This window comes from Miniopterus natalensis, chromosome 17 (assembly GCF_054644295.1).
Source record: "Miniopterus natalensis isolate mMinNat1 chromosome 17, mMinNat1.hap1, whole genome shotgun sequence".
Classification (NCBI taxonomy): Eukaryota; Metazoa; Chordata; class Mammalia; order Chiroptera; family Miniopteridae; genus Miniopterus; species Miniopterus natalensis.
The window spans coordinates 19,923,825-19,993,952 of record NC_142097.1 but is presented as its reverse complement, the minus strand read 5'-3'; the positions used below and the strand labels follow the sequence as shown (position 1 = coordinate 19,993,952).

Genomic DNA, 70,128 nt, shown 5'->3' with positions numbered 1-70,128 from the left:
CCAGTGTTTTAACCACTGAGCCAAACTACCTAAGGCTGGGCCTGGTTTTGATGTAATAACAGGAGGATCTGGATGACCCAGTCTGGTTAGATCTCATTCCCTGAGTATAAGGTCCTAAATTAACCTGATGCCTGTCTTCTAGGGCAGAACCTTGGATCGGGGGCTTTGGGGAATGGGGTGAGCTGAGGCGGGTGTGGAGGTGAGCATGGGTTTTCTACCCACATGACAGCTTTCCGGGCACACTGGCTGCTGGTGAGTCGATAGCTCTTCACCTTCTGCAAAGGGATCTTCTTGTTGATAAATGTGAAACAGCAGGTGGACAGGGTATTGAGCGCATCTGGAAATAAAGCCACAGAGAAAAAGCCCTTCAGCAGGTGCTAGGTTTTCCTCAGCTTGACTGCAGCAAGAAATGTGTGCAGGAGAGCAGAGAAGCAGAAGTGGTCTTACCCACCCCTGGCCCAGTGCTCCCGCCCTCGGCCCCAAGGCGGTGGGACCTGGAACAGGTGGCTTCAGGTGTGAAGTCAGTTTTCTCAGAGGTAAGGTGGGGACACCTCATTGCTGACCTCGGAGGCCAATGTGACAGATCCTAGATATGACCCCCAATCTGCAGGCTTTGGGGAGATCAGCTGGGACCAAAGAAAAGGCCCTGGATTTGGAGCGGCCAGCTTAGGTTTTATTCTGGCTTTGCCATGGCTGGGGGTGGGAGGAGGTAGGACTCCTCTGTCCCCAATGTGGGCTCTGCTTTCCGTCTTTAAAATTAGATGTTCAAGTGAGGGTCCTGGGACCCCTGCTGCTCTGATAGGCTGGGAAGTGGGGCACTTTGGCTTAGGACTTCCTAGAAGGAGAGAGGAACAGGGAGAAGGAGAGAGAGGGCAGGAGGGGGCCTCACCTGGCTGAGGGAGCACCTGGGTGCTGAGGGCGGCCACTGTGAGCAGCAGGCACAGGAGCGCCGCGGAGGCCTTCATGCCGCAGGCTGGGGGAGCTTCAGGCGAGGGCTGCTGGTGTCTGGGCCTGCCCCAGCCTCTCCGCGGCTCTGGCTGCTCTGCCCGCCTTTTATAGGGAGCAGAGAGGGGGGAGCTCCCCGAGAGATGTTTGCCTGAGCAGCATCCTGGTCAAGTCTAAATGAAGGAGACTCCTGAATCTGCTGAATTGATGGCTGGGCTGCCAAAAAGTTTTCTAGGAAACACAAGAGGGAAGCTGTGGCCTGCAGCAGGGCCCCCACTGCTTCCTTCCAGCCTCCCGCTGTAGGAAGTGATCCAAGTTTTTCCATGATCTTGCTTAAAACAAAATGAAATATGCTCCCGTAGAGAGGAGCACAGCACAGGGCTTCATTCGTCGTTGCGGGCCCAGCCTCGGTGAGCTGTGTGCCACTGTCATTGTGCCCGCTCGCGGGGAGATCGCTGAGGGGCAGAGAGGAAACTACTTGACTGGAGTCTCGTGGGAAGCGAGGGCTGAGCTGGCAGAGAAAACGCGTCTGTTTACACAGAACCGCCGAGGCGGTTTCCAACTGTCATTGAGCTGCAGAAGTCCTTTCCCAAGCCCAGTTTTATGTGGAAATCCCAGACTTGAGACAAATCAAAGCCAACGTCTGGTGACAGGCTCCTCACATATACTGGTATCTTCTCCTGCACCTCGGGCCCAGACGGTGATGGTTGGAAAATCACCCATGTGTCTGGGTCCCTTGCTGTCAGAAATGTCACGCTGTTGATGGGCAGGGGGGATGTATCTGAGCTTGGAGCTGTGGGGGATGGAGGAGTGCTGCAGGGGGGTGGTGGGAGGGGGACAGCGCTGGACACCCATGGGAACCTGGCCAGGACCTTTGCCTGAGGTTCCCGTTGACCATGCTCACTCCTGGCTCCCAGACTTTGTTTAATTTTTGTGCCTGCCTAGAATACTCTCCTCTCTGCTTTCCATCCTTGTGAGTCTCTCCACCCCACCAGAACAAGCCCAGTGAGAGTAAAAGAGAGAAAAATAACGAGCCACGCCCTGGCCGGTGGTGCTCAGTGGTTAGAGGGTTGGCCTGGGTACTGAGGCTCTCGGGTTTCATTCCCAGTCAAGGGCATGTACCTGGGTTGCATGTTCGATCCGGCCCCAGTCAGGGTGCATGTGGGAGGCAACCAATCGATGTGTCTCTCTCACATTGATGTTTCTCTCTCTCTCTCTCTCCCCCTACCCTCCCTCCTTCCTTCCTTCCTTCCTTCTTTCCTTCCTTCCTTCCTTCCTTCCTTCCTTCCTTCCTTCCTTCCTTCCTTCCTTCCTTCCTTCCTTCCTTCCTTCCTTCCTTCCTTCCTTCCTTCCTTCCTTCCCTCCCTCCCTCCCTCCCTCCCTCCCTTCCACTCTCTCTAAAAAATCAATGGAAAAAATATACTCCGGTGAGACTTAACAAAACAAAAACAAACAACAACAAAAAAAGACAAAGAAAGAGTCAAGATTAGTGAGCTAGGGAGCTCTGAAACAACCCAAACTTGGTTTTCCGACAAGCCTGGAATGAAGCTAAAGCTCTCCTGAAACCAACCACGAGAAAAAGAAAAAGGCACAGATAGGCAAGAGCAGGAGGAGAGAGGACATCACACGGAGCCTGCAGACACCAGGGAGAAAAATAAGAACCTATGTCAGTGAATCTAATTCAGAAGAAATGGATGAACTCCTCCCAAAACATAACTTACCAGATAGCAAGAAAAAAACTGAAAAGGAAAAGTAATTCTAAAACTATTAAAGAAATGCAATCAGTAAGTGAAAAATCTTCCCACAAAATACCCTCGGGGCTCCAAGGGCAATAACAACTTGTTCGTGCCAAACATTCCAAGAACTAATCATTTCAATTTTACCCAACTTCTTCCAGAGAAAATAAAAAAATGCATACACTCTTCAACTCATTTTATGAGTCTTATATAACTTTGACACAAAAACTCATCAAGAACCAACAAGAACAGAAGATTGCAAGCTTGTCCCTCCAGACACATATCTCATTTTTTGTAGCCGGGGAAGCTCACCTGAGTGGATCATGTGAATGGGACTGTAGGCCCTGGGCTTCAGGTTGGGTTCGGTCACTGGGGAGCCCCTTAGGGCATTGGAGAGAGGGAGAAGAGTTAAGGCGAAGTATTTGTTTCTCTGTCACCCCTGTGCCTCAGCCTGGGAGCAGCCGAACCCTCAACTGGTGTTTTTCACTTCTCTCTAGATGGCTCCCTCCATGATTCTGTCCAGCTTTGGGGAACCATGTCCTGCCCTTTTCTCTCCAGCTCTAGGGGTGGTCACCGCCCTGTTATTAGCCTCAAAGTACTGAAGCACCCCTGTGGTTTCTCCACATCCAGCCCACATCTCAGTAAATAGCATTTTTATTAAACCTTCCTCAAGTCATTTCAATTTAAGCACCATCAATTTCCTTCTGGGACTCTGACCAACATGAGTTTGAGTGCCAGAGTGGTTCCTAGAAGTCTATCTTCCAACTGGGATTCTAGACTTGGGTTGCTCATATATTTTAGGAGCACAAAACGGACACCTGTCAACATCATTATTACTTAAACTATCACCAGTATTAGTATGGCAGACTGTGTTAACAAGCCCTTCAGGTGATTTGTAGGTGCAGTAAAGTTTGGGAAGCATGGGATTACAGCTAGCCCATGTCCATCTCTCATTTATAGAGAATAGCCACCAGAGAGCTCTTCAGGGTGCTGCCCACCCCTCACAGCCCCTCATCAAAACATCTCACGGTGCCCCCATAAAGGAGTGTGCCCTGGCCTTCCCCCCAGCAGTTAAGGGATGGCCGAGTGCTTTGCACATAATAGATCCCTTTCAAAAGATCCACCTCCTTGAGCCTTTAGACTTCTTCCGAACCTCCCAGGGAAGTTCCAGAATTTCAGCCTCATCGATTACAGGCTTCTTTTTAAGTCTAGACTCCAATTAGCCAACCTAGCTGAATATTAACATCGCTCCCAGGTATTGGTGCCAGCAAGTGCAGTTCTGAATTCTGGGCAAGTAGACCCATATCAGTGAATTTGGCCCATGGAAATTTGTATGTTATTTATCACTTAGAATCAACTCCCACTCGAAGGTCCCAAACTCTCCTCCAGACTGAGTGGGGGAGGGGACAGTCAAACCCTCCCAGCTGCAAGGACTCGGTCTGCCCTTCCCTCTGCTTCAGGGCCTAATGTCTCAGAGGAGAGTGTGTTTAGGAGCCTGAAATCTGGAGTCAGCCGGATGTGGGTTCAAGTCCTGTATCTGCCATTTACTAGTTATTTGATTTGAAGCAAATTACTTAAATCACTGAGCCTATAAGAGGAACCGAGAGCGAATTATTGCCTCACAGTGAATTATTGCCTCTTTGCGATGTTGTGAGAATCACATAAGATGAGGCATGGAAAGTGCTGGGCACAGTGGCAGTGATTCCTATCCCACCAGTCCCCGGGTGCTGCTGATGCTGCTGGTCTGGGGACCACGCTGGGGGAACCGCTGCTAAAGGGAGCGGGGTTTGGATCTCAGTGGGCAGAATGGGATCTGGGCCGGGGGAGGACAGAGGCCAGGCAGTGATGCTTGTTAATTAAGCAGCAGAGGCAAGATGGGCACCGTTACCCCAAGAAGCCCCAGATCTGGAGTGCTAATCAGAGTGTTCTGACCTGCAGGAATCGGTGGCCATGATTAGGGGATCCCTAGACATTAAATAGATGCTATAGTTACTAAGGTAACTTGACTTTAGGCAGGAAATCCTAGCTTCTCTGGGCAGAGAGCTAATTCGAGTCTCTGTAGAAGAGATTCATGGTCTCTTACGCAATTATCATATATAAGCCAGTTCATAGACCTGAATTCCCTTGGTGGGTGGGGGGACCAGGTCCCTTTCAGGAAAGGCCCTGCCATGCCAAGTTGCTAGAGGAAATATAGGACACTTAGATAAATTTAAATTTCAGATAAACAATGAGTAATTTTATAATAAATATGCCCCTTGAAATATTTTTGCTAAATCTGGAAATCCATGGGCTTATACTATAAACATTCCCTCAAGCTTCCCCAGAGCAGCCTGCTGCCATATGACCAGGGTGACAGTGCACGGGGGAAAGAAATACTGAGACACTCTGGGAATCAGCTTACATAGATGATATTCTCTGGAGACCTAAAAATTCATCCCTGCCCAGCAGTCAGTGTGGGAGCTTGGGGAGGGAGGTCCTATCCCAATCGCCCAATTATGTCCAGAGCAGAAGGTCAGCAGGCTCTTTCCATCTGAGTGATCTTAACTTTATACATCAAAGTCCCCTAGGACTATAGAATTCCATGATTTCAGAATCATTATGTGGCTACAGGGTCTTCGCATCCAGGCATCCTGCCCTCTGACTCCAGCATCTGGGGCAATCTCAGTGATTTGCCATCTTATATTGTCACCCCGTGGAGCTGGCTCCACTATGCCAGTGTGGTGGTTTTCAGAGGTCTGTTTACATGCTGAAGTCTTCGATCAACGAGTAACTTATTGGGAAGCTCTGCTATATATCAGATTAAAACTGAAATTGCTCAGGGAAACAGAGCTGGGGCACCTTGTACTTATGTTTCTCCCTGTCCAACTCCTTTTATTGTTTGAGTCTCTATGGTATATTGACATAGGGCAACATTTCCACTTTACAGGACAGACATCGACTGCGGGGAGGCTGATGAAAATGGGAGGGAGCCCCCACTAACTGGCGTTCTCTGCCCCTCAGACCTGGTCTCTCCAGGGACAGGCGAGCCTGCAGGGGAAGAAGATCTTGTCATTGAGACTCTGAAGGCCATCCACCACCCCTGGAAACACTGCAAGGCTGCCTTACTTTTCCCTTCACGCCACCTTCCCCCCATATGTCTTTGCTTACCATATCCCATCCCCCTGCAACAGTGTTCTTCCCGTCTGGCCCAAACAGGATCACCTGAGCCCTGCCCTAAATGGTGTCTTCATAATGAAGGCGTCCCAGCCTGCACAAATTTCACAGGGGACCGAATCTGGCTTTGAAAAGGCTGACTAATGACTTTCCAGGGCAAGTCCTTCTATTTCTAGGCGATGGAGTCATCTTCCTGGACATTGTCTAGACCCGAAAACAGTCAAACATGAATTCTTACTGGTGATTGAGGGGCCTAAGAAGCCAGAGGGGCTCTCCTCCGTGGAACAATGACCATATGGTTTATCTTCTAAACCAGACAGGGTGAACCAGGATTGCCCCAGGCAAACTGAGGTGTGCAGTCCCCCTGGGATCTTGGCACCTTACCATTTGTTCTATTGCCCATTCAGGTGCTGGCCATTTCTAGCTTTGGCTGCTCTTTCTCTAGGATGAATGCCCCTTCTCATGACAAAATGGATAGGAAAAATCTTATATTTGGCATATGCTGTGAATATAAAAAAAAGGGGAAGTTTTTCTGTAGGGGCAGCAATTTTGTAGGAACATTTTTGTATGTTCTTTGAAAAAAATACATGCTGACTTAGAATACTCGGAAAGTCTCTCTTTAAAAGAATAAAAATATTATATAACCATTTGCTTACTCAGCATTAAGACAAGTTTGTTTATGTTATGTCAAAAACCTTGTCAGAGTCTTTGTACGTCCTTCAATAGCTTAAGTTCTTAATGGCTGAACAGTTATCTAGACCACACTTTGCAATTGGGCATTTAGTCTATTTCACTGGGATTCTAAGTAATATCATGTATGTAATAAACCTTTATTATCATCACAGTTGAGTCATAGACATGGAAGTTGGGTTGCTGGATCAATAGTATGAACAGATTCAAGCTATTAAAACATATTTTCAAATTTATTTTAATACACTTACATATTTCACATATAATAAAATTCATAAATCTTATAGGTATAACTTGATTACTTTTTAATCTATGTATACAACATATAACTGCCACTCACTTCAAGATTGACATTTCCAATGTCCCTGAAAGTTCTAGAAGCATTACTGTGATCAGAGTGCGCCCTCCCCACACCTCTGAGCCTCAGGCAGATGTGCAGGCTGAGCCAACTCCTGACCTGAGATGGCACGCATGGAGGAAACTGTGGGCAGGAAACAAGAAGTGAGGAGCTCCTACACTGAGAGCAGATAACAAGAGAGTGAGGTGAGTGACAGCCTGCAGCAAACTGTCAGCCTCAACAGAAGGGGAAATCAAGAAGTGAGCCCAAGAGGATGCGAGCCAACTGAAGTAAACTCCCAATTCTTTGCCCCCTGTTGACAAGAGAAGGAATTGGAGCTTCCAGATATGAATCAGTTAATGTAAGGATGTGGATTTTTGAAACACAAATATTCACGTTAGGCACATGAAACATCAATAACATAAATAAGATGACGTATCACTTGAAACATTATGTTTAACGTCACTGAGTTCATTGTGATTTGAAATATAATGGCATAATTCCAGAAGGCAGCTAGCTGGGCAAGGCTCAGGGCAAACATCTGGGGTGTGTCCACACTGTGGCCTGCTGTCAGTTCACGGCGAGTCTTCATGCCTTTGGACTTTGGGGTTTGTGGTCCAGGTACTTCATGAAACCCTGGGCCTAGATCTCTAGCCAGCTTGGCCTAGAGACTGCAGAAGAAAGATGTTAGAATTAGATGGAAACTTTGTGGCCGGGAAGCACGCCTCTTACCTGGTTGACACTTAGCTGCTTTATTGCTCCTGGAGTTTGGAGGTGCTACCTTGGACTTTTTAAAAAAATCCTCACCCAAGGATGCTTTTTAAAATTGATTTTAGATAGAGAGGAAAGGAGAGGGAGAGAGAGAAACACTCATGCAAGAGAGAAACATTGATCAGTTGTCTCCTGTACTTAACCCAACCAGGGTTCAAACCTGCAACCTGGGTGTGTGCCCTGACTGGGAATCAAACCTATGACCCTGTGGTGTATGGGACAACAGTCCAACCAAATGAGCCACACTGACCAGGGTGCTACCTTGGACTTTAATGGAAAGCTTATCTCCTGACTTACAGGTGTTTACCAATAGAATAGGCTCCTACTTGACTTGCCGGTTTTAATTCTAGGCCCTTTACTTCCCAACCCTACCCTGGCCAACAGACAAAGCCAAGTTTCCCAAAGATGTGGCTCCTGGAACTGGAGGGGGGTGATGAGGTCATCTGCCAGACTCCCTCATTTTCTGCCTGTGACACAGCACTAGTTCCACTTTTGTTTTGGGTATCTTAATGCCAGAGAGAGAAGCTGACTTGCCGTAAGTGACACGGAGAGTCAGGTTCAGCTCTGGGATTAGAAATCAGATCTTGGCCTTGCCATGCTTCCAGGTGGACTGGAACTGTGGCATCTCCACACGATCACCAATGACGGGCCCTGAGGAGCCGGGTCAGCAGGACGACAATCCTCTCTCCCTTCATGAAGGGTCTGGTCTTTGTGCCTCAGTGTGGTGGGCCTCTTGTCTGAAAAAGGAGCCAGCTATGCTCACGAAGTATAGGGAATGTTGATCTTAAGTGGCTGTTAAGGAAAGGCAGTCCCATGACTTCAAATGGAGGTTTGCAAGTTCTTGGGATTGGGGCTAGGGGTACAGATGCACATCTCCAAATGTGACACTTGTCTTCTCCCCCATTTCAAAACTCTTTGTGCTTTGCTATGACTCACTCACTTCCCACTTGAAAATCAAGAGACCCTATGATCTGGCTCCAACCTTTATTTGTAAAACACCAAACTCCTCTGTCTTTCCAGAGCTCAGTCAGATGAGACTCCTTCATTCACTCCCCTCCTCCCCTTCCTGTACCAGCTCTGAAAAGCCCCTCCCATTTTCCACCACATGCCACCCCACAAGACTAGTCCCTTCGAAGGCTCATCTTCAATGGACCTCCAGGTAATAAACACCTACTTCCCTCTTAGATTAGGTTCCACTCCTGGGGTATTGCCCTGGATTGGAGAGAATTAATCAGATGGTGAAAACTTGAGCTCATATAGAAAAGTCTGAAGACTCTTGCAAGAGATCAAGAGGGAAACTGGTGAAATTAGGTGTGGGGAGAAAAGATATGGGAATCAAGACCCTATTGAATAGGGGCAGGTGACGTGAGAGACTAGAGCCAAAGGGTTGAAGCAGCTTGATCTGGTCCTGCTAGGTTCTCCCTGATCCTCAGTGGACTCCAAAAGACCTCTTAGAGAATGGCCCCTGTACCCCAAATTGCAACCCATTGATGACTGCTATTTTCTCCCTCCCAGCTAAATGTTATTCCATAAAAAATAAGACCAAGTACTTAAAAATTACATATATTTTTATTTGAAAATTCCATAGTTATCTAATAACATTAATTTCATCAACAACATTTACAAAAGCCCATATCTGTTAAAAATACGGGGGTGTTTCACTTTGATGATCCACAGGAGAACTTCACAATACTAAAGGCAATTACCTCTGGCCATGAACTTAACTGGGCTCACAGAAAAGGAAACATCACCAGATTTTGCATTTTACATTCATTAGGATTTATGGCAGATAAAGGCAAACATCAATAACTTAAAACATAATTAAATATTATGTAAATAATGTTGTGCTGTACATTATTAACCCAAGTGCCAGTTTTTGTACATTGTAATAAAATAATATCATTCTGCACCTGGGGAAGGTTGAGGGAAAATAAATAAGGTTGTCCTCAGGCTCTGACTGTCTCTCAATCCAGTTGTGAAGGTTCAAGGCTACAGAGCTTGGGTCTTGCTGTCCAGGAGGTCCATGGTATCCTGGACCCACTTTTTCTTGGGGTCAGCACAGATCTCCTTGCCTCTTTTGGTCGTGAAGCTGTGGACACAATTAGATAGAGCACCTTGAGACTTTTGTTCAGGAGTGTGACCCATTGGCTCCCAAACCTTATCATCCCTTGCTCCCTGGGTGAGGGGCCTGGACTGGGCACAAAAAGAAGGGGAAAGGATGGGAGGAAGAGGCTTTAAGAGGAAGCTTGCTCCTGTTGTCCCTGGGGAAGCCCTGCAGGCCCGCGACTGAAAAGATATGGGTGATCTGGCCAAGCTCCTGGAAAGGGAGCATGGTTTCCTTCTTGTGGCTCAGTTTCTCTATGGGGGAAAGGGCCTTCTTGATTGGATGGTACGTTTATCTGACTCATTTGGACCTGACTCCTGACCTGTTTCCCTTGCACACAACTCGGATAGGGCTTATGGCTGAGGGTGTCAGGATGTGGCTCACTCACATCACAGCTTCCTGGGGACACTGGCTGTTGGTGACTCTTGTGTAGCTCTTCAGCCTCTGGACATGGATCTCCTTGTGGACCATACTGAAGCAGCAGGTGACTGGGATGGAAACGGAATCTGAAAAACATTTTGCAAAGGGTGAGACAGTTAGGCTGTGTCGCAAGCGTGCATTTGTAAGGGCAGGAGGAGGCGGGGGCAGACCAGGCAAAAGCACGAGGTCTAACTAGGACCTACCACTCCCGAGCTCAGTGCCTCAGTCCCGATCCCAGGGGTAAAATGTTACCTGTGGGTCCGTTTCCTCTACTGAACTAGGGGGCCCCTCAGCACTCGTTGGGAAGGGAAAGATCTCTACTAACAAGACTAATCCTGTAGTGTTATCATAAGGGGCTACCGATCCAAAGCTTCTGACACTGGAAAGATATGTCCTAAGAACTTGCTTCCAAGCTCGTTGTCCCCTTGGCTTTAGAGCCAACCCATGTCACAGGCTGAGATGTCTCTGGATCTTTCTCCCCTTGACACAGCCACTGTTCTGGACACTCCACTGACCATAATCAACATTTGAAACCTCAGGTAGTCATTTCTTCCTCTCCACTACTTCCCAAAATGTCCTTCACATCCCCAATGAGAAGTGGTCCTTTTTTTTTTTTCTGTGCCATATCCCCAAACAGTATGAGGGTCACTGAAGTAGTGGCTGCATTTAGTGTCCCAAAACTGATCTCAGGAAAGGTCACAGGGACTGGCCTCAGTGGCCTGGGCAACAAGTTCTGGCTCCTGCCTCTGATGAGCTGGGGCATGATGACTCTTCTCATTTCCCCTCTTGGTTCCACTTTCTCCATCTCAGGCTGTGCCACAAGCCGGGGATGACTCATTCTGGGATGTTAGTACCTGTCGGAGTTAAAATGTTAAGCCTTAGGCAGAGAAGGGCCTCACCTGGCAGAGCGAGCGCCTGGGAGCTGAAGGCGGCTGCTGTAAGCAGCAGGCACAGCAGCGCTGCGAAGACCTTCATGGTGGAGGGTGCGGGTGGGAGCTTCAGCGTGAGTCGGAGACTTCTGGGTTGGCCTCAGCCTCTCTGCTCCTCTGGCTGCCCTGGCCATTCCGCCCGCCTTTTATAGGAGGCAGAGAGCACGGCCAGCGTCATGAGCAAGGATGAAGTAAGACCCTGAAAATGTGCTGAGTAGGCTCCAGAGCCTGGGGGTGATTTCCAGACTCTAAGAAAAGGAAGCTGTGGAGTTTCGGTTGTTTGCTTAGATGATGTGAAGCAGAGGTGGAAGGCTGATGTGGTCCTGTCCAGCAAAGTTTGGGAAGTGATCCCATTCGACTATTAAGGGTTGTAATTTCTTTGAAATGGAAAGTGATCTGTCAGGAAGGAGAATGGAAGCTGAGGTCATAGTGGAGTGAAGGGAATCAAAGATCTGACCCTCCCAGGGCTCAGGAGGCCTGGGATGGGGCCTTAGGCTCTGCCTGTATTCTCGTTCAGACTCGGGTCCTTGACATCCTGAACTGTTCAGGCTCCTTTGAAACCCGCACAGGTAACTGGATGGAACCTTGCAGAATGGTAGAATCAGGAATTTCAGAGTCTTAATGCCCTGAAATCCTATGTCCTGGAACATAAGAACTGGACAGCACGTGGTGTCCTTCTAGGGTAGTGGTGTCCAAATATTTTATTTAGACACTAAAGTTTCTTTTCAAGTAAAACCAAATGGAGAAACCCAATATTTTATGCAGGTGCAGGTAAAACAAGTCTCCCAACTCCCTTCATTCACACACAATGGGGCAGCAGGTGGGGGCCACAAAGGGAAGAAGCTAGGTTTTCAAGCCACTGACCTTGTCTACTCCCCTCCCATCACGTATCTACCACTACAATATTGTACCGACATTTAACTGCCCTAAAAGCCCTACTGTTTCCACCCATTCATTCTTCCTTCTCTCCCCACCAAATTTTGGGCTACTATTAATCTTTTCATTTGTCTCTATAGATTTGCCTTACAGAATGTCCTATGTTGGAATCAGACAGTACACAGCATTTTCAGATTGGCTTCTTCCATTAAGAAATATGCATTTAGCCCTAGCTAAGAGTGTCATCACTGCTTCTATCTTCTGCAATAAATAGTGAAAATTTGATATCACTTGCTACTTAAATGTTTGGTAGAATTAACAAGTGAAGCCATCTAGTTCTGGTGCTTTCTGTCTTTAAAAGTTACTAATTGCTTATTAAATTTCTTTAATAGAGATAGCGTATTCAGATTATTGACTTTTCCTTGAATGAATTTTGGTAGTTGGTGTCTTTCAAGAAATTGGTTCATTTTTTTAAAATTATCAAATTTGTGGATATAGAACTGTTAATAATATTGCTTTATTATCCCCCTTTTAAATATAAAATTAATATATATTTTATTGCGTGAAATTATGGGATCAGCAGTGATGGCCCTTCATTTCTGGTATTAGTAATTTGTGTTTTCTTTTTGTTCTTCCTTACACTGCCCAGAAGTTCATCGATTTTATTGGTCTTTTCAAAAACCCAGCTTTTAGTTTCACTAATTTTCTGTTGTTTTTCTATTTTCAATATTATTAATTTCTGCTCTAATTTTTATTATTTCTTTGCTTCTGCTTGCTTTAGGTTTATAATGCTCTTCTTTTGTTTTCTGGTTTCCTGAGGTAGAAACTTAGATGGTTAATTTTAGGTCTTTCTTTTCTGATATATGCATTCATGCTATAAATTTCCTTCTAAGTATTACTTTTGCTGAACTCCACACATTTTGATAAATTGTATATTTATTTTTATTTAGTTCAAAATATTTTTAAATTTCTCTTGAAATTTCTTCTTTGATCCATGTGTTATTTAGACGTATGCTGTTTCTCCAAATATTTAGGAATTTTCGGGGTATCTCTCTGTAAGCCTGTTGTGGTCTAAGAGTACACAATGTACAATTTCTCTTTTTAAAACAATTTAAGCTATTTTATGACCCAAAATGTTTTATCTGATCTTGAGAAAATTTTGTGTTTTGTTTTTATTGGGTAGAGTAGTCTACAGATATCGATTAGAAAGCTGATGAAACGTTATTATTAATGTCTCCATTCAATTCCATAGTTAAGAGATTAATAAATCAAAATGTGTAGACATCATTAAGGCTTATAATCAAATTATAGAATAATCACCTTGGTAGAAAACAGCTTTACTAAAATGTGAGTTTACTACTCTTAAAAATATTTGACAATTGCTGGGAAGACATTCACCTTGTTAAAAGGGAAAACTAGCCTGTGGGATAGTGGTTTTCTCTGTGATATTGACATCACGAGGGAGCCTTTGAGAGGAAGGAATGTTCTATATCTTAGAATGGTGGTTAAACAGTTGTCTGCCTATATAAAATTAATGAAATTGTACACTTGAAGTTTCTAAACGTTACTATATATGCTATGCTTCAATATAAAGTAAGTAAAATGAAAAAAACACAGCTTTATTTTGCTCATATTTCATTTGTTCTTAAATGTGTATATTAACTGCTTTATTTTTTTCCTTGTGTCCCAAGTTATTGAACTTCTTTATACTTCAAATTCCTTATTTATTCTTTGTTTTTCAATTTCTCATATCAGATGGCCTTTTATATGAGCAGGTGAAAAAAAGAGTAGCGAAATCATAGTTATTAGGGAGTCAACAAGGATTAGTCAAAATGAAGGGAATTAAGTGTCAAGTAACATGAACCTAGCCTTGATTTAGCCAAACACTAGCCAATGACTTGCCCAATGTGACTATGGGTAAATCCTAACTCAGAGATTCATTGTCCTCATCTGTAAAATAGTGGGTTTTGACAAGTTCAGGGATGACAAATAGTTTTCAATCATGCATGAGCTTCATGAATGGATGGTGGATGACCAGAAAAGTTTGTTGAATAAAATGAACTAAAACCAAAACCAGTGAGGCCTCATCTTGGGTTATTAAATATAATGTTGTGATTTATTAGTGATGTCTGCAACAGGAGGTGGTCCTACCTATGTAATATAGTTATTATTTCTGGATTAAATCATATTTAAGCTTTTTAATTTAATTCATCTATAGTTGTCTGTGAAGGATCTAATCAGAGACCAGAGAGGCTAGGATGCCAGGAATGGGCAGAGAATTGTCCTTAGCTGTCGCCCTGGGAGAAGCAGAATAGCATGGTGATTGAAAGTCTGAGTTTGGATACTAGAATCACCAGTTAATATCTGTGTTGGAGAAGACACAAGTTATTGAACTTCTTTATACTTCAAATTCCTTATTTATTCTTTGTTTTTCAACTGTGAAAATGGGGTTTATTGCAAATATTAAGTTATCTGACACTGATAACTTGCTTTGCAGAGTAAATAGCATGTGGTAAGTGATCAATAAGCTAGCTGTTAATCAATAGTCAAATAGTGTTGCTGTGCTGTCTAAAACATGCTAGGAAGAGACCCAGTGTGTGGTAATTGGTCTTTTGTAAAAATTCTCCTTAAAATTGCTTCCAAATGAAGATATGTGGTAGGGATAGACCTCTGGGAATGTCTGTGCTGTAGATGCAGAAAGAAAAAGAGAGTCTCAGGAACAGAAGGGAATGGGGGTCCTGGGATCCTGCCCTGAACCAGAAGAATGGAACATTGTGGGGCCTCCAGGGACTAGAGGTCAGATCCCAGTGCCGCCAACGGGCATCAGGGTCTTAGTTCTACAGGGACGTCAGAGATCTTTATTGGTAAGCCACTTCGATTATGCAATTTCCCTCTCTTTTCTTTTTTTTTTTTTAACTGAATTCGAGAAATCCCAAAATAAAAAATTAAATCGAAACTTTAGTCCACACGAATTCAGTAACTGTCCTGTTCAGAAGCCTGGCTGTGTTGTTTAAGGAAGTGGTTACTCTGCCTCTTCTTCTTTTCTCTGTGGTGTTTTCCCGACAAGTCTTCTAACGCCATTTGGACAACTCGCCTATGGTTCAGCGTCTGTGAAGGGGCGCTCAAGGTCAGGGACAACTGTCTGTGAACAGAAGGCAGGACATGGGTACCCTGCTGTGGAAACACATCTGGATTCTCACATGGTTCTCGAAGAATGTGCTGAGATAGTTCTGAGAATCAGGATATTAGATTATTTTCTTTTTACCTCTGCCCCAAGTGTCCTCAATAGTCACAAAATAATAGGATGTGTCGGAAGAGACATTTGCAATTAATTTATTTAGTCCTTTCGCAAACGAGAGGAAGAATCAAACCATAGCATGATTTGTCGTAGGTTGCACAGCTACTCCCTGACAAGACAGGGGTGGTGAGTGCATGTGTCGGAACAAGAGCCATCATTCAATTCCAAGTTAGAAGATAAGAGCCAGGTGGAAGAGGGTACAGTGAGGTTTGCCCAGAAACACCAGAGGCTGTCTAATGCTTTGGTCCCTAGATTTGCCTATAATATCAAGATGCCCTGGGCAATTATTAATAAGATATGCCTTAACCCACTCCAGCAGAATGACTCAGAATCTGTGAAGATGATGCCTCCAATTTCCTGTATTCAAAGTGGTCCAGGTGATTTTTAACTACAGCCAATTTGGGAGCTGTTCACCTAGTTCAATGTCTCATTTACAGGTATGTTAACTGAGGCACAGGGTGGGAAAATGGTTTTCCCGGAGTCACTTTAACAATTTAGTACAGATTTAAAACCAGAACTCAGAGATATGGTGTCCATGATTATGTATTGGGTCTCCTTGTTTGGTCCCTGGTGTGGACAAGGTCTTCATTCTAATGGAGGCCCCAGAATCTCCAGTGTTTTGTTTCAGGAATAAGTGATTGTGGTCCCAGCTGAAATGTAAAAGATTTCAAGGAGAGTTACTTGATATATCTTAAGAGGAGCATAAACATATTGTATTTGGGCTTGGAAACCTGTAGCTTATCCCATCAAGCCCTCGCATCATCATTCCCCACTCAACCCTAGTATTTTCTGGGCACAGAGAACTATCTGAGGCTCAGTCAACTATCTAATAATGTCTATTATTCTTGTCCTGTATAACTCCACAGAGTCAACTTGAATATTAGGATACATTCCTGAATGGTGTTTGGTGATAAGGGTGTTTGAGGAGGAGGGATAGCAGGGTTGTTAGACTTAATAGGAGGGAGAGTCCATGCTATTCTGGGAACTGGGACATTGTCTTGATGGCAGCAAGCTGTTCAGTTGCTCCTGGGGCTTTGGGTGTGTGGGGTAGAAGGTTTCAGTGGGATGTGGGTACAAGTCTCCAGACCTGCTCCACTGGTAATGGGGTGAGGGGGTGGGGGCCATTTGCTGTGAACCTGGGCTCCTGGCTGGCTTGGTAATATGAATTACAGGCACTGCTTCATCCTCTGCTGTCCACTGGTGGCCAGGGAACAGCGTAGGACAGCATGGCACAGGATACCATGGGCGGCCTCTCATCTAAGTTCCAGTGGTTTCTTTACTAATAACTAAGTGGAGGGTTCTGGTTCTGCTCTAGTCTTTCCTCCTTTGGACTGTTGGAGTCTTTATCATTGGGAAGATCCCTGGTCACTGCGGCAGGTCAAACAGACATGGAGATTCTTATAGACTCTTAGAGCCTCTTAAAGGTCTCTTCCTGGAGTGACACACGCCATTTCTGTTTGTTTTATTGATCAAAGTGGCTCATATAGCTTGCTTGTTTTCAAGGTGGCGTGGGAGTATAATCCCACCATGTAATAGAAGAACAGAAACGGGAAATATCAGTGGATCTCTCCAGTCACCACTGCAGCTTATCCTTGTCATCTGTATGAGCTCGTTAACTATTCAGCATGGTAAAGATGTGACTATTCTACATGATATTCCTAGATTAGACAATTTCTCTACTTCACATTCAAAACAGTCCACTTTTTATAAAAGCATCTTTTTATTTTAACTTAGGCAGAATGGAGAGTCTAAATAGTTTCATAATATTTAGTGCACCCTAGAGCATTCTAAGTAAAATGCTTACTATTTTTGCCCTCAGCTGCACAACTGGCTTTTATGGAAATCTGAGGGAATGCTACTAATGACTGCCACATCAAGTTATCCATATCAGCTCAGCAGCGTGGGAAATTACTATCAAGTCCTTAATGGACACAGGTGTTAATAGATCCTTAGAGCAACATTTTTATTTCATTAGTTATGAAGATCACAATTAAACTTACGGAGGCCAACAGCTTCTAGGTTAGTGCCTGTTAAACAACCATGAAGGAGTCACTGTGCTATTAAATGTTCCACGTCTCATACAAAATAGTCATTTTGTCTATATCAGTGTTGTTGTTTTTTTAAATTGATACTGAATAGTCTACCTGATTTAATAATATATATTATACTCCATAACATTCTGAACCAAACATGTTTTATTATCTTTAAGTCAAAAATAACAACTGATGTTTTGGATTCTTAGGACATATTCCCAGAAGTGGGACCACTGGGTCAAAAGGCAGTTCTGTTTTTAATATTCTGATGAAACCTCACACTGTTAACCACAGTATCTGCACCAGTCTGCATTCCCATCAGCAGTGCAGTAGTGTTCCCTTTTCTCCACATCCTCACCAGCACTTTGTAAGGACAGAAAAAGGCCTTTTCACAATTTGTGATAAGCACCTGGTAATTAAACTCCAGGATTGTTGGCTCCTCTAATTCAAACAACTCCTCTGTTTAAATTGCAGGACAAGAGAAACTGCTCTCAAAGCTACATTCTTGCATTCCCCACCTCCCTGCTGTTTTCACAGCTGGATAATTCACACCAAGGAGTCTCTAGTTAGTAGAAAGTCCTCCCCCCCCCCCCCCCTTCAAACAAGCCTCTTTTGAACTCCTCATAACTTTTACTTTAAATGTGTTTTACAGGCTTGAGACAAACGCTGATAAGACATCTCCTTAGGAAAGGACATCTGCCAGACTGTCTCCTGGAAAGCAAACAAACTGTAACTTTTCAAGGCAACCCCCCTGGTACCTGCTCAACTTCAACAGAACCCCTCCCTTCCTTGTAACTTAGGAACTGCAATTGTTTGCTCTTTAAAAGCAGAAGCCACCTTTTCTTCCCAACCCTGTATTGACTAACTATACTTGGCCCCTTCCTCTCTTGGAAAGTAAACTTCCTCTCTGCATCTCTTCTTTTAGTTGTGAATTCTTTCATAGCCTGTGTCACTGGCCAAACCCTAACACACTGGTTTGTTGATTTATTGATGGTAGCCATTCTGATAAGTGTGGGTGATATCTCATTGTGGTTTTAATTTGCATCTCTCTGATTCTTTGCCCATTTTTTAATTGGATTGTTTGCCAAAGAACGTGTATGCATAACCCATAGACACAGACAACAGTGTGGTGATGGCCAGAGGGAGGGCGGTGGGGGCTGGGTGGAGGTGGGTAAAGGGAGGGAAAATGGGGGGCATCTGTAATAGTGTCAACAATAAAAACAACAACAACTGGTTTTAGTCTACATTTTTTAAAGATAAGAAGGCGTAACATTAAATCAATTGTAGAAACTTTAGGTTAGCATAATACACATGAGTGGATTCTATCACATGAAGGAAATCACAATGTAAAACATCTCACTCAGGCATCTGCCAGTGTGGACACTTAGCAATGGGCCTCCGAACTGGCAGTGTTAGCACTGTCCCCAGATGCCCTCTACACTCTGGCCTGCAGCAGCAATGCCAGCCTCTTCCCACAACAGGGATCTCTATAAGATATTGTTATTGCCATTTACAGCTCCCAAGTGTTCACTTTTAGCTTTGTGGGTTTTTACTTCCACTGTTTTTCCCATTGCAATCTCTGAGGTTGCTGAAACCCTACAGAATCAGAGGGGAGGAATGGTGTTTGCTCGCCTGGGGGCGCTGCCTTCCTTGCGAACACTGTGCTTCCCGGGAATCTGCCCTTCACCAGTGGCAGATACTGGCCTCTCTCCCTTATTGGAAACATCATGAGGGGCTGTAACTTGTGAGAACGGCTGGCTTCTGAAATCACAACTTGGAGGAAGACACCGAAAGAGTTTTGATGACTTTTAAATGATTGCATCACACTTTGTAGGAAACATAAATAAAACACAGAAATACCTAAAGGAAAGGACAGCACACACGAATCTGCATTTAGGGTGACCAGCTTTCCCATTTTGGCCTGGAATGTCTCATTTTTTTTTTAGCACTAAAAGTCCAATGCCCCAGGAAACCTCTTGGTCCTGAGCAAATCCAGATACCTTACCTGTGTTTTAAATATGAAAGTTGAACCTGGCTGATGTTTTTGTGTTTTACCCTTTCTCCTCTCTTCATTTCACTCTGTGTGTGTACATAAATATGTACGTATATATATGTTTTTGTGTTCCTATACACACATATGTGTATATATGTATAGACACACACACATCTCTATATACATGTATATATACACACACATACATGGACATATGCATATAGTAATATTTACTGCTTTTTTTCTCTTGACATTGGTGATGCATTCTTCCATATCATTAGACACTCAATTACTTGAATGTTAAACATTTCATTCAGGTTTTTTATATACACACATATATACATATATTTATATATATCATAATTAAAGCATTTCACTAAAGTGGGGATGTATATTATTTATGTTTTCACTTTAAAAATAATTTTAATTACCATTATGTTGAAAAAGCCAGTTTAAAAATCCTGACCCATATCTTTATTTATTTCTGCAGCTGTGGAATTAATACATCACAATGTATGAAATGTTGTAGCTTTTAATACCTCTCACCGTGTTGCCTTCTAGGAAGTTTTACCCTGGTCAACATTGATTGTTTGTGGTAAGCAGAATAATGGACTCTTCCTCTCCCCCCAATGTTCTCGCACTAATCCCTGGAACTTGTGAATATGTTTCCTTATGTGGCAAAAGGATCTTTGCAGATGTGAGCCAGGGTAAGACCTCGAGATGGGAGAGTATCCTGAGTTATCCAGGTGGGCCCAATCTAATCACATGAGAGATAAGATAGATAAAAATTAATTTACATTGTTTAAAACACTAATTTTTTTGGTACTTTTTTATGACAGTAGTAGAAAATAAACACGTTATTTGTTACAAATATATGATGCTATGTTAATAAAAATATGATCTTGTATATAGGCAAAACTAACCTATAGTGATAGAATTCAGAGAGAGGTTCCTTTTAGGGGCTATTGACTGGCAGGAGGCAGGAGGGAGATTCTGGGGTTTGGAAAAGTTTTGCAAATGTTGATCAGGATGGTGGCTATGTGGAATGTAAACACATAAAATTGATTTAACTTTATTGAAGGATCGTATTACCTCAATTAAAAAGTGAGTTAAAAAAAAACTTCAGCACCAGCTTGTTTTAATTCTTATCTATTGGTTGGTATTTTCATGTGCAGTTTCAGTGGTTTTATCTTGTGAGTTAGCTGATAATCTTCTTATCTTAAGAGTTCTTTTTCTTACTTGTTTATGAGAGACTTTAAACCCCCTAGGGCTTGCGTATTCCACTTGTTGAAAACACAGTCATCTCTTAACAAAACAATAGTTACAGAATGCAAAACACATCCCCAACCTCAGGGTTTCTGGCAAGAAGAAGGAACTGAAGCTCTTCCAGGGTGGCAGCTTTCTTCAGCTTTAGGGACTGTCCCCACCAGTTGCATTATAGAGAGCTGATTCATGCAGTCCCACGCGACTTCAGAATTAAGTTTGTACGGACACTCCAGTACATGTGCAAGGCCGCTGTCCCACTGAATAACCCCAGGATGTCTTTATTCTCTTGATAGAAAGGGTGCATCTGGAAGCAAAAATAGAAATAGCGGCAAAAGTCTGTTAGGAGGATGACAGGTGGGTTAGGCAATGCAAGGGATTCGTGCCAAGCAGGCACACTCCTGGCTTGCCGGCTGAGTAGTTATGTGACCTAGCCAGATTCTGCCAGGTCCCTCGGCCTCACCTATAAATGTGAGGGCGCATTAGATCAGGGAGACCCACAGGTTTCAATGGGAGTGTCAGCCCAAGAGGATTGTTGGGGAGATAGTGAGGCCTTATCTGGGGCTATGAGAAGCAGTGATGTGGTTCTTTACTGATGTCCTCATGGGCACAAGGTCAGGAGTGACGCCAGTTTTGTGACATGTTGGTCATTTCTGGGCCGAGAGATATACCTATATTCCCTTCTCTTTTATCTTCCCATGATCATCTTCTTGAAATATTTAGGGCATGAGGAATTGGGTAGGAAGAATTCTTCCCTGCTTATCTCTTGGCGGCAGGATGGTGGTTGAGATCATGAACTCTGGACCAGACTGCCAGGATTTGGATGCCTGAGTGCTTATGTCAGCTCTCTGTACCTCAGTTCCCTATCAGTAAAATGAGTGTGAATTAAAGGAGTTGACGTAGGAAAAGGGCATAGCCGGTGAGCTGTTAGCATACGATAAGTATTTAATAAATTAGTTGCTATGGATACTGACAATGAGGGGGCTGTCATGATCAGAGGCTGCTAGGAAAAGACCCAGAGTGGGGACTATCAGACAAATGTCCTCTTAGCTATTTTCATGTTTCCAGATGAAGACATGTGGCAGAGATGGACCTTCAGGAAGGCCTCTCCTGTAGACGAGGAAATAGAAAGAGTCTCCTGGATACACCAGAGAATGAAGTCTCTGAATTCTCACCCGAACCAAAGGTGTGAAGTGCTCTGGGCCCCAGAAGGAAGGGGGCACACATCTCAGGTACGCTGGGTACTGAGAGGCACCACGGCCAAGCTACGCAGGGAGTTCAAAAACTGCAAGTCCCTTTGATTTTGCAATTTCCCTCTTTGGTTTTAATCTGGTTTGGGGAAATCTCAGTGTGAAAATGAAACTTGAGACTGCCCAAGTTCTGCAGCTGTTCTGTCCAATGCCTGGGGGGTGGCCATTCTGCCTTCTCTCTCTCCCCAATGTGGGGACATCCTAGTTAGCAGTTAGCTAAAGCATATACAACAAAATGCTTATAATTTAGGAGTCAGTGAGTGGTGAGACGGGTCTACACAATAAGTTAGTAGTGGATAGGGATGAGCTGACACTGGGAAAGAAATGAGTGTCCTGGGAAAGAAATGAGTGTCCTGCAATGGGAGCTGATCTCCATCTTCTTAGGTGATTCCCAAGGAATGTCAAGGTCAGGTGGAAGAATATCCTGGGAATCTTAACTCCTGGCTACATTTTTCAGCTTTGCCCCAGATTTACTCAGCGATCACAACATCATAGAAAGAATGGAAAGAGACATTAAAAGAAAGAGATGAAGTGCTTTCCAGCAGGTCACATAGCCAGTCCATGGTGAGCCAGGACTGGAGGTGGGCAGTGGTCCATGGAAGAGTTCAGTAGGTTATGACAAAGGTTACCGTGCAAGTTCAAGACACGGGGGCAGACACCAAATGTGAAGAACCTCAGAGAGCATCCAGTGCCTGGTCCCAGACCAGGCTATGCCTCAGTATCTTTCTATCACCTTCAGAACTGAACTCAAACTGTCCATCTTGACATTCAGGATCCTCTAAAACATGATTCCAAGCTTGCATTCTAAAATTTTTAAACTTTTTTCCTATTCTTGGACCAAATTCCAAAGAGAGGAGATTTCTGCTTCTCCCCCACTCTTCTGTCCGTCCTGAACTAACTGTAGAACCATCTCCTCTTATATCAGCCCATCTTTTAAGACAGATCCTGCTTACACCTCTTTTCACTGAAAAGTGTCACCTGACTATGAAGTCTATTGCCACACAACCTTCTTCTGAGGTCTCAGTTCACATAATATCAGTATTTCTCCAGGGCTGAAGCTAGATGAATGGGGATGACCTAAGGTAGGGGGAATTTCTGGAAGTTATTGCAGTAGATCAGGATGGAGAGCTTCACTGGGATGGTGGGCAGGTAAGGAAAGGAATGGCTGTGGGCTGGTGCTGGTCAGGTGACTCAAGTCCTTGAGTCCCAGAAAGCTGATGTTGGGCACTGACATCCCTGTGCTGGAACCACCCTGTGTGTCTTGAACTTGTATGGAGACCACCCAAGTGAAAAGGACATTCTATGGGAGCACAGCCCCCACTTCTTAAGGGAGATTTCGGGTTTGTCTCAGCCTCTCTGCTCCCCTGGCTGCTCTGCCTGGTTTTTATAGAACTGTGACTCATTATTTCATAGGAGGTGGAGAGTTAGGAGTCTGGGAGGGAAGCCTTCACCTTGGCAAGGCCACGATCAGGAATGATGAAATGGGATCTGAAACCTGCAGAGTAGGCACTGGGTCCTGGGGAGGTTTCCAGGAAGTAAGAAAGGAAGCTCCTGTCTGAGCACTGAGCACATTTTCCTTCCAGTTCTGAGACCAAATCGGGAGAGAGAAACGGGAGGTGCACTTGTAACCAAGCTGAAACTTCGTTCCTTTAATCTGATTTTCTATCTTTCTTTCCTTTTGATTCAAACTAGCCTTGTCCAGCCTAGGGGCATCCTGACTCACCCATCTCCCTCTCCCTTCATGTCCACGCCCTTAATCATTAAGCCCACAGGGCAAGGAGGTTCTGGTCAGCATCGAATAATCTTTGGAACAAAGCCTTAGGTCTGTAGATCACAGAGACAGAGTTTTAGCCAAACTGAAGATAACATCTTGGCCTCAGTTGTGTTTCAGCTCCAGGTTTAGAACAGCCAACCAACCCCACCGACCACACACCCTTTTGGAACCAGACAGAGTGACACCATGGCTGACATCACAACCAGATATAATGATCAGCTATCCCCTACCCTAGTGCCAACCAATCAATAAAGACCACGTGACCAACTCCACCATGATTAATGATTTTTCCCCTGTATAACCCATTCCTGAGAAGCCATCTGGGAGCGAGGTCTTTTGCACGAGCTCACATGTGCCTCCTGGCTTGGTTGCATTTTCTTAACTAATAATCCTTTACTCTCTTTGCTGCAAACTCCTGTTCGTGTCTGATTGGGCTTTGATGCGCCCAGGCAAACGAACCCCTTCGGTTCAGTAGCCCAGTCATGCAATTTAAGAACCGGAAAGACTCTGAGTTGCATCATTCTAAGGGTTCCACTTTCTCTTCACTGAAATATCTTCTGAGGAACAGGGAGGAAGAAAGAAAACATGGTCATAAGAGAGATGAGCAGATTCAAAGTTCCTCCTGTTTCCACTTTCTAGCAGTGTCGCCGCGAGGCCCTCAGCACTGTGGCTGGGATCCCAGCCGGAGGCTTGCCACAACTCTACATCGCTACGTCCTGCAAACTTCCAGGGATGGGATTCAATTAGAACTTTGGCTGAAGGAAGGGTTCCAGGAATTCTTGGATCTTAGCATCAGAGGATGTCAAAGCTGGGTGGCAGATAAAGAACTTCCAGTGCTGTGGTTTACAAACCTTGGTTTAGCTGTCAAAGCCTTTCCCTGAGTGAGCTCATAGAGGGAATCACATCCATCAGCCAAGGCAAGTGGAGCAGTGTGAGACGCAGGGGCAGGAGGCCTTGTTCCTTACACCCAGAACTCCAGAGAAAAGCATGGTGCGATTTAACTGATCCAGTTAAATTCCTCTCCTCCATAAACACACATCAAGACTGGGTATTGGATGTGCACACGGCACACTGGGTGGTTTCTACCCGCCGAGGACGGGTTCCCTCTAGTGGATAGCTGGTGCAGGAATGGGGAGCTGCCAGTGAGGGCCCCAGAGGAAAAACACTGCATGAACCACTGGCTCGGAAGCCTTCCAGGGACATTTCTCCAGCTATCTCTGCACTCTGTGCTCATCCCTGCTTCTGACTAGGCTCCCTCTGCCTTAGCAGACAGTTCCCATAAAGATCTATTAATGACCCATGAATATGGAAGAAGGCACAGGGGTCTTTCCCAGAGGAGATCGGACACCTCTTGTGGATGTCAGATCAGTAGATCAAGGACTGTGACTTTGACTGATGCAGCCCCTTCCCTTTAAGAACTTCCTCCCTCAAAGTGAAGGCCCAGAATGCCCTTGTTTTGGGACTCAGGAAAATACCTGCTTGTGTCCACTGGACAAAAGCCCCATGCTCATCAACCCTGGGAATAAGAAGTTGGGCCTCAGTTTCCACCTCTGAAAGGGGGTTAATACAACTTGCGAGGGTTAACTGTATGACGTCTGCAAAATGTTTTGAACAGTGACTGCCAGCGCATAGTAAGCTCTCATTAAGTCATTACTCAGGGGCTTCAGAAGAAGTATGGCTAGGGGTTGCTGGGAAGGGACTCAAAGCGTAAGACAGTGGACTTCTCACAATTTCCCCCCAAAACTGCCTCATGCTACCAAGTAGAGATATCTTACAGTGGGGATGGTGTCCCAGGAATGCCTGGATTATGGAAAAGGAACCATGAGACGCGTCAGCTAGAGGGCATAGATCCCAGATAAAGGGGCAAGGATCAGAGGTGCTGGGTGCTCTGGGCCTCAGAGGAAATGTGGCTGCTGCGTTCCAGGGATGACAGCCTCTGGGTGATGCCGGGGTCAAGGGTGGGCCAGTGTTCAGTGACGCGAGGCAGTTGGTACGTTGTTTTCACTTTGCAGTTTCCCTCCCCGACTTCAGCTCTCCGCTGCCTACGGAACTTCACGTGAAATATTAACCCCAACCTTTCCGACCGCCGGCTGAGCAGCTGCTCGGCCCAGCTCAGCTGCCTTCACAGGGAGCGCGTGCTCCTGGGCACCTTTCTCTGCTCTCTCTCTTGGTGACCTCCCAGCCAGCACGCATCTAAAGCAGCTTCAACTCACAATCTCTGTCGCTGGTGCAGAATAACTCCTGAATAACTCCGGTGGGGGCAAGAAATGAGTCTCCTGTTCTGGAAACAGCTCTCCTGACTTCCTGCCTGGTCTCTAGTGATAAGAATGGCCCAGGGGAAGTGTAACCTGTGAATCCAGACTCCCACTTTCGTTTTGCGGTTAGATTCAGATTTCCTCGGAGACCACACAACTAAATAAAGAACTCAATAGGACCAGAGAAGTCAAAGTATTCCACGCTCTCCTGCGCCTGGGCTCGATCCCCCGTAGGGGGAATACAGGAGGCAACAGATGGATGTTTCTCTCTCAAGGTTTCTCTCTCTCTTCCTCTTCTTCCCTCTCTCTCTAAAAAATCAATTTTAAAAATACTTAAAAAATAAAAGACAAGTATCTAAAAAAACAAAAATGAAGCCCAAGGATAGAAATGAAATCCTTAAGGCCACATAGGGTGTTAGAAGCCTACGAGTCTCAATGCCCGGATGTCCTGACCTGTCTCCTGAACTTTTAACTACATTGTGCTCTCTCATGCCCCAGGCCTCACTTCTCCCTTCTACAAAAGAGAACCAGCTGGGAAGGGCTACTGGTCGTCTCCAAAGTTGCCTGAAACTTTTGGGAAGAAACAGTCTAAAAACTCATTTGCATTGCAACTGGCAAGCAATAAATATTAGATAAATAACGATGGCTGCTTTTTGTTGAATTTGTTCCCCATGCCAGGGACTACAAATTTATAGGTGTTATCTAATTTAATTCTCCTGACCAGTGTCTGAGATAAGTGCTTTTATAACGCTTATTATAAAGATAAAAGAACTGAGGCTTAGCGAAGCTCAATGCCTTCCTCATACAGAACAAAGATGAAAGTTTGTAAAAGTGAAAACTGCCTCTCTGTGCAAACTCGCTTTTTAACTAGGCAAACACACGCCCATGCCTTTGTTACTGTGCTGGTTGCCAGTTATCTCACATAATCCTCTCTTGGCAGGCCTCTGTATCCCCACTGCATCATTAAGTCATTTGCCTAAGGATACACAGTCCAGGGCAAACCAGAGCTGGGGCCAGCCTAGGAGGTAGAATAAGGCCTCCTAGCCCCACGCCCATTCTGACCCATTGAACTCTGCAGAAGAAAACTGAGAATCTGTGCTTTTTCAAGCCCCTGGTGATTTTAATGCATATCCAATTAGAAGCCATATCTCTAGTCCAAGCTAGCTGCAGAACAAGCCAGGACTTAGAGATCATGCCTCAGGCCCAGGCCTGCATCCCGTTAGTGGATTCTGCCTGGAGCTCCATCCACTCTGCAGCCCAAATTGCCCATTATGAGGTGGATTGGGTCAAATTCACCAAGTTATAATGCCAGGTGGGCCCAGCAGCAGTCCATTGAGAGGCTAAAGCTGTGTATTGGGATAAGCACAAGCAGGGCTAGAGGCACATGAAGCCATGTGAGCAGGCCACTGAGACCTCCACGATGTCCACACTGCTGTGCTTTCCCCTCAGTTCACACGCATGGCTGCCTGAGAAGGCACTGCTGAGGGAGGAAGCAAAGGCTGAGTTTGGTTCACAGATGGTTCAGGTCAGCATGTAGATAGAAGCCAAACATCATGGCCGTTGTCTTACAGCTCAGCTCAGCTCAGCTGAGGGTTAGCCTCGAAGAGGGGGGAGCAGGGCTTGGGCAGCATTACTGGTCATCCACTTGGATAGAGGAAGAGGTGGGCCTGTGGTTAGAATATGTATAAATGGTGGTGAATGATCTGGGTGGTTGGTCTGGAAGGAGAAAGGTAGAAAATCGGGGGAAAGGAGGTCTGGAAGAGAAGCATGTGGATGGACCTATGGAACAAGACATGGTACGTGAAGACCTTTGTTTACTGTCCATCAGAGAATTTGGAAAACAAGAGGTGCGCCGAATGGCCAAGCAAACAGAATAATGCAGCCAGCTGACATTGGCCAGCTTCTGACATTGGCCACTGCAGTGCTGGATGGTGGACACAGGAGCATAGTAGCCATGGTAGCAGGGGTTCAGGCTACCCATGGGGTTCTGCTCACCAAGACCAAGGTAGTTGAATGTCTACCCTGCCAGCAACAAAAGCGAGTGATGAATCCTTGTCATGGCATTATCCATTAAGGAGACTAATCAGCTACTTGGTGGCAAATACACATTTGATTGATTACAGTGCATCTTTTCTAATCTGAAAAGGACAGTGATTGACATTAACTGGAACGGATGCATTTTCCAGGCATGGGTTGGCCATTTTTGTGCCCAGTACCTCAGCCAGCACCATGACCTAAGTGCTTATCCATTGGTATGAGATCCTACAGCACACCACTATAGACCAAGAGGTGTGATTTACAGCAAACGAGGAACAGCACTGGGCATATTACCATGGCATCCACTGATCTTACCACGTAATTATATTCTCCAGAAGCTTGTGGCCTGATAGAATGAAATGGCCTGCTGAAGGCACAAGGGGTGCACCAGCTTGGAAAAAATATCCTGCCAAGATGGAGTACCATTCTTTAGGACCCAATATATATCTCAAATCAACTATTACATGATGCTGTATTCTCAGTAGGTAAAATTCATGGATCCAAGTATCAAGAGGTAGAAATAGGAGTCACCCACTTACCATCACCTCCAGGCAACTCAGTTGGGGGAATTTGTGTTTCCTGTGCCCACAACTCAGGGCCCCGTGGGTTTGGGAGTCTTGGTTCATTGGGGCAGAGTGCTTCCATCAAATTGGGGATTCTTGCTGGTGTCGAATTGGTGCCAGCCACCATGGGTTGACAACCTCAATGTCACAGTCTCAAGACCAGTTGCAGCAGTGGGGAAGGGAGGTTTGTTCATCCCATTAGTGTTCTTGCAAATTTCCTGAGAAAAGGAGGCTCGTTAAGTTCCCGGAAGAGTTTCTAGAATGTATTAGATAAGCAAGTGAATCTGAGCAGTACAATCCTTGGCGTATTGCCCATATTCTGTCTTCCCAGGACTGAAGAGCTCCTTCCCTAGTTGATGAGCATTGGCAGCCAACAGCTCTCAGCAGTTTCCTCTGTGGGGCCTGCCCTTGGCTCAGGAGAGCTGCCTTGCCCAGAGTTCTGCCCTTTCCAGGAGCAGCTGGCATCCATGACTAGTTGGGATGGGAGTATAAAAGCCTGGGCCCTGGTCCCCATTTAGATTTATCCCAGTTCTCAAGCTCCCTGTGGGACTGGCTGAAGCCTGCATGGTGACCATGTCACCATACAGATTCTGTCTAGGCTCGGTCCTGTTTCCACACTCTACAGCACACTTTGTATGACAATTTTCATCTAAGAGTTTGTTTCCCAGTTGGTGACATCTCTAGTTCCTAGCTGGGATCTGTGCACCATCGGAAGGCTTAAGTATGTCCACTGCTCTGTGCCCACAATTTTATACTCCAGGGGCAGGTGATGCTGTGCCCAATTAGAGGAGAATTGGATTAGGGATTCCTTGAAAGAGAAGAGACAGAACTTGGCCGGCATAGGGCATGTGAGGAACTTCTGTTTAGTCTTTCACAAATGAAAGGCATTTCTCCCCCTCTCCTCTCCCTTCTCAATCCCCTCTTCAATACTCATTAGCACCAGAGAGTCTGCTTATTGCAGTGAGGTTTCCTGCAGTTAGGCTGCAGGAGAGACAAGGGGGCTTGTCATACCTGGAGTGGGATCCAGTGATCGCTCTGAATGGGAGCCATTCTGTCATAGCCACTAGAAGCTCTCTGATGGCTCCTGGAGTCTATGCTTCTACTCGAGATTCTCAAAGAGAAGCTCCTCAGAAAGGCTCGGTTTGAGATATAGTAAGTGTGCAGTTACCTTGGCCTCTGTCTGCCTTAGGATTGTGAGCACAGGACCCTCGCCCAACCTTTCCTGCCCCAGTGGATGGAGATAGAGATGTTTTCCAAGGGAAAGTGCTCTCACGGCAGGAACTCTTGTGGGTTCACCTGTTAGGTTCCCTATTTTCTTCCCTAAAATATTATTACCCTCATATTATGGACAGTCAAGGCCCAATGTAGCATAGTGAGAGAGACTTGACTTAGGGATGAAACAAAAGTCACCTTTCTCCCAGGTCAGTGTCTCACTTACATTGCCTGTGCCAAGGCCACCACATATAGTGGGCCAATGGGACTTTGGTGTGGATGGTGTCCCTGGAACTGTACGATGCAGTGACCCTGCTGGACATAGCATGACGCAGTGGGCAATCAACCCCCTGGTTTGGCAGCATTAGACGAAGTAGAGTTATATCAGCAGGGCACCTATGATCTCTTTCTACCCCTGTTCCAGGCATAGGGGGGCCACACGACTGACAGAAACGCAGGCTGACTTCATGTGCTGCAGAGGAATCCTGATCTGAGTTGCTCATACAGGAAACAGAGGTCTTGTCCATTTGGTTAGAAGCTCTTGAGCTTGGAAAGCTGGGGTGTAAGGGGGAGGGTGGTGAAGGGAAGTGCATTTTCCAGGTCTAAGCTGCCATCCTTTAATTGCAGCTTTGTGGAGGTATGGAGGTTTCCATGTCAGCAGTCCTGCTTCTCAGTCCTCAAGGTTCAACACTCCACTGCCTTGTCCCATTCTTCTCACAATTGCCCTCTTTCCTCCCCATCTGCCACTGCCCTGCTCCCGTTTCCCATCGCCTCTCGCCTCCACATTGCAAGGGTGTGCTAACCGCTCTTCTCTTCCCAGCTCACTCTGGCTGTCACCGCAGGGTTATGACTCCTAAAGCCCCTCTGATGGTGGCACTCTTCCCCTGCCCCACCCAGCCAAAACTGTCAACACCTATTAATGCTCGGGTGGTCAGAGGCTCTGGTTTGCCTGGGACAGTGTTAATTTATATCTGTTGTCCCAGCATAGCTATTAATGGTGCCTCTTGTATTCTCAAAAGTTCTAATTTGGGTGATAAAAATGACACATTCATCTTACTTATTACTATCTGAATGGAGCACAAACTCCTCACCTTCACAGACTAGCCTCAAGTGTCCTTCCTAAATTTCCCCCCATTTCACTCAGACCTTGGCCCTGACACCTTTCCAATGGGCTCCCCCTCAACTTGAAAATCACTCTGTGATCACATTACCTCTAAGCATTTTCTCAAGCTGATGCCTCTCTCTTTTCCACCTAGCCTGAGGTCCCTCTAAAAGAGCCCCTGCACTTGTCCATCCATCAAGACCTACTTCAAGCTGCAGGCTTATGCCTCTTTAAGTGCCTATAAAGCCATCGTCTAAGTGAGTCTTTTGGGGATGGTCATCTAGCCTTCCTGTGACCTGTGTGTGTATTCTGGGCTGGAGGACAATCAGAGGAGTAAGGTCAGGCACGAGGGATATCACCTGCTGCTGTACTGGGTCATGGGGGAAACTTTGGGCAAGTTGTGAGGTTGGCCAGGAAAAAAGTGGTGATGAAGGTCTTGCTGAATAATTGACAGAGGTACTAGAGTTCTGGAAAGCCGCTCTTAGGGACCGGGATCAGGGGAATAGAAAAGGTTCTCTGGTCCTGTAGATTCTATCCTGAATCTCTTTGAAGGTTGGCCAAGCCAAAAGATCATTTCTCAGAAACACAGCTCCCACCCCCATAGCTATACTGGTCACCCCCGCGGTCACCTCTCTACCTCCCAGCTCAGTGTGGATTCCCCACAACAATACAGCTGTGGGCTGTAATAGAAAGTGCACTATGATGTATTCTTAAAATAATTATTTATTTCCAGTTAACATGATGAGTCACACCTTTCATTCACAAGGGCAATGTCTTCTTAAAAAGATAAAACATTTTCACATCTTTGCCAGGACCCTGGCAAGATTCCAGAGAGGTAGGGAAGAGAGTAGGAACATTACTCCAAAGAAACAATGTAAATTACTTTGTGGGGGGATTGGATTGGGGTTCACAGAGGGGAAGGGACCTGACCAAAGCTTTCCACGTTAAAAACAAATAGTATTCATGACAGAGAAGCTTAAAAACACCAATAACTTACATACAATATATTTTTCATTATTAAATAGAAGCCATTCCTTTGGGGAAGATGAGGAGATGATCTCAGAAGGCATCTTAGGAAGGCCAGAGAGAGAATGAATCAGACATTTCTCAGGCTCTGGTTTGGTTTTAAAAAGGTGAATATTTATTGCTTTGGAGCTTGGGATTTCTTGTCCAGGTACTTCATGGCTTCCTGAACCCACTTATTTTGGGGATTGGCACAGATCTCTCTGGACAGTTTGGTCTTGAAGCTGTGGGAGAGAGAGGAAGCAATTAGAAGGATCCTCTTTGAAAATTGTGTCCATTTAACCCCCAAATTCCCAGGACCATCCTCCACGAGAGGAGGAAAGCAGAGAGAGGAAAGGTGGGACTCGGGTTGGTTAGCTGCTGCTCTTGCTGGCCCAGTCAAGCCACCCTTGCTCTTGACTCGAAGGAACTAGTATGACCTGAACAAGCTTGCTGACAGAGAGATAAGGGTGGAAATGTCCCAGAGTGAAAAAAGCATGAATGGGAAGATAGAGGTCCAACTCTCTGAGTTTCTGATTCCAAGTAACTCTGACGCAGTTCTTGACCTGTGCCCCCTAGAAAAAGAATTTTTGGGCTGGGAGAGGGCAAGTTTTATCTACTTACATCACAGCCTTCTGGGGACATCTGCTGTCAGTGATTCTTTTGTAGCTCTGCAGTTTATGACTAGAGATCTTCTTACTGGACACTTCGAAGCAGCAGACGGTTGGGACAGAAAGTGCTAAATTTGTGGGAGAAATAAAAGAAAGGGTAAGCCACTAATAATATGTAGACATTTTAAAGCATGCCTTTGGAAGGGAGGGAGGAAATTTAGGAGAAGGCAAGAAAATATGAGGAGGTAGAATTCATTGCTCTGAGGTCTTATACTTATGCCCTTGACTTGGGGTCGCCCTTGAATGGTGGGGACCCATCACCACTGGCAAAATTATAGAAAAAGCGTGGTCAATGCAACAAGCTCTAGTCCTGTTTCTACAGAGCTATGTAGTTATGTGATCACTATAGTACTAGTCACCAAACAGTCTCCATTCTCTGCTTTCTGGACACATGGTAGACTTGCATTTCTTGGTCACTTTTGATTAATTGGAGCCATTAACTAGTTTGGACCCATAAGTGAGAAGCCAAAGTGACAAGTGCCATTTCTGAGCCAGAGTTAGTAATTTCCAGTGCAAGAATCTCAAGAGTTTTCTTTCCCTTTGTCATGGTAAGCAGCAAGGCTCTCTAGGGCAGCTGCTCCATCAGCCTAGAATCCTGAGTGCATGAAGCAAAAGGTCAAGCCAATACATTATAGACATTCAGTATGAGTGAGGAATTAACCTTTCTAGTTTCAAGTCACTGATCATTAGGGTTGTTTGTTATAGCAGCGTGCACGATCTTATTTGGACTGATAACATGCACTAAATCTAAGTCATCAGAGCATGAAAAAAATAAGTTATGATACAAACACCTAGATTTTTCCCCCCTAGACAGGGTAAAAATATGTCACCTCAAGAGATTCCCCTGGAACCTCATTTCCCTTCCCTAACCACCATTTCTGAAAGCTGTCTTGGAGTCCCTTAAAAATTCTGGACCTCTAATCAAGCATTTTCCCCCCCCTACAGCACTGCCCCAAAATACCCACTGTGCCCACAGTAAGAGAGTGTATTTCTTTTGTGTGCTCCAACCCGGAGCACTGCAAAGGCAGCCAGATCGTGGGTATACTCTATATCTCTCAATACCCACGTCAGAAGAGAAGGTGGGGACCAGCCTGGGTTTCTCTTTCACCGATAGTGAGGTTGGGCACTTCTTGTCCACTCATGGGGCCGATGTGATAGTTCTGGAGGTGGTCAGCTCTCCCATAGGGAGAGAGGGGGCTTACCTGGCTGAGCGAGCACCTGGGTGCTGAGGGTGGCCACTGTGAGCAGCAGGCACAGGAGCACTGCGGAGACCTTCATGCTGCAAGGTGACGATGCGGCTTCAGGGTGGGAGTTGTCTGGTTCGTGCTTGTCTCGGGTTCTCTGCTCCTCTGGCTGCTCCTCCTGCCTTTTAAAGCCAGCAGGGAGAGTGGGAGTTTCCAGGGAAGCCTTGGACTCCTCTAAGTCATAGTCAGGTCATCAGTGGGGGTCCCAAGCCGATGATGACCAATTTGTACTTCCTGCCAAGCTAACAGGACTTGAAAACAGAAGGGGAAAGAAACTTGGCACATTTTTATCCATCTTGAGGTTTCAAGTGGGGAAGGAAGGAAGCTTGTGAAACGACTGAGCAAGGATGGTAACTTGAGAAGGTCGTTCTTAAAGGCTCTACTTTCTCTGAAATGAAACATATGTAGTGGGGAGCAAAGCAAGGGAGCCAAGGGCATGAGGAGATGAGCAGGCCTAAGAACCTTCCCGGGTCCCCGTGTTCACATGGTGGTCTGCAGGATTTGAGAAGCCAGGAAGGGGCTCTCAAACTTCTGCTAGGCTCCCATCCAGATGCAGAGAGATCTCAGCAGCTCTGGCCATCGCTGGCTCTCTGGGAACCCAGGAACGGTAGGTTCTCATGAGAACCTCACTGCCATCGTTCCATCTAGTAGCCATAGAATCTTAGTGCCTCTGAATTTTAGCGTCACAGGACATCAGAACCGGGTAGCTCCGATTGACAGATTTTCTGCTCATTTCCTCCCCTGCTCCCAGCTTTATTGAGGAATAAATGACAAGTAAAGATTGTGTATATTTAAGGGGTATGATGCAATGGTTTCTTTGAACAAAGGAAATTCACCCAAAAATGCTCCTGGAAGTTTGAAAAAGCAGTTGAAGTATAAACACCGCCTTTGTAATTATTCAAACGAAATGATTCTTTTTTTTTTTAATATATCTTTATTGATTTCAGAGAGAGGAAAGGAGAGGGAGAGAGAGAGATGGAAACATCAATGATGAGAGAGTCATTGATCAAGCCCGCAACCCAGGCATGTGCCCTGACCGGGAATCGAACCCCAATCGCCTGGATCCTAGGTCGACGCTCAACCGCTGAGCCACGCCCGGCCTGGCGGAAATGATTCTTGATGTTTGCGATTCCATTGTTTCGAGTTATCAACAGCTCCTGGACCAGGATGGCCATCAGTTTGCAAATGGGCGTTGACCAAAAAAAATTATTCATTTCTGTAGACTCTTTTACATGTTGAAAATGAACTGTATGTTAAAAACGCTGACTTGATGATCATTCAAAGTGTGCATACATTTTTGGGAGACGCCCTATTCATATATGTTGTGACGTGATTACAGCAATCAAGCGAACCCCCATGTCCATCACCTCTGTCATCTTCCATAGTAGCCTCCCCATTTTTTGATGTGGTGAGAACACTTAAGATCTACTCTCTTAACAAATTTCAGATCTATAATATAGTCACCAAGCAGTTCATTAGGTTCCAAGAACTTAGTCATCTGAAACTGCATCTTCACAGCCAATGAGCCGCGGCCACCAAGGAGCTATTTGAGGTGAAGGATAGTCCTATCCATGTTCACTACTTTGTCCCCTGCACCTATCATACCACTCAAGAAATATTTATAAAACGTAAAGGGTAAGATGACTCTTTAGGAGCTGTAGATTATGTTTGCACCATTTGACAAAGATCTCCCCAGAAACACAAATTAAAACCTCAATGAGACATCACCCCACACCTGTGAGGATGGCTATTGTCAAAAGACAAGGCATGATTATGTTGACAAGGCTGTGGAGAAAAGGGGAACCCTTGTCCCCTGCTGGTGGGGGTCTAGGTTGGTGCAGCTGCTATGCAAAACAGTGTGGAGTCTCCAATGCATTTCTAAACGATGTTTTTTAGCCCCTAAAGCCTTTTTATTTAAATGGAATCAATAGCAAAAACCTGTTCATCAAATACACTGCAGTGGAGTGGATCTGTTTGAAGCAGAATGGGTGGCCCCCTAAACCCTCACACCCCAGGGCTTCAAGGACCACGATGGAAACCAGAGGCTTAGTTCACCCTCATTCCTGAGCACACGTGGCAGGTGAGCTGCTCCGTGGGTAAAAATAGCCAAGAGAAAGAGAAGGGAGAGGAAAGGATGCAGGTAGCCCCGGTGCACAGCACTAAGCCCCCTAGTGGGAGATGGTGCGAGGGGACGCAGCCTTTAACAGAGTCTTTAATGAGGTCGGCAATTAAAGTCCCTCACGGGGTCACTGTGGCAGATTGAATACTGGCGTTGAGGCTTTGCAGGTTCTTTCTTGGCTTTTCCCGTGCTTGCCTACCAAACCAATGGACTGGGCCAGGCTGCACGGGGAGGTGTGTTGCCCAGGGTTAGGGGACTAACCCGAGGTCTCAGCCTCACCTGACTGCTCATGTCCATTATGAGGGCAGAATTAAGAAATCCTTGCTGGCCTCGATGGTCTCTAAGCTCCTATGTAAAATAATTGATCTCCAATTACCTAAAAAGAGACCAAGCAGAGGCCGGAAAACCTGGCCCTTCCTTGCCCTTTCCTGTCCTTCGCCAGGTGGGGTGGCCTAGCGTGGACTCTGGAATCAGGACCCTGAGTTTGAATGATGGCTCTGCCACTAACTAGCTTTGACACCACGGACACCTTATCCGCTCGCTGCTGAGCTAGGATGGGAAGGATAGTCATACCTACCTTAGAGAATTGTCGTGTGAATTAAATTAGTCAATATATAACTACATGTAGGAGGTGCTCAGAAGAGTGACCAGGTCACTGTAGAGACTCAGTAGATGAAAATTCATACTTATTGTTGTTAGGAAATGAGACAGGTTTTGAGGGCCAGAGGATGCTGGAAAAGGACTCTGAGTCTGGCCACACTGCTTCCCCCAGATTGTCTCCTCAATTTTCCCACGGCTTCCAAAGTAAAAACATATTACTCTAGGGATGGCTCTCAAGATGTAGGAGACACACATGTGGGAGATGGGGAGTCTCAAAAGTTGTGCTTAGGATGTCCTTGACCTTGGAGGCAGTAGGCTAACATAATTGAGAAATTATGTTCCTGGAGCAGGAATAATTTCATAACTCTGCAAGGTGATTGGCGAGCCACATCAACGGGTGGCTTCCCATTTCCGAGTTTTTCTCCAAGGGCTTTGGAGGAATCTAAATGAGAACAAGCTCTGTGGGAATAAATAAACACAGTCTTTACATGTCTAAGTCCAGCAGCTGTGGCCAGGCTGTCCCTAACTCGCAGGGCCGGCTCCGCTGGCTGTCTCTTCTCTTGTGCTCAGAGTTTTCTTCCTCTGCCATGGCCTGGGCTCGGTCCACTCCTTGCTTTGGTCTGGTGCCTGGGAAAAGTGAGACCTGGGCCAAGAACGACTGTGAGCCATGGGCAGGAAATGGGTCCTTCTCAGTGCAGCCAAACTCTTATCTTTCTAAGTGTTTTCCAAGCAATGATGAGTGAACAGAAGTCAAAGGCCTGGGAAAGCAGGAGTCCTTGTTTTGCCAATCTGCTCCAGGCTTCCTCTCTTAATGCAAAGTTATACGCAGATGAAAGAGACGTTCACATACATGTTATTCCAACTCTCTCTTAAAAAAGAAAAAAAAGGACCTGAGACTTGGGGACCAGTAACAAAATCCCTAAGGCAATGTGGCAGGTTTTAGGGTGCGCTGGTTCTAGCACCTCTGTCTCTTGACTCCCTAACTAGTGAAACCATTACCACATTACAGTCCTTGGACTCAGTTTTCCCTTCTGCAAAACAGGGCCAAGTAGGGGCTGCTATCTCCCTTTCGCAAGGGCCACTGAGACCATGTCTGCAGTTCCTTGTTACTTTTGAAGGAAAATCATCCCCAAATATATGCTAATATAAAAATTCTAACAATATGTTTAGCAAACAGTAAGGTCTCAATAAGAATGCTAACTTAACACAATCTACGCAAGTGGCATTATTATTGCATTTTACATGCGTTGACTTACTTAATCTTCCCGAGAAACCCATGAACTAAAGTCTTCTAAGTTCATTTTAAAACCGAGAAAACAAAGGCTTAGGGAAGCGACATGTCTTTCTTTTCTTTGAAACCATTTGTGGAAGGGAAGCCTGCTTCTCAGAGCTGCCATGAGAAAAACCAAAGCTCTTTTATGTAAAACACCCCCACTGTTGGTTACATCATCCCATACAATCCTTTGGGGATAATCAGCTTTACTTTATTGTACAAAGGTAAAAACTGAGCCTCAAAATGCTGAAATAGTTCCCTGAACCATTGGTCAGGGTAATGCATAGCATATGCTTCTGCAATAACAATTGCAGAAGTCTCAGTGACTCTTTGCAACAGAGACTTATTTTTTGTTTATGTTATGGCTTCATCTTGGTCAAGCAGCTTGCCGAAGGTATTCTCTTCTGAGGAGTGACTCAGAGATCCAGGCCTCTTATAAATTACAGCCTTCATCTGGAACATGTAGCCCCCAAGTTCCCCGAGACAGAGGGAGAGAGTGGGAGATTGCACAGGATGTTTGAAGAACCAGTCATGGAAGCAGCTTATATCAATTCTGTCTTCATCCTGTTGGCCTAAACTCATGACTCTCATCTAATTGCAAAGGGGGCTGAGAAATGAAGTAAAACATTTTGTGAGGACTAATTGTTTCCATCGCAGCCTGTCCTTGGCTGACTTCTCTTCAACAGAGGTTCACACAATTAACCCATCCCGAAGACAGTCCTGAGTCATTGCCTCAACCTAAATGGCCAGGACCTCTGCATGGCGGGTGGTCCTCTCTGTCAGGTGAGGACAGGCATCTCCTTTGTCAAGTGACCAGTGAACTAAGAAAACAAGTTATTTGCCCCTTGCTGGATTTTTAAGTTTGGAAAAGACAGAGTGCATGCAATCAATGTACTCATCGATGGAGGGGAGGGTAGTAGTCGCCAGTGGCCAAAGCTCTGCAGCCATCCTGCGGTCCTTGAGACAGATATTGCCAAAGTCCCTCACCCTTGAGGAGGTTTGATTTGCAGTCTGGGGAAGTTCTTTCGTCTTTTTGATCCTGACTCCTGATTGCCCTTGCAAGGTCCCTCCTTTTACACAAGGCCTCTTGGCCGCTTCTGTGACATGTTCTTCCAGGGCCTCTGTAGCCTGTGGAGACTGATTGTTGCATTGCAGGGCTTGGAGTTTGTTTTCATTTTGAGCTGTCAATGGTTCTTTCTGTTTCCCAGTTTAGGCTCATTCGTAATTTTATTGGCAATGTAATATAGTTCTCTTGAAAGCAGGTTTCTGATCTCTCTCTACCCAGTCAATTCCACGTGCCGGCAGCCATAGTCCAAGTTTATTTCGAGATATACTTCTTAAATTGTTTTTCTGCTTCTCTCTCTTTTTTTCCCCCCTTTCTCCCTCCTGCCCTGCCCCCTCCTCTTAATGAAGCTTGAAATGGCAGGGTTACAACTTCAATCTAATTTTTGCCCTGTCACTTCATCTAATTGAGTTATTTTCTGAACTTTAATTACTGAAATATTTTTTACTTACTTTTTTCCTTAAACACCTTCTCTGAAAGGTTGGGATCTAGAAACAGATGGCTTTTCCAACAATGTAAGACTTTGAATTTATTGACTTCATTCCATTTCATTTCTAATTTAAAACCAGTCAATTCTTTTCTGAAATCTTCAGTTTCTGGCAATACCTTAACAAATGCAGACAAAAAACAACCAACATGTTGCTAATATACACTTTTCACACTTCTTGGAGCTACAATTTCGGAAGACAGGACACTTTGCTTTGACCCTTTGTAACATGAATCTCCATCTTTTCAGCTTGAGGTATTAGCTTCCTTACTGCCTGCTGCTGGATGTCTCTGGTCAATGCTACCTATTTTAGCTTTTTAATGGCAACACATGCTCATGGTACCAATTCTTCTGTTTATCAAGGTTAAACTAGGCTCCAAACTTTAATGGCTTAAAACAATAGAGGATTAGGATTATTCTCTTACAGCACAGATCTGGGTAGACCAGATGGCTCTCCTCTAGGCAGTGACCAGTGACTTAGAGAAACTGAGCATTCTAAGGTCAGCATGACAGAGGAAGACGAGGCTGGAAGGATGGGTTGTTTATAGAGACTAGATCCAGAAGTGGCTTAAATTATTTTAACCCTCACCCAGTTGACTAGAATTTAGTGACATGGCCCCCCAATAAATGACATTTTGGCTGGAAAATGTAGAAAAACACATGAATATGTGGTGGGCATTTGTAGCCTCTGCTACTTGAGGGCTGGTGCATGTCCAACAGTCAAGTCTAAGAGGTGGGCACCAGTCAAGCCCAGAGGCTGCACTGATCTGAAAGAGAGAATATCAAGAAACTTTGAAATATGTCCCATTACTAGTCCACAGACATGGCTGCGAACTAGTTAAAAAGATGGAAAGGACACCCTCCCCACCAACACTCTGTGTCGGAATCTTTAGCGGTGGTACCTGGAAGTCTGTGTTTCTATTAGTGTCTAAGTGAATGCTGATGCCAACCTGAGAGTCACTGATCTACTGTAAACCTCCATTGATGGGGCGCAGTCAGGAAAGGCAAGTTGCCTCACTTTACTGGCCACATTAGTGGTACAACCAGGCTAATCTTTGAATGCCATCAAACTCAGTGCCCATATATGTGTCAGCTTCTGTTACTGGTTGTGGTTTGGGATTTCTCTCTAATCTTCTGTACCCAAAAGGGTCAAGGGTTCCAGATCTACATGAGGACAAGGGCTTTTAGAACCCCTTGAAACTGAAGAGATATGGCTTGACAAAGAGAGCATGAGCAGATTTTGCTTGGGCTTGGGCATTTGGAGCTCACCTCTGCTTGATATCTGCCTGCACCAGAGGGCGTGTTGCATCTCGTGACACTAAAGCATTGATCTGTTTTCCCTCCTACCGCTGGTTGGCCTCTTCTTCTCCCCTGAAATTGGAGATTACTCTGCTTATCAGTGTTTGGGGATGAAGGCTGGAGGAGAGGCAGAAAGGGACGCTGGACCTGACCTGAGCATCAACGATGGCAGCAAGTTGTCACCAGTATGCTGTCTGATCGCCACTAAGGTGACTTTCTCTTGACACCTTGAGATTTCTACTGGGGCTTTGATGCAAATCCTCTGAAATCCTCTATCTCCAAGAAGCTCAGCCTGAAGTTGTCAAGGGCTTGTCAGTACCCTGCCTTGGGTTTAGGACCCTCATCTTCCTTGCTCTTCCTCAAGAAAGGAAATTTTAAGACGTATGGGTCCCAGATGTTGAGGAGAACTTACAAGGTCATCTGTCATTCCCTCCCTGATTTCTCAACGCAGGTGATGTGATGCTTGAATTATTTTGGATTAGAGGCTTCGTCAGGAAGGGGAAACCCAGCAGCCAGCCAGCCACAAAGCTGATGCAATAGATGAAGGGGGAACACTGTCGGGTAAATTGTGGGATGGTGAGAAAAGAAATGGACTTGGAAAGGAGGAAGGTATTTGAACAAATGACTGAGGCTAGTGTCAGGTCTGAAGCTGTAGAGCTGGCTAAGCCTGGCCCAAGCTATCTGACTCTCCTGCCTTTCAGGGGAGCCCAGCCTGTGGACAAGCCCAAGGCCATAATGTACTCGTTCCTCCAGAACATCCTTTAAATAAGCCACCAAAGTCAGGTTTTATCCAAAAATATGTGAAAATTCAAGAGTAATACATATGAAAACATTCAACTCTGTATTCATATTATGGTTTAATTGGGACATCACCTGACAAAGATAAAAAAAAAAAGCATTGATTCTTGGAAGGACCTTCACAATCCACAGTGAGATAGAGAGTAGAGGAGCATCCTACAGTTCTTAGGGGGCTGAAGTGATGGATGTGCCCAAATGTTTACATTTAAAACCCACCCAAATCCAGGGCTCATTTAATTAAAATACTAACAACTTTTAAACAGCTAAACCTTTCTTAAGAAAAACTATGATTCTTATCATCAGACAAAGCTGACATTCCTTGGAACGCTAATAAAATAATCTCAGGATGCATCTTGGGAAGGGCAGGAAATATAAATTTTTCGCAAGCACTGGCTTGGCTTCCCTGGAAGTGCGTGCTGAAGGGTTTGGAATTTGGGTTTTCTTGTCTAGAATCTCTGTGGAATCCTGGACCCACTTCTGCTTACGGTCAGCACAGATCTCCTTGGCCAGCTTGGTCTTGAAGTGGTGGACAAGAGAGGGCACAGTGAGATGGAGTGTCTTGGGGATTAAACCTAGGAATTGAATCCTACAGGGAAACCTTCCTGGCCTGTTAGCCAGGGTGATGGGGCTGCCACAGGAGTGAAGAGAGAGAAGGGACTTCAGGGAAGCAGAGAAACAGCTAGGCTCCTGGATGAAGGAACTGAGGTCTGAACGAATGGCTGGACAGGGAACTGGGAAGGGAAAGTCTTTATTTTCTGGAATTCAGTTTTCCTGCTGGAAAATTTCTGGCATTGGATTAGAGATGGTCTAAGCATTTGAGGGTTTAACTCCAACTCCGTCTGGTAATAACCCTACCCACTGCCTGGGGGACAAGCTCAGGATGGAGGGTTGAGTTCAGGTGCTCACAGTCCACTCACATCACAGCTTCTTGGGAACATTGACTGCTGGTGGTTTGTCTGGAGCTCTCCAGCCTCTGGATGGGGATTGTCTTATGGGCGAATCTATAGCAGCAGGTGGCTGGAGTATTAACCTCGTCTGCAATAAAACAACAACAACAACAAGGCTATTTAAAGTTTATGTTGGGGATTTCTATTTTATAAACTAGGAAAGCCTAATAAGGAGGAGTCAAAGGGAAAGGAAACTACCCAACCCAAGTGCAGTGTCTCTGTCCTTTGAGGCATTTCTTAAATTCTCAGTCTCACTTGCATGGACTGTAAAACATGAGGGCACCATCACTAGTTGAGAGAGGAAGGGGAATTGATGACAATTCTGGGTGTTGCTAGGAGGGGCTAATAGCATACTCCAACTGCTTAGGGCAGGGGGATCCCAGCTACGGGTCCCCCTTTAGGCTCCAACCTATGTCTGGTCGTGAGTTTCCTGATACCCACCCCCCTGCAGAGCCATGTCTCTGGAAGCTGGACTGTATGAAGCACAGTCCAGATTCTGTGTCTCCTCTTCCCTTCACTGTGTCTGCACACCCACCACCAAAGGCCCCCTCGCTGTGATCACCCCAGCCCCCAAATACTGCTGAATGGAGCTAAGGCTGTAAAGGCACCGAGGATGTTGTTTCCAGAGCTGGGCTCCTGGAAGGAGCTGGGTTTGGGGTCCACAGCTGGATTTCTCACCCTGGCCTTGCCCAGGAGCACCTGTGTAATCAAGTTCACTCTTCTCCCTGCTCTGAGTTTACTGATCTTGTAAAAGCGGTTGTTCAAGTGAGGCCGTGGATGCCCCTTCTGATCTAATGGCCCATGATCACCCATGGGGTTATGAGCTTCAATGGGAAGGAGGGAGGGGGCTTGCCTGGCTGAGCAAAAACCTCTTAATAATATGTATTTTTAATATGTCTTCTTGGGCAAAGGAAACTAAAAAAAAAAATAAACAAATGGGGCTACATCAAACTAAAAAGTTTTTGCACAGCAAAGGAAACCATTAACAAAACTAAAAGACAACCTAATGAATGTGAGAAGATATTTGCCAATGATACATCTGTAAGGAGTTAATATCCAAAATATATAAGGAATTCATACAGCTTAATTCCAATAATAATAATAATAATAATAATAATCTGATTAAAAAGGACCTGAATAAACATTTCTCTAAGAAGGACATGTAGACAGCCAACAGAAATATGAAAAGATGCTCAACATCACTAATAATCATGGAAATGCAAATTAAAACCACAATGAGATACTACCTCATAGTTGTCAGAATGATTATCATAAAAAAATCAACACATCACAAGTATTGGCGAGGATGTGGAGAGAAGGGAATCCTTGTGATAAATTGGTGCAGCCACTGTGGAAAACAGTATGGGGGTTCTTCAAATATTTAAACATAGAACTACCCTATGACCCAGCAATTCCACTTCTGGGTATTTATCTGAAGAAATCCAAAACACCAATTTGAAAATATATATGCACCCCTATGTTCATTGCAGCATTACTTACAATAGGCAAGATATGGAAACAACCTAAGCGTCCATTGATAAATGGATCTTGCCATTTGTGACAACATGGATAGACCTGGAGGGTATTATGCTGAATGAAATAAGTCAGGCAGAGGAAGACAAATACCATATGATTTCACTTGTAAGTGGAATCTGAAAAGCAAACAAACAAAACAGAAACAAACTCATGGATACAGAGAGTAAACTGATGGTTGCCAGATGGTAGGGGCTTTGGGGCGCTGGGTGAAAAAAGTGAAGGAATTAAAAAGTACAAATTGCTAGCTATAAAAGCCATCACAAGGGTGTAAAGTACAGCATAGGGGATATTGTCAATAATATTTAATAACTATGTATGGTGTCAGACGGGTATGAGACTTATTTGGGTGATCACTTCATAAGTTATATTAAAGTCTAATCACTATGTTGTGCATCTGCAACTAATATAATCTTGTGTGTCAATCATAATGAAAAAAATATTTTTAAAAAACTACTTTTTACCATAAGAGCCCTCAGCATTTTTTCTCCTTTGGAACACTGTGGGTATTGCCTCATTGTGTTTCTGGCTTGTAAACAAACCTTAAGACGCTTGAATAAATATTTTCTAGCAAAGCCTCCAAGATCTTTTTGAGCTCATTTGACAGGTTTGACGAGAGGTCATGCGTAGCCTCTTCACAGCCATAACTGGATCACCCATGATGGGCATGGATGCAAGAGAGGAAAATTCTTCAGTGTAAAGAAGCATTATACAGCCTTGAACACTGACTTGGAAGCAATTCAAGGATGTTTTCTAGCGTTAGCTTTACATCAAGTTTATTCTTGCCTCTGTGACTTTGCTCATGCTCTACTATGAGCTCTTTGTCAAATTGCTGTTGCTCCCAGTTACAGAAATTGGTAAAGATTCAATCTACATGCTACTTCCTTCTCCATGGAGTCTTTTCAGATCACTTTGATGTAACCCATCATAACAGCTTCTTTTCTAACTCAGTGTGTATATTCCATCCACTTGGTGCTTCTAAGAAACAGAACCCTCTCCCTTTGTTTTTCCTGGTCCAGGACCCAGTTGACTGTAATGTGAGGGTTTATTTCTGGGATCTCCGTTCTGTTCTATTGGTCTATGTGTCTATTTTTATGACAGTAAAATACTGTTTTAATCACTATAGCTTTGTAATATAGTTTGAAATCTGGAAGTGTGATGCCTCCAGCTTTGTTCTTTCTCAGGATTGCTTTGGCTATTTGAGATCTTTGAGTTTCCATATGAATTTTAGGATTTTTTTTTATTTTTGTGAAAAATGCTATTGTAATTTTGATGGGGTTTTCATTGATTCCATAGATGGCCTTGGATAACACAGAACATTTTAGCAATATTAATTTTTTCTATCCATAACATGGGATATCTTTCCATCAATTTATTTTTCAATCCCTTTTATCAAAGTCCTATAGTTTTCAGTGTATAGATCCTTCACCTCCTTGGTTAAATTTATTCCTAAGTAGTTTATTATTATTATTATTATTATTTAAATATATCTTTATCGATTTCAGAGAGAGGACAGGAGAGGGGGAGAGAGAGATAGAAACATCAATGATGAGAGAGTCTTCATTGATAGGTTGCTTCTTGCACCACCACCCCCAACTGGGGATCGAGCCCAAAACCTGGGCATGTGCCCTGACTGGGAATTGAACAGCAATCTCCTGGACCCTAGGCTGATGCTCAACTGCTGAGCCACACCCAGCTGGGCTAGTTTATCATTTTTGATGATACTGGGAAAGGGTTTATTTTCTTTATTTTTTTTTCAGATATTTTGTTAATATTGTGTAAGAAACACTACTAATTTCTGTATGTTGACTTTGTTTCCTGCAACTTTACTGAATTTGTTGATTACTTCTAACAATTTTTGGTGGAGTCTTTAGGATTTTCTCTATATGTGATTATATTTCTGCAAACAGAGAAAATTTTACCTCTTCCTTTCTGATTTGAGTGCAGTTCATTTATTATTATGATTTTTGCCTCATTTCTCTGGCTAGGAATTCCAGTACTGTGTTGAAAAGGAGTGGTGAGAGTGGGGCGCCTCTGTCCTGTTCCTACTCTTAGAGAAACATATTCTTAACCTTTGAGTTGATGTCAGCTGTGGGGCTGTCATAAGTAACCCTTAGTATGCTGAGGTATATTCCTTCCCTACTCACTTTGTTAAAAGTTTGTATAAAGAAATGATTCTATATTTTGCCAAATGCTTTTATTTTCAATTATTAAAAGGATCATAGGATTTTATCTTTTATTTTATTAATGTGGTATATCACATTTACTGATTTGTTTATGTTAAACCATTCTTGCATCCCAGGGATAAAGCCACTTGATTACGGTATATGATTCTTTTAATGTGCTGTTGAGAGTGTTCTCTCCTATTTTTCAAAAGAGTTTAAGAAGCATAGGCATTCATTCTTTGTTCAATGTAGGGTGGAATCACCAGGGAAACCATCTGGTCCTGGTATTTTTTTGAGTTGGGAGGTTTTTGACAACTGATTCAATATCCTTGCCCATTATTGATCTGTTCAGACTTTCTATTTCTTCATAATTCAGTCTTGGTAGGTTGCATGTTTCTAGACTTATCTATTTCTTCTAGGTTATCAAATTTGTTGGTGAATAATTGTTCATACTAGCCTCTGCATTTCTGTCATATTAGTTGTAATGTCTCCTTTTTTAGTTCTGATTTTATTTACTTGTGTTGTCTCTTTTTTTAGTCTAGCTAAAGATTTGTCAATCTTGTCCATCTTTTCAAAAAACAGCTCTGAGTTTTGTTGATCTTTTCTATATAAATTTTCAGGTCTCTATTTCACTTATTTCTGCTCTGATCTTTGTTATTTTCTTCCTTCCGCTTTCTTTGCACTTAGTTTGTTCTTCTTTTTCCAATTCCTTTAGGTATAAAGTTAAATTATGTTTTGAGATATTTCTTTTTTCTTAATGTAGGCATTTATTGCTATGAACTTCCCCCTTAGAAGTGCTTTGTCTGCATTGTATACACATTGGTATGTTGTGTTTCCATTTTCATTGGTTTGAAGATATTTTTTGGTTTCTCTCTTAATTGCTTCTTTGACTCATTGATTGTTCATAGTATGTTTAATTTCCATTTGTGAGTTTCCAGGTTTCCTCTCACTATTGATTTGTAGTTTCATACCATTGTGGTTGGAAAAGATACTTGACATGACTTTGATCTTCTTTAATTTGGTGTGATTTGTTATTTATTATATAACCTATCTTGGAGAATGTGCTGTGTGTGATTGAGAGGAATGTCTATCTCACTTTTGGATAGAATATGCTGTATACATCTATTAGGTGTATTTCCTCTAACATTTCCTAATTGATTTTCTGTCTGAATGATCTACCCATTGTTCAAAGTGGGGTATTGAAGTCCCCTATAACTATTGTATTGCTGTCTATTTCTCTCTCTAGATCTGTTAGTATTTGATTAATATATTTAGGTGCTCCAATGTTTGGTACATATATATTTATGATTGTTATATCCTCTTGATGAATTAACCCATTTATCATTATGTAATGACCTTCTTTATCTCTCCTTACAGTTTTTGGCTTAAAGTCTATTTTAAGCCAAATATGGCTAGCCTTGCTCTCTTCTGGTTTTCACTTGCATGGGATATCTTTTCCATCCTATTCCCTGAGTTTATGTGTATTCTTAAACTTCAAATGAGCCTCTTGTAAGCAGCATAGACTTGAGTCCTGTTTTTCTAATCCATTCAGTCTTTTGATAGGAAATTTAACCCATTTATATTCAAAGTAATTATTGGTAGGTAAGCACTTAATATAATAATGCCATCTTATGAATTGTTCCCTGATTGTTCTGTAGCTCCCTTGTTTCTTTTTTCCTTTCTGGCTGCCTTCTTTTGTGAATCGATGTTTTCATGTAGCGGTATGCTTTGAATCCCTCCTCTTTGCCTTTTTTGTATCTACTGTAAATTTTCGCTTTGTGGTTACCATGAGGCTTACTAAAACATCTGGTAGGTACAATAGTCTATTTTACACTGATAACAATTTAACTTCAATTGCATACAAATACTCTACCATTTTTCTCCCTTTTATGTTTTTAATGTTACAATTAACCCCTTTTCGTGTTGTTTAACTGTTAACAGATAATTGTAGCTATACTTATTTTTAATACTTTTGTCCTTTAACCTTTATTCTAGAGTTAAGTGGTTAATACACTATCATATTACAGTATTAGAGTATTCTAAATTTGACTATATGCCTACCTTTACCAGTGTGTTGCATGTATTCATATGTTTTCATGTAACTAATTAGCATCCTTTTTGTTTCAGCTTGAAGAGCTCTTTTCAGTATTTCTTCTAAGAACAGTCTAGTGGTTGACAAATTCCCTTAGGTTTTGTTTGTTTAGGAAAATTTCTCCTTAATTCCTGAAGGATACTTTGTCAGATAGTGTTCTTGGTTGGCAGCTTTTTCTTTTAGCACTTCAATAATACCATCCCACTCTCTCTTGACTTAAGGTTTCTGCTGAGAAATTTGCTCATAGCTTTTTGGGGGTTCCCCTGTAAGTTACAAGCTTCTTTTCTCTTCCTGCTTTTAAAAATCTCTCTCGTCTTTGATTTTTGACAGTTTCATTCCATTGTGTCTTGGACGAGATCTCTTTGAGTTTGTTTGGGGACCTATGGGCTCTATAAACTTGGATGTCCAAATGCCTCCCCAGATTTTGAATGTTCTCAGCCATTCTTTCTTTTTTTAAAAAATCTGGTTTTTCATCTTGATGTTAGAGAGAGAGGAAGGGAGAGGGAAAGGAAGAGAGTGAAACATCAATGTGAGAGAGAAACATCAATCGGCTGCCACCCACAGGCACCCTGCCCGAGGATCGAGCCTGCAACCTGGGCATGTGCCCTGACCAGAAATCCAACCCATGACCTTTTGGTGCACAGGAGGACACTCAACCAACTGAGCCACACCGGCCAGGGCTAAGCCATTATATCTTTACGTAAGCTTTCTCCATCTTCTCTCTTTTCCTAAGACTCCAATGATTTGCAGAGTATTTCTTTTTATTCTATCCAGTAGATTACATAGGATTTCTTCACTTTTTTTCATTCTCTTTTTTTGGTTCTTCTCTGAGTAAATAATTTCAAAAGCTTGTTTTCTAATTAAATTTTTTTCTCCTTAATCCATTCTGCTGTTGATAATCTCTACTGCATTTTTTATTTCACTCATTGTATCTTCAGCTCCAGAATTTCTTCATTTGTGATTTCTATCTGTTAAACTTCTAATTTTGTTTATGTGTCATTTTCCTGATTTTGTCGAACTGCCTTGCTACATTGTCTCGTAGCTCATTGAGCTTCTTTAAAATGGCTATTTTGAATTACTTTTTAGGTGTATTGCAGATCTTCTTGTGTTTGGGGTCAGTTACTGGAAGGTTATTTTTATCTTTTGTAGTGTTATATTTTCTTGATTTTTTTTGTGTTCCTTAAATCTTATATTGTTGTTTTTTTTAAAAATTTTTAGTTGAAGTTACCTGCTCCAGTCTTTACAGACTCATTTCAGGAGAGAAATACCTTCCATCTGCCCTGCTAGGGATTTTAAGGCTTTCTCAGAACTTTTATGTGTATGCCTACTCCATGCTTCTTGCTCCCTCTTGCGGCAGAACTCTTAAATTTGAATGCCTTCTCTCAATCCTGCAACAGCTTAGGCCAGTGCTGCCAGCCTCTCTTTTACTTTTTCAAGGGCAGAGCTGAAGGTGACATTTATGGTCTCTCCCTGGCCCACAGAGTCTTGTGTCCATGCTCACAAGATGCCTGCCAAAGCTCGCTCCCACCATTGTTGACAGGCACTCACAGGGAACCAGCCACAGTTGTTGTTGTCCATGGGCTAGTTAGGGGGATCTGCAGGTGAGACCTCTCCAGTAGATTGTAGGTGGGTTACTTAATGGAGTTCACAATGCAATTAATAAGATCTGTATCTCTTTATTTTATTTATTTATTTTTCTGGTGCCGCGTGTCTTTTTAAAATTTTATCTTTATTGTTGAGAATATTACAGATGTCCCCTTTTTATCGCCACTGATCCCCTCCACCCCATATCCATTTCACCCCCAGGCTTCCCCGCATACCAATGTCTGTGTCCATGGGTTATGCTTATAAACATATAAGTTCTTTGGTTAATCTCTCCCCACCCACACCCTCCTCCCCGCCTTCCCTCTGAGATCCCTCAGATCTGTATCTCTTTAATACCTTCCCAAAGTCCTTCTTGCTGCTCTACCAGCCTCTCCTTGCCTCCCACTCATGTAGCTCATAGCAGTACTGCGGGCGGGGCAGGGGAGAAATGGGTGTCTGGCAGCATTCAGCGCAGCTGGGGCATGGGGGAAGCTCACTCACACACGCTCACTTCCCCCCGCAGGTGAAATAATAGAGCAGGAAGATCTTTTCAGGCACTGAGTTCTGCCTCTTTGGGGGAGGGGTGACGTGGGTAATGTCAAACTGGCCCTTATGTCCTCTCCAGTGTGTCCAAACTCATTTGTTTTTGCTCTGATGGTGTGCTGGAACTTCTCTGTCTGAAACCTGGCCTTCTACAGAGGCTCTTTCCTCTTGGATGACCGCCTAAGGCAGTGCTCTCCAGGGGCTCCCAGACCACAACCAACAGGGACCAGAGCTGATTTATGGGCCAGGGCAAATTCTACAGCAAGGACCAAGATCCGCGTGCCTATTACCTGATGAATGAGTGGGTTAGACTCCTTTCTGTGTTCCCTTGCATATGGTGCTAGGTCCCACAGCTCCCCAAAAGGCACTTTTGTCCACAGATGGATGCAGACTTGTTGAAGAAGAGCTATGAGTGAGGGATGTCTTATATGACCATCTTATTGGATTCACTCCTCCCGCCATGACTGTTTTCTTTTGCAAGAAATAGTTCTAGTGTACCACTTTATTTCTTTTATCATACATCTTTGAGTTATTTTCTTAGTGGTCACTCTGAGGATTACCATTATCATTGTAATTTATCACAGCCTGGATCAGATTTATACAGTTTTAATTTCAATAGTATAGGAAAACTTTAATCCTACGTAGCTCCACCCACTCCCTCACCTTAAAGCTGTTATGGTCACAAATTACATGTGTACACATGGCATTTCCCTCAACCTGGGTTTATAATTATTGTTTTATACATATGCCTTTTAAATTAGATGCAAGAAAAAATAGTTTAAACAAAAATATACATTTATACTGTCCTTTATATTTATATGTGTATTTACCTTTACCTTTATTTCTTTGAATTACTGTCTGGTACAGTTTCCTTTCACCTGAAGGACTCCCCATAGTATTTTTTTGAGGGCCAGGAATGTCTTCATTTCTTCATTTTTGAAGGGTAGTTTTGTCTGAAGTAAATTTGTTGGCTGACTTTTTAAATTATTGTTTCAGCACGTTGGCTCTGACAAGCCATTCCTTTTCTTGGCCTTTATGGTTTCTGATAAGAATGAACTGTTAATGTTATTGAGAATCTGGTATGTGATGAGTCTCTTCTCTCCTGCTGCTTTCAAGATCTTCTCTTTGTTTCTGGTTTTCGACTGTTTTTGACTATTATGATCTTGAAGTGGATCTCTTTGAGTTTACCCAACTTTGAATCTGTTAACCTTTGTGGACATATAAGGTAAAGCTTTTCTTCAAATTTGGGCAGCAGGCAGTCATTATTTCTTCAAATAGTATTACTTATTTATCTTCTTGTGGGACTTAAACCAGGTGTTTATTGGTGCGGTTGATGATGTAGCACAGGGTCTCTGGGACTCTAATCATTTTTTATTCTGTTCCTCACATTGGATAATCCATTTTTCTTATTTTTAACATCTTACATAGCTATAGCACATTTCTTAAAATTGGGAAGGCCACATAGGCACTTTACTATTAGCCAAACTCTAGACTTCAAGCGGATTTCACCAGTTTTTTCACTAGTGTCTTTTTTTCTCCCAAGAGTCTACCCAGGATGCCACATTGCCCTTAGCAGGGCCTGTTTTGAGCATGAGAGGACTTGAGTTAAGTTACAGCTCACTCTTTTGTCTGGTGAGAGCAGCCAAGAGAGACATCTTGTGGAGAACTGTGGGCCTTGCATCGAGTCTGAGCTCTTGGTGTCTTCCCTGACATGCAACGCCCTCCAGGGGCGCATATTTAGAAAGTGGCTCCATCCATGTCCTGTATTTGCCAGATATAAACTTGCTGGCCTGAAGCTTTCTAAAGCCACACTGTTCTAATTATGTTATTTACAGAACAAGAACCAAGAGGTCTTGGGAAATAAGAGGAGGCAGAAAAAGACTTTTGCTGCTCGGCTCTAGGAGAGGCAGTTGATGACATGCTTCAGAGGAAGACTGTAGCATGCACCAAAAGGCTGTGGCTTTGGTGTCCCCCAGGGCACATACCTAGGTTGCAGGCTGCATCCCCGCTCAGGGCAGCCAATCGATGTTTCTCTCTCACACCCATCTCTCTCTCTCTCTCTCTCTTTCCTTTTCTCTCTCTTCCTTCCCCTCTCTCTAAAAATCAATAAGCATATCCTCAGGTGAGGGTTAAAAAAATAATAATAATAAAAGAGAAAGAAAAGGGCTGTAGCATTGCTCACTCTGCTGGACAACCATAGGAAAGCTGCTCATCCTACCAGTTTCCATAGCTATAAAAGTAGAGATACTAAAAACACCTTATTTTTCATTTTTCAAAAGTAATAAGTGAATTAATAAGTTATAAGCGGGATGAGACTGTCTAGAAGCCTAGGACGTAGTTGCGGTATGTGTAGTTGTCATTATTCATGGTAGAAAATAAGGATGGGCAGTGGGTAAGAAGTTACTGGAGAGAGATCCAGAGTGTCACTGGCAGCCTCCTGAGCAAGCTGTCCCCAGGCTCTCCTGTTTCCTCTTACTTGAGACATTGGAGGGAGGGTTGGCTCCCGGGAAGCACCGCGTTGGACTTGAGGGAAGACGAGTATCTCAGAAACAGGGGAGAGGGAGGCCTTGGAAGTGCTGCAGGTACTCAGGGTGGGAGCTGCCTGGGCCTCAGAGGGATTTGGGCCACAGCTCCCAGTGAGGACAGCTTCTGTGTGGCATGAGCAGTCTGGCTTTGGTCAGCTGGGTGTGCACAGAGGTTCTATGCCATCATCTCTGAGCAGAAGTTAATTGCCATCTCATGGCTCCACTGCGGCTTTCCCCCCTTTACCGTGAGGATGGCGTGGCCCAGATGAGGCTTCCCCTTCAGCCTGGATCACATACTGAGGAAGGTACGTGGAGCGGAGACGCAGTAACTTCACACAACATAAAGCAAATAGGGCGCTAACATCAGGGGGAGCTGAGCACGGGGGAATGAAAACCCTCTGTGGTAGTTTTGCAAAGTCACTGATCATTGGAGAAACGCAAATCAGGTTAAAATGGGATATCTCCTCGCCTAGCTGGTGTGGCTCAGCGGTGGAGCATCGACCTGTGATCCAGGAACTTGGGTTGGATTCCCGGTCAGGGCACATGCCTGGGTTGCGGGTTCGATCCCCAGTCAGGGGCGTGCAGGAGGCAACCGATCAATGACTCTCTCATCATTGATGTTTCTCTCTCTCTCTCTCCCTCTCCACTTTCCTCTCTCTGAAGTCAATAAAGACATATTTTTAAAAAAATGAGATATCACTTCGCACCCTTGAGGATGATTACTATTTTTTTTTAAAAAAGTGCTGAAACCTTTGTGCACTGTTGATGGAATAAAAAATTGTGCAGCCACTATGGAAAGCAGCATGGCAGTTCCTCAAACATAAAATAAAATTACCGTATGATCCAGCAATCCCACTTCTGGGTGTACATCCAAGAGAGTTGAAAGTAGGATCTCAAAAATATATTCGCACACCCATGTTCATTGCAGCATTGTCCTCAATGCCCAAAAGGTAGGACCAACCTAATGTCCGCTGATGAGCAAATGGCTAAGCAAAACCTGGGACATTCATACAATGGGATATTATTTAGCCTTACAAAGAAAGGCAATTCTGTCCCATGCTGTACCATGGATAAATCTTGAGGACATTATGCTAAGTGAAATAAGGCAGCAACAGAAAAAGAAATATGCTATGATTCAATGCATGTGAAGTAGTCAAATTTATAGGAACAGAAAGTAGAATGGTGGTTGCCAGGCGCTGTGAGGAGGGGGAAATGGGGAGTTATTGCTTAATGGAATTAGAGGTTCAGGGTTGTAAGATGAAAAACTTCTGAAGATTCATTGCACAACAGTGTTAATATACTTAACACTCCTGAACTGTACACTTAAACATGGTAAATAGGATCAATTTTATATTCTGTGTTTTTATTTAGCACAGTTTTTAAAACTTAGACAAGGTTTTTAAAAATGAGACGAGGCCACATAGAAGTACATTTTATAGCTTCCAAATAAAAGATGGTGCTACTTCTAAAAACTGAACAATTTATCCCTGACACACCCATGTACCTGGTGGAGCAGGGACAATAGAATTACAATAATTACTCTCATTGGGAGACATCCAGCAGGGACTGATTACAGCAGTTCTGAAATACTGCTGGGTAGGCATTGTGAAATCCTGTTCTCCAAGTAGGATAGTTAAAGCCTTTTTCAGTCTTGGCTTCTGATTTTCTCAGCAACAGAGTTCTCTCGGAAATGACTACTAAGACTTTTCTGAAAATACCTCCCTGTGTGTAGTCCTTGCCTCTGTCCCGTGTCTCTCTTTGAGGCTGAGGCTCCCAGGCTTGAATGGGAGCGACACACTCTAACCTGCTCTCTTCCTGAAGCCGCCTGTCCAACTGCAGGTTTCATGGGTACGTTGTTGTTTAAAACCTTTTAAATATTCCATCTCACTGCTTGGGGTGGTGAAACAGTTGGATTTTTGAGCTCTACAAGGTCCTAAATGTCTGGCCTTCATAGTCCCTTGCACTCCTGCTTGTAAATGAACTCAATCTAGGTTAGAACAAAGGACACTAAGAAAGCCCAACCAGAGGTTGCAGAACTGGCTGGCAACTCCAGCATCCTGAACATGAGAGAATGGGGAGCATAGGACCCCACACTCCCCTGTGCATCTGGATCTCCTGGAGAACTTATAAAATGGACCAATGGGAAGAGGAGCCTTCCCTCATTTCAACATCCCAAATAAGAATCCTCGGGGCTGTACTGGTGTTTTGAAAGGAACTTGGGTGATTTTAATGCACAGAAAACTTAGGAACTACTTAATGCACAAAATAAACCCATAATCTATGGGCCCACCAATGAAAGGTGATTTTCACAAGGTTATCTCAGATTTTATACACCAAACCAGACCCAGGTCTCAAACACTGGGCCACAGTGCCCAGCTACCTATTGTAAACTTTTGCCTGGTCCCTAGCTGTGGTCGTCTGAATAATGATCCCTTCCCAAGGAGGCCCACAGCCTAACCCAAGCCCTGGAAACTGATATGTTACCTGACATGGCAAAAGGAACTTTACAGATGTGATTAATTTAGGGCTCTTGAGATGGTGAGATTATCCTGAATTATCCAGACAGGCCCAGTATAATCACAAATGTTCTTATAAGGTGGAAGGAGGAGGGTAAGAATCAGAGACAAGATGTAATGGCAGGAGCAGAGGAGATGAGAGGAGAGGGAGGGAGGGCGAGAAAGAAGGAGGGAGGGAGTGAGGCAGAGAGAGAGAGAGGGAGAGAGAGAGAGAGAGAGAGAGAATTTAAAAAGGCTTTGAAGATGGGGGAAGGGGGCCATGAGCTAAGGAGTGCAGGAAGCATCTATAATTGGAAAAGTCAAGAAAATGAATTCTGCCTTAGAGTCTCCAGAAAGACTTCTGACCTCCAGAAATGAAGATAATATGTTTGTGTTGCTTTAAGCCATCAATTTTATAATAATTTGCTAGAGTTGCAATACGAAACGAATACAGATTTTTGCAATTGTAAGTATGGTCCTGCTGTAACAAATAGTAAAACATTTAGAAGTGGCTTTGAAATGTGACGAAGATCAGAGGCTGGAAGAATTTTTGAAGTGACAGCAAAAGCCCAGATTTCCTGGAATAGACTGTTGGCAGCCACACGGTGTAAATACAGCATCCCTGGCGTTCCCTCCTACAGCAGGGCCTGCCGCCAATGCTTGTGCTCACGTTTCACCATGCAAGGAGCAAGGAATCCCATGCTTAGCTGGGTTCAAGATTTCCCGAAAATAAACAGATGCGGCTTGAAAAGGGAGTGTGAACAGATTATTTGGGGGTTTGAGCACATGGATCACACCTGTCTTGGCCTCCCCTCCTTCCAGACCCCGCACCCCAACCTGTTGCCATTAGAGGACCTGCTGCTCAGTTCACTATATGGTGCTCTCCCATTGGTTTGCACTCCACTCCCTTTAGCCTCTTGGCATCCAGGGCAGTTGGAGATGGACTCCAGACCGGTGATTAAGGCTGTAGACTGCAGGAGAGGGAAAGGAGCAGCGGGGGCCGTGGGACCTGGCATGAGGGTCAGTGAGTTCTACACACAGCTGCCAGGAAATTCTCTGCTGACCCATGTATCAGGGCACTTTGGAAAGTGTTCCTTGAAGCTTCGATGGAATCCCTCAGGGCAAGCAGAATCTCCTCTCTTCCTCTCCAGCTCCAGCTGATAGAGATTAAATTTTTCCAAGAGACACGCTCTCAGATCTTAAAACCCAGGTCCCACTGGGTTGCTGTTTGTAGCACAGGATCATCGCTATTTTCTTTATGGAGACTCAGAATACCCAACCTGCCCTAAGGAGCAGAGTGAGTCAGTGTGGGTTCTGCAGTTAGAACCCAAGTGCCCTTCTTCCAGCCAGGGCTGTCCCCAGCACCTCATGCTGCGAAGGTTCTGCCTGGCCTAGCTTGACCCAGCAGCCATCTCTCCATCAGGTCGGGAAGGTCAGTAGCATGCAAAATTGATTCAATTGGGTAAGATAACTGCTTTTCTTAGAGCAGGAATTGTCTGTACCCGCATGGATCAGATGCCCCCCAGGCAGGTCAAATTCCATGCAAGGGAATATAGACTTTAGGTGGGCATGCAGGTTAAAGAGGCCCATCCATGTAAATGGATGATCCTGGCCTCCTGGGATTGGGATGGGGGGAGAGTGATGGGGAGAAGTACATTCTGGTTTCAGGGAAGCTAACCCTTTAAAATGTAGGTTGAAGAAGGGGTTTTTGTATCTTAAGTCAAGGGTCCTTCGCCTTCATCTACAACACTCACCATTTCACCCTGCCTACTCACATTTCCCCAAGGCTGACTCTTTGGCTCCATAGTCAAGCTCTCATCATTTCTTGCCTGGACCATGGCAGTGGTAGCCTCTCCCTTGTCCCTACTTCTCCGGATGTGCATGAAGCCACCAAGGTACATTCCCTGCAACTCACCTCTGAACCTCTCTGAACATGGCGTATCCTTCCGTGGGCCAAATATTTTCAACACCTCCTTTTAACCTCTGAAGGGGAGCACTAACCACCTCGACATTCAAAATCCTTTTCAGCCGTCCTTTCTAAACTTGCCCATCACTTGACACAGACATGGACCCCAGTTGGAACCTGACTGGTTTTCTCCCTCTTTGATGTATATGCCATCATTTTTTTTTTTTTTTTTTAACCTCTAGGTATTTGCTTATACACCTCCTTTTCTCAATAATTTTGTAATTTTGTAAGAAAAAACCCCCGTCATTTATCAAGGATAAATTCAAGTCATACTGTCTATAGGAACTTCTAATCTAATCATCTCATCGATGGTCATTAAATCTCTCCCTGGTTTCCTAAGGTCTGCAGTGTCTGTACTGCTCCAGGTTAGAGGATTAATCAAAGGGGGAGAGATTTGGGGCAGTTGCAATAGAGTATGGGAGAGACTGTGGGCTGGGCTCAGGGCCTGTAAGAAAAGAGATGGAGGTGGGGCTCTTGCTAAAAGAGTGACTGGAGTGGTAGGGGTAGGATGCCCGATTGGATCTTGCCTTAAAGATTTTTCCATAGGCGCTCAGATGTGCCCACCCAGTGGAAAAGACCAGGGCAACCCACACTCTCATTCCGTCAAAACATGAGCCCTGTTCTCTGAAACCTTGCCCCTCCCTCACCGTCAAGCAAATAGTCAGCTTTTAAATTTCCTCCAAGAAAACACCCAAAGTCAGGTTTTATACAAAAATATATATATTGCTCAATAGTTACATCATGTACATCTCCACAGTAACATTTTTAGCAATGCTTTAGAATCTAAAACAACACGTGTTTGCATTAATGATTTTTGCAAAGGCCCTCATGCCATTTCAAGGGTGGAATCAAACTTCACAGAGGAAAGCAATTTGCTTAAGTTTCCATGTCTATGGAACACTAGTATTCATGAGAGATAAACTTTAAACATCAATAACTTAAATAAGATTAACATTACTTAAGATGTCATGTTGCATATCAATAAACAAAGTTCAGATTTTTTCAAAATACAATAAAATAATATCAGAGGGCATTTAGGGAAGGTAGGAAGGTAATAAATTAGGTGCCTATGCTTGGGTTGTGGAGAGAGTGTTCAAAGGCTTTGGAGTTTGGGTCTTCTTGTTTAGGAGCTCCATGGATTCCTGAACCCAGCTCTCCTTGGGGTCAGCACAGAAATCCTTGGACAGTTTGGTCTTGAAGCTGTGAGGAGAGAGGGCACAGTTAGATGGAGTTCTACTGAGATGTCAGCGTAGGACTGCAGCTCATTCTGACCTAAGAAGCTACCATGAGAACTAACTAAGTGGGAGAAGGGGACCCAGGGCAAGCTGCTCCTCTAGCTGTCCCAGTTGAAGCCATCCTGGCTTCTCGCTAAAGAAACTGGGATAGTCTGAATAAGCACCCAGATGGAGAGTGATGTGGGGAGTCACTTTTTCTCTTGTGGCCTCAGTTTTCCTACTGGGCCCCTTTGGGTATTGGATTAAATGGCCTAACTCTCTGACGCTAAGGTTCGAGGCTCCCCTTTCTCTGAGGAAGAACTGGACCGGTGAGGGCTGGTGTGTTCAACTCACATCACAGCTTCTTTGGGACACTTGCTGCTGGTGACTCTTCTGTAGCTCACCAGCCTCGCCATTGGGATCTTCCTATTGGTGAATGTATAGCAGCAGGTGACTGGGGAAATAATTGCATCTAGAAATAAAACAAAAATAAAGGCATTTTAGAGTGGAAATTCTTCTGATCTTAATCAGAGTGGAAAAAGTAGTTAGGAGAAGGCAGAGGGAAATCAGGAGTAGAACCCATTTAATTCCAATACTTCCACTGATACCGCAGAGCTAGAATGTCATACTGACTCGGTTTCCTATGCTGTAAAATGGGTATACAGCATTGCTAACAGAGGGAAGGGGGAGCTGTTGAAATTACATAATTCCTGGAAGTGTCATTAGCAGGAGCTAATAATGCAAACGATCATGGTCAGGGAAGTCCAGGGACCCCAGCTGTGAGTCCCCCTTTAGGCTCTAATCTATGCCTGGTCCTGAGTTTCCTGATATCCACCCCTCTGCAGAGCCATGTCTCTGGAAGCTGAACTGAATGAAGCACAGCCCAGATTCTGTGTCTCCTCTCCCCTTCACTGTATCTGCACGCCCACCACCGAAGGCCCTCTTTCTATCTGTGATCACCCCAGCCCCCAGACACTGCTGAAAGGACCTGAGGGGATAACTGCACTGAGGGTGTGTTTCCAGAGCTGGAATCCTGGAAGGAGCTGGATTTGGGGTCCACAGCTGGATTTCTCACCCTGGCTCTAGCCAGGGCACCTGTGTGATCAGGCTCCCTCCTCCCCCTGTGAATCCCGCTTCTGCTCTAATGGCCCACGACGGCCCAGAGATGAGGTGATGTGCTTCCAAGGGCAGGAGGGGGGCCTCACCTGGCTGAGAGAGCACCTGGGTGGCGAGGGCGGTCACCAGGATCAGCAGGCACAGGAGCGCCGAGAAGACCTTCATGCTGCAGGCTGCGGATAGAGCTTCAGGTGAGAGCTGCTGCTGTGCGAGCTGGAGCTGGTCTCAGCCTCTGCTGCTGGGGCCCACTCGCCGGCCCTTTATTGGAAATCGGGTGGGCGGAGCGACACCGGGGCTGGGCAGCAGCCTGGGGAGTGACGGAGTGAAATCTGAATGTGCTGAGGCAAGTGAGCACTCGGCCCATTTCCAGGAAGGAGGAGACGGAAGCAGTGGGTTTGGACCGGGCACTTTTGGGGGGGGTGGTGGTGTGTGTGGCGGGGGGGGGGTGGACAGGGCACAGTTCTATTCAAAGTGACTACAGACAGGATCCAAGTGGATCATTCTTAAGGATTCTGCTTTCTCTGAAGTGAAAACTCTGCATAAAATAACGGAAGCAAGGGAGAGGAGGTCGAGGGGGAAGCGAAAGCATCTTAGGGCCGGCCCCTGGCCCACCTTCCATCACCCAGGGGCTTCAACCAAGAGGGGCCCTGAAGTCTTGGCAGACTCCCCCACAGCGTGTTAAATCCACCTGTTCTTTAACATGCAGGAGGGGGACTGCAGCTTAGCAGAACTAGGATTTTGTAATCACAGAAGTGAATTCTAAGAGCCACTGGATTCTTAGAAGAAGCCATGAAATTAGTGCTGTAAATAATAATAATAATAATAATAAATAATAATTCATGTGATACTCACACAGTGCTTGCTCTGTGCCAGGGAGATTCTAAACCCCTTACAGGTGCTAATCTCTCCACTCTCCAACTCTATCATGTAGGTCTTAATTCCCATTTTATAGATCAGACAACCGAGGCACAGAGGGGTTAAGAAACCTGCCCAAGTTCCCCCCGAGCAGAGCCCCGTGGCTGTCCTGTCGCCACCATGACAGACTTCTGGATGAAATGCGGGCATGTCCTCCAACTGGCTGCCTGGTTATCCAGCTGGGTTCCCCCTAACCTCAGCACCTTCCACACCAGGGGGCAACTAACGAGGAGTTGAGAGACATTCCTTGCTGTGCAGTCACTCTGCCTCTGGAGCCTGTGGTTAGCACAGTGGGCAGCAGTGGGCAAGAAGTGTGCCCCCTGCGATGGCAGCCGCTACTTCCACTCCTTCCTGCATCCAGGGAGCACGAGTGAGCTGAGGGACAGTACTGTGGGAATTAAAATGCCTGCTTTTGTCCTGCAGCTCTGCCTCCGATTTCCTCAGAGACCACAGAATCATAGTAATTAAAAACCCCAAAGACCTTAGAACTCATTTCAACAATCTCTTTCCTTTGACAAATATGATAGGATTCCGTGGGGCTTGTTCATGGCTGAGAAGAGCCTGGGACTCGGGCTTCTGGAGCCCCCCCATTCCACTGCTTTATGCTTCTGAGCCTCGCTTTGCCTCTGCCCAGTGGGCATGGAAGGAGCTGGTGACTTTTCTTTATTAGAGGGTCATGGAGACAATGTCTATAAGATGCATGGCACTTCTGGAAGACACACCTGCCAACCTCTGCATTTGTAATAAGAAACGGGTTATATTGAAACAATGACTGTGTCCAGTCCATAGTTAGTGGTCAATAAGGGCAAAGCAAAGGGATAGCTGGTGTTACTGAGTGCTTGCTGGAGGCCAGGACAGCCCAGGGCTCTCCAGCATCGTCACATGCATCCTCCAAACAATACAGCCTTCTTTGGTTGAAACTAAAGTTCAGGAACTTGTCCGGGATCTCACAGGCAATAGCAGGTGGGCCCGAGATTTGGGTCCAAGATGCCTTCATTCCAGAATTCCTGCTCCCAAGCACTAGGCTTAATGTCTCCTGATGGACCTTGGTTTCCTAGGAGACCTTGAGAGCAGAGAATCTACAGGGAGGCCATTCCAGACTCTTGGGTTTCATTCCAAAAAGACAGAATGAATGGGGAACTAATCAATGTGTGCACTGCTTTGCTTATATCTCTCTCGGACCCTTATTTTGGTTCTGCCTGAATCTTCCTAGCCAAGCCACTCTCCTGCCCATGCTGAAAGCTCTGTGGCTCGGGGCTCTGGCAATGACTCAATTTACTCTTCTTGGGTGAGTAAAATCTTTCAGGAATGGAAACTGCAACTTCACGAGTCATTCTGGACTATCTCACTTGACTTCCAAGAAATTATTCCTCATGGAAATGGAACTGCTCTCTAGCCAATACACAGTGTCCTTTCCTTTTCCATGGACTCAGAGGATTTTGTCCTATTTCCCCTTGGAATCCAGTCATTCCTTGGTTCTTGTCTAGGTTAACAAGTTTAAAGATGTGAGATCTTTGAACTGTGCAGGCCCACTTACGTATTTTTAAAAAAAATAAATACCATAAATGTATTTTCTTCTCTTTATGTTTTCTTAATAACACATTCTGTTTGCTTCCTTACTTTACTGTAAGAATACAGTATCTAATACACAGAACATACAAAATGTGTGTTAACTGCTTATGTTATCAGTGAGGCTTCCGGTCAACAGTAGGCTATTGGTAGTAGTTAAGATTTGGGGGAGTCAAAAGTTATATGAGAATTTCCAACTGCGTGGGTGGGGGTGGGCGCCCCAACCCCTGCGCTGCTCAAGGGTGGGCTGTGTGTTCAGCAACGTGGCTGTTCCTCCTCGTATCCCAGAGGCAGAGGCCCGTGAAGATCACATGCTTCAACCTCCCTCTTCCATGTGAGGAAACCATATTCCAGGGGGCAGACCACCTAGCCCCTGGTTAACTGAAAAGCACGCTGATTTCCTGAGCGCTTAGACTTCAGAGCAGGCAGAGCTGTGTCCCTGTTCAGAGAGGAATCATCGTTTTGGGGAAGTGGCCTGCTCACTGCACGTGTCAGATGATGAAGAGATCGGAGTTGAAAGTGTCTGATTCAGAAGAGAAAGTTTCTGGAAGGTGACAGCCATCTCCCTCCCACTTGCGCTCCGCTGGGAGGCTGTCACAGCGTGGGGGAAATGGGTGGAAATTCCCACTCTGAGGCAGCTCTGGAAGTTCCCGGATCCCGTGGAGGCCACGGCCTGCCAAGCCTGCATTCCAGGCTCTGCGCCTGGAGCGAGGGACTCTCACATGGCCAGGATTGGGCCCCTGCCTGGCTGGGGGGTGGGGATAAAAGGGGGGAAAAGCCCCGGAATGGGGGAGGCAAGGTCAAGGTTTACTAGCTCCTCAGAATCTTCGATTCCCCTGGGGACCTCTCCCCATTAAGTCATAGATGAGATATGGAGAATTTCCTTTTGATGAATAATATTTTTTCCTTTCTCCTAGTGGGTTAACCCTGCTCTAAACTGACATCCTCCCCATGGGCCTTTGTCACCACCCAAACTCCCACTCAGTGTCAGGGGTAAAGGAAAGAGGAACTAAGAGTGAGCTTTCTAGAACTATCAGAACCCTGTACCTACCCCCCTGCCCTGGCCCTTTCCATGCCCCTGGCCTGTGCTTGCTGATGCTTCTACTGAGACCCATCGGGTCCTTCCAGAGCCTCCCCCAGCCTCTCCCCTCCCTCCTCCAGGTTAGCTCTGAGCTCCAGGTAGGCCAGCACCTGTTTCCCCCAACTCTGCCATCCTTTCTTTCCCCAAGGACTGGAAATCCATTCTTTACTCTTGCACAGATATGAACAAGACCTTAGAGATCATCTTCCCACTTCACTGATGGGGAGACTGAGGCCAGGAAAGAGTCAGTGACAGGCCTGAGGTAAGTTGAAGATGCATGGCAGGGCCTGGGGGGATTTGCTCATTCCTGGGTCCTCAGGACCGCACTCTGTCTGATATACTAGCTCCTTATATAACACTCATACAGTCAACATCTCCTCTGTGCAGAGACCAAGGTAGGGGGCCTTGTGAGGAAGGGGTGAACCAAGTGTGCAGCATGCTTTCCAGAAAAGATGACAAGGATTCCATGAGAAACAGGGCTGACTTTATGAATGAGCCTGAAGTGCTCACCCCAAGCTTTGGGATTTCCTGTGCCCTGGGTGGATCAGCCCCAGGTCCACCTGCTTGGAGCAGCCAGGGATACGGGAGGGGGCAGTGGTGGGAGAGCCTATGGGAAGAGAAGGAAAGTCTCCTGCAATGGCCTGGGTGGCTGGGGGTGGGGGTGGGCAGTGGTGTCTTAGCTAAGTGGGGCTTGTCACTTGGGCTGTTTTCTGGGCCAGCCCTCACGGACCAGAGCCTGAGCCCTATGATGAAGGGGCTGCTGTGGGCGAGGGTGAACTCTAAGTACACTGTTAGGGTAATGACAATGTCAGACGCTCTCCAGCTCCCCCGATGAACTGCATCCAAGGGTAGCACAGTTGGAGGGAAGCCACCTTCCTCACTTGGGGCTTGCATTGCCCAAGGTGGCCTGAGCAGTGAGATGAGGGGTCACAGGGACTGGTGCCCACACCTGAGGTGCCTTGTGAAGGTGCTGCACTGGGGGAGTCTTAGGGAAACAGAGATCATGATCAGCTTGTGGTAGAGACAGAGAAACAGTCTCAGCAGCCTTTCATTGAATACTTGTCTGAACATCTGTGCTGAGGGCACCTGAGGAAATCACAGGTGACACACAGAATCATTGCAATAGCCAGAGGGATGCAGAGCTGTGAGAGAGAACCCCAGCTAAGGGGCTCAGGGAAGCCTTCGTGGTGGTGCATTTAAGAAGGGCTCAAGGGTTGGCAGATTTTGAGCCTTAGGTGATCATTGGATGGTGGAGGGGTGCACTTTGGAGCAAACTTTCAGAGACTGCAGATTTTAAAGTGCTTAGACATCCCCTTGGGAGCTTGTTAAAGCACAGATTTGGGTTTAGCAGGTCTTGGGTGGATATGATCCTGTGTTTTTAACCAGCTCCAAGGTGATGCTGATGAAACTGGTCCAGGGTCCCCTTAGAACAACTTTAGAAGTGCTCAGAATGGGAAATGCTGGTTGGATGTGGGAAGGAGTGAGCAGATCATTTTGTTTAGACTGGGGTTCTTGGCTAGGCTCCAGGAACCATCTGAGATTGTCTTGTATATTTACATGATTGTGGATTTTTCTGGAGAGAGGGTTCACTGGTTCCATCAGGTAAGCAAAGGCATCCATGACCTCCAGATAACTAGAGAGTTATTAAAGCTCTCAGACACAGAGAGTTCTGGTCTTCACCCCAGACCCAATGAACCACAACCTGTAACTTTACTATGTAAAGCTATATTTTATTTAAGCTTTCTCCCCATCTTCAGTTGACCACCAGTGTGTGTTTGGACATCCCTGGGCTAAAGTGTAGGGTACATGATGTAGAGGCTGTGCTGGCCAGGGTGGGTGGTGAGAAAGTCTAAGAGAAGAGGGGAGAGAAAGAGGAGGCAACCTGGAGTCATGGAAAGAGCCCCAGACAGTGTCAGAACAGTAGGGCCAGAGGCCTGACTCTTCCTCTGTCTAGCTGTGTGGCCTTGCACAAGTCACTTGACCTCTCTGGGCCTCTTCTGTGAAGAGTGAGTAGTAAGACAGCTGTTTCTAACACTGTCATGCGACTTGTATGAAATAATAAACCAAGGGTGCTTTGTAAGCAATGTGCAAACAGCTGTGTCACTTTAAGAGCCTGAGCAAGCTACAGCCCCCAGGCAATTTCAGGGCACACATGCTAGTTCCAAGGAGCACATTCATAGGTCCCCAGTGCACAGCCCAAGCCCCCACTCTTACTTCTTGCTGTGAAAGTTTATTGAGCATCTATAGTATACAGTGCAGTGAGGTTTAGGTTTCCTAAGCTCCTTCTCATCTCTGTTCTCTCGTCCACTGTGGGCAGAGAGAGAGAGCCTTTGAGGTCTAACAAAAAAATCAAAGGATCAGAGATGGCAGCCCCAGAATCAAATTAGGGCCTGTGCCCCTCACACAGCAGCCAGCTCTCACCCGACATTTCCATTCTGACCGTCCCTCTGCTTCTAGAACTCTCCATGCTCCATCTCTCCTCATGGCCCTTGCCCATACTAGATGCCAGCACCTGGTACAGTGCCTTTCACATAGAAGGTCCTCAAAAAACATTATTTGAACCTATGAATAGTCCAAGAATTTCAAGTCATTTCCCCCAGATATCTGAATTGTGGGATGGTTTAACAGCAGTCAGGGAAGTGAGTAGAGAAGCAAGACTTTTGGTTTGCCAAGTTCCCCACTACTTCTATTTGGAGACAAGATAGGGGCAGTGCTAGGGGGACAGTGTGGGGCAGAAAGTGATTTTCAGAGACCCATGGATCCTTCTTTGCCAATGACCTGTTTCTCCCTCTTCATTGCAAAATGCTGCATACTGAAAATGGGAAACTTCAGCTGCCCAGAATAGCTCTTTCTTTGCTAGATGATTTCAGCTGGCTTCCTGAGAGAGCCCCAGGTTGCAAAGCACTGGCTCCATTCAAAAGCATTTACTATAAATTCGAGTCTGAGAGAGAGAAGAGAGCCTGGATGAGAGTACAGATGGTGTTTGTCTGGGGGGAAGGGGAGAAGTTGGGAGAAATGGTTTTGCAAAGTGCACATACCTCTTCTTACTTACATGCAAGGATTTTAAAACAAAGCACTACCAAAGGATTCAACTCTGCATCTTTTCATGGCTAAAAATATAGCTCAGGTAATGAGAGAAACTTGGAAAGCACACTACTATCCTTGGAGCTGTTCTGAATGGGACAGGAACAGCAGGCATGCAGGGGTTGGACACGATCAGTCTGGGGCAGGGATTGTCTGTGCGGTTCACACCTGCATCCCCAGCGCCACCACCTAGCATTAGGCACAGAACAAATATATGGTGAATGAATGGTTTAGGGGGAAAAATCAGAGCCAGAAAGTGCCATAGAGACCCCAGAGTTGAGAATCCCTGCCCTGCTTGTTTTAAAGTGTGGAAAAGAAATTTGTCTAGGATTCTATCGCACTCATAAATCAGTACAGACAATCCGTGTTTGTATATGTGTGCCTACTGTGGGAAGTGCCTGGTGACACATCTTGACATTTTCCAGGGAGGCTGCCAGCTACATTTTTCTGTGGAGGAAACAGTTCTTTTAGAGAAATTGTAATGAGGCAGTGGAAGTAGGCACTTGCTGTAAACAGGTTCTTATTGTCCTGGGAGAAGGGGGGAAGCACCACTGGTGACCAAAAGGAAACATTGTCCCTCCTGACACCCTTTGTTACACAGAGCTGGACACAGGGAAGGAAATGGTCAAATGGACATTTTCTTAAAAACCAACAGACCTCCTAAGGGGAGAGAAGTTGAGGTCCCTTCTTTAGAGTCCTAAATTATTAGACACTCTCTGAGAGTCTGGGGGGTGTCTCACTAGATTGGTGGCCTGAGGTCCAAGCCTGGCCTAGAAGTCAGGGGGTGAGGGCTGGGGTGGGAAGACCTCCTGGACCCTCCATGCAGATGCAGTAGTCATGCCTTCAGGACAATAGCCAAACCTGTGGGTTGAAACTGAAGATGCTGCAACTTTGAGACCCCAAGGGTGGCACTGTGGCCGAGACTGTGGGGGAGCATCATTAGAGCAAGGAACAGGGAATAGCTTTGGGTGGCATGGGGTCAGTTATCCACCATTACCCCTCTGGGAAGTGACAGAGCAATGGCAGCCAGGAGGCCTGGCCGGTGATCTGTGGGTTAGATCACCCCGCTGTCACTTTGGTGGAATGAGTAGGTCCCCAAGGTTCTCGGGCACCATGAAGAAGTTGAGAGAAGGCACTCACCCACAATTGATTAGATGTCCTTCTAATCTGGATAGCCTGGGGTGCTAGTTATTAACCGAACATAATAACAGGAATGAAGCGCCTGTACCCTGCGGGAGCAGAGGGACTGTAGCAGCTACATGCACGCGTTTCTCTATTGCGGACAGGTCACCGCTCCAGCGCACTAGGCACCCACTTTCGTTTCCCCACCCCGCTCCCAATACAGTCAGGATGTGCTCATATTCCAAAAAGTACAAGCTTTGCCATCAGATAATTCCGACTCCGTGACGGTGATAAACACTAATTTTGAGTATTTACTGAATGCCTTCGAGACCTGGGCGCAGTTCCTGAGGGAAGGTTTCAAAGCTGTGGGCCTTGCGCACCCACAATCATAATTTCTCACGTGCCCTCGGTGGCGCTTTAAACCATGTGACTCTAACAAGGGCATCGCACTGTGGGTGAGACGGGGACCTTCGTCTCCGCGTTATGGATGGGGAAGTTGAGGCTTAGAGGTTGACTTGCTCGAGGACAAGAGAGCTGGGAAGTGGAGGGGCTGCGATTGAAACCTGGTCCAAGACCAGTCTTCTTTACGCTCGGCCAGTGCTTTCATTCTTTGCTTCTCCTGGTCCTTTCCCTTCAGCCCAAAGGCTGCCTTTCGAGATCACCTCCCTAGATCCTATGAATGGAAGACTTGGGAAGGAGGTGGGAGGTTAAGGGAAGGAAGCGATCGGGGCATGTAAGTGAATTAATAAGGAAGTTTTCTAACATCCTTTGGGTCTCTCTTTAAATCATTTCATCACCACATCATTTCACCCCCTGCTCCATGGCCACTTGCTGGATTCTGTCATCAACCCGAACTTCTCCATTTCGTGGTATTTGACTTAGTAATACATTTCTTTGACCACAGCCTCCTACTCCCTTCCCCTTCAGCAACTCTTTATCTACTGTGTCAGCTCCTCCATGTCCCTCAGTCCCTACCTGGCTTCTTTTCCTTCCCAGCCCACGTTGTCACCACCATACTGATTCACTTTTTCTGGGCTTCTGGCTCCCCTCTTGCCAGCAGCCAAACCCAGGTCATCTGCTCACCCCCCCATTCCTGGTCACTCCCAGGCCCTTACATCTCTTGTTCCAGCCTCAGGCTTCAGCACTCTCAGGAGACAATATAGTCCCCATGAAAAGCAGGGACAGTGAGACACAGAGAACAGACTGACGGTTGCCAGAAGCAAATGAGGTTAAGGGACTGGGTGAAGAAGGCAGAGGGATTGAGAAATACAGAGTGGTGGTTACAAAATAGTCATGGGGATGGAAAGCACAGCACAGAAAATATAGTCAATAATATTTTAATAACTGTGGATGATGCCAGGTGGGTACTGGAAATATCAGGCAGAATACTGTAAAGTATAGGATTGCTGAAACTGGTATGAAATAATACTGAGTGTAAACTGTCATTGAAAATAATTTTTTTTTATAAAGCCAAGGCTATGAGATAAGCACTCCCTGAGTGCTCACCCCCAGGCCCAGGTCAAAACTTAGTTCCATCTTCATGATTTTGCATCTTTTCTCTCCTGCTTTAGAAGGAGAGCTGTTCCCTCTTGTGGACGGCCCCTAATCAACCTATATCCTTGATCTCCTGCAACCTCTTCCAGAACCTGGCCATCTCCATTAACTTCATGCCTCTCCTATCTCCTTCTTTCCACTCTTCCTGTTCCTTCTTCCAACCAACATGTTCAAGTCTTCATAGTTTAAAAAAATAATAATAATTAAAAAAAAGAGTATTTCTCCCAATTCCACCTTCCCTCAAGATACTCCCTTCTCTCTTTTTATTTTCATGGGAAAAATTCTTGAATGATTGATTCTCTACTTGTGGGTCTCTACATTCTCACCTACAATGAATCCCATCACTTATTGCCATTTATTTTCTACCCCCATCGTTCAACGGAATACTGTACGGTCTCATTAGTGACCTCCTCATGGCTTCATCCGTATAAGAAATTCTTCATAACTCTGATCCAATATGAAGCCACTGCCCGGTTAACACGGTCACCACTCCCCCTTGCCGGAAATCCTGCCCTCACCCGTTGTGTCGGGGCTCTGCTCGCTTCTCTTTTACATTGTATTTACTGATTTCTCTTCTCTGTTTATCCCTAAATACTGGATTCATGCATTTATTCTTACTATTCACAAGACTTTGCAAACTGGCGGCCCGTCCCTTTGGATGAAGCATATGTTCACAGGTTCCTTCTCCTGCTCCCCCACCCCCATTTCTCCCTTATCTATCCCTTGGCTCCCTTCACCTTGTTATCTTATCTGCCTGGCCCTGCTACAGTGGGATTTGCTACCTTAGATCTAGACCCCCTTTCCCATGGACTTCCATATGTAAGCTCTCCTTACCCACAACAATACTCTTTAGAGGAGCTCTAGACTGGAGCTTTGACCTGCCCACTGGGCATTTACACCTGGATATATCCCTCAGCTTCAAGAAATTCACTTCTCCTTCTTTGCACCTTTCCTTTCCCTCCCTCTATTGCTTCTTTCTGTATTTTCTTCTTTCAACCCAGATGTAATCAGCCCCAGTGGCAGGTGCAACATTTCTACCGAAGAATCGGTTTGGTTGGGTGACATGGTGTACAGCCGGCGTTGAGGTTTTGTTGCGTAAGAGGCACACTATTTTCCCTTAGTTGGTTTATTTTGGGTCACTTTAGGTGGGGAGTTTATGGAGAATTTTTTGAGGAAGGATTTTAAAGTTCCTCAAACCATCCCTTGATGCCATCACTGTGCATGCCTGCTCTGCCAGGTAGGATGCTGATGGTGAGAAATGCAGACAAACCCTAATCCACAGTTCCCAGTCACACCACACTACTCCCAGCTCTGCTTCCTCTACAA

At 45.0% G+C, this 70,128-nt stretch overlaps 4 protein-coding genes across 4 annotated transcripts in view; all 4 read right to left on the bottom strand.

Moving 5' to 3' along the window:
- LOC107532583 (C-C motif chemokine 13-like) overlaps window positions 1–965 on the bottom strand; it is a 1,989-nt gene extending 1,024 nt beyond the window's left edge. Inside the window, exons 1-2 of the mRNA XM_016207011.2 lie at window positions 890–965; window positions 223–337 (exon numbers count right to left, since the gene is read on the bottom strand). Coding sequence (XP_016062497.2) covers window positions 223–337; window positions 890–965 — 191 coding nt within the window. The remainder of the gene's footprint in view (window positions 1–222; window positions 338–889) is intronic.
- An 8,269-nt stretch (window positions 966–9,234) lies between these two features.
- On the bottom strand, window positions 9,235–11,146 carry LOC148091245 (C-C motif chemokine 8-like). Its single transcript, XM_016207013.2, has 3 exons — window positions 11,056–11,146; window positions 10,125–10,242; window positions 9,235–9,721 (listed from the first exon to the last, which is right to left on the bottom strand). The coding sequence occupies exons 1-3, from the start codon at window positions 11,129–11,131 to the stop codon at window positions 9,622–9,624; spliced, it is 294 nt and encodes a 97-aa protein (XP_016062499.2). The 5' UTR covers window positions 11,132–11,146; the 3' UTR covers window positions 9,235–9,621.
- A 20,736-nt stretch (window positions 11,147–31,882) lies between these two features.
- LOC107532576 (C-C motif chemokine 2-like) lies at window positions 31,883–33,692 on the bottom strand. Its single transcript, XM_016207004.2, has 3 exons — window positions 33,617–33,692; window positions 32,368–32,482; window positions 31,883–31,988 (listed from the first exon to the last, which is right to left on the bottom strand). Exons 1-3 carry the CDS (start codon window positions 33,690–33,692, stop codon window positions 31,883–31,885), a joined length of 297 nt encoding a protein of 98 aa, XP_016062490.1.
- Window positions 33,693–57,878: 24,186 nt separating this feature from the next.
- LOC107532582 (monocyte chemotactic protein 1B-like) lies at window positions 57,879–59,642 on the bottom strand. Its single transcript, XM_016207010.2, has 3 exons — window positions 59,567–59,642; window positions 58,716–58,833; window positions 57,879–58,347 (listed from the first exon to the last, which is right to left on the bottom strand). Exons 1-3 carry the CDS (start codon window positions 59,640–59,642, stop codon window positions 58,215–58,217), a joined length of 327 nt encoding a protein of 108 aa, XP_016062496.1. The 3' UTR covers window positions 57,879–58,214.
- Between the last annotated feature and the right edge of the window lie 10,486 nt (window positions 59,643–70,128).

Bases quoted from the DNA above. Each gene is read 5' to 3' on its own strand.
- LOC148091245 (XM_016207013.2), bottom strand. From the start codon at position 11,131: ATGAAGGTCTTCGCAGCGCTGCTGTGCCTGCTGCTTACAGCAGCCGCC. The intron at 10,243-11,055 runs GTGAGGCCCTTC...AATGTTTTTCAG, and splicing joins CCAGGCGCTCGCTCTGCCAG to ATTCCGTTTCCATCCCAGTC. The intron at 9,722-10,124 runs GTGAGTGAGCCA...TTGTGTCCACAG, and splicing joins TGTCCCCAGGAAGCTGTGAT to CTTCACGACCAAAAGAGGCA.
- LOC107532582 (XM_016207010.2), bottom strand. From the start codon at position 59,642: ATGAAGGTCTTCTCGGCGCTCCTGTGCCTGCTGATCCTGGTGACCGCC. The intron at 58,834-59,566 runs GTGAGGCCCCCC...TTTTATTTCTAG, and splicing joins CCAGGTGCTCTCTCAGCCAG to ATGCAATTATTTCCCCAGTC. The intron at 58,348-58,715 runs GTGAGTTGAACA...CTCTCCTCACAG, and splicing joins TGTCCCAAAGAAGCTGTGAT to CTTCAAGACCAAACTGTCCA.
- LOC107532576 (XM_016207004.2), bottom strand. From the start codon at position 33,692: ATGAAGGTCTCCGCAGTGCTCCTGTGCCTGCTGCTCACAGTGGCCACC. The intron at 32,483-33,616 runs GTAAGCCCCCTC...CCACAAATTTAG, and splicing joins CCAGGTGCTCGCTCAGCCAG to CACTTTCTGTCCCAACCGTC. The intron at 31,989-32,367 runs GTAAGTAGATAA...TCTCTCCCACAG, and splicing joins TGTCCCCAGAAGGCTGTGAT to CTTCAAGACCAAACTGTCCA.